Source organism: Cibotium barometz, chromosome 30, assembly GCF_041138505.1.
Source record: "Cibotium barometz isolate CiBa-2024 chromosome 30, ASM4113850v1, whole genome shotgun sequence".
Classification (NCBI taxonomy): domain Eukaryota; kingdom Viridiplantae; phylum Streptophyta; class Polypodiopsida; order Cyatheales; family Cibotiaceae; genus Cibotium; species Cibotium barometz.
Window position 1 is genome coordinate 34039607 of NC_141075.1, and position 72089 is coordinate 34111695.

The 72089-nt window shown below is 37.5% G+C and overlaps 1 protein-coding gene and 1 pseudogene across 1 annotated transcript; one reads left to right on the plus strand and one right to left on the minus strand.

Annotated features, from left to right (window-relative positions):
* Positions 1–15198: 15198 nt before the first annotated feature.
* On the plus strand, positions 15199–46655 carry LOC147621407 (homeobox protein HD1-like). Its single transcript, XM_086824453.1, has 6 exons — positions 15199–15546; positions 26492–26612; positions 26737–26879; positions 26965–27096; positions 46220–46331; positions 46427–46655. Exons 1-6 carry the CDS (start codon positions 15199–15201, stop codon positions 46543–46545), a joined length of 975 nt encoding a protein of 324 aa, XP_086680579.1. The 3' UTR covers positions 46546–46655.
* On the minus strand, positions 20653–21033 carry LOC147621408 (L-ascorbate peroxidase, cytosolic pseudogene; annotated as a pseudogene).
* Positions 46656–72089: the final 25434 nt, after the last annotated feature.

Genomic DNA, 72089 nt, shown 5'->3' on the forward strand with positions numbered 1-72089 from the left:
GCCTTACCAGAGGGAGCCTTGGAATTGAAGTGGCATGTCAAGAACTACCCAATGTCAAAAGTATGGTGCAGTATCTGATTGTAGGAACATGAAAGGTTTGTGAGTTTACATGCAACTATGTGTGACATTGCCTATTTTGTTGATGATGAGGATGGCTAAACTTCAGGAATAGATTTTGTTGATAAGTCTACTAATGCTATCTCTTGGGATGATGAAGAAGAAGGTCTTCTTTTGCAAGCTGGGAGGGACAGAGGAGTCTGGTGTAGGGTTGGCAAACATATCTTTTGACATGCTTGGTAGACAAGAGTGGGTTATCATGGAATCTCTTGAGGATGTCATGAATGATGAAGAAAACATAGAAATTCTTGTTTACGACAGAGTTCCCACAGAGATGACCTTGCAGTTTGCTGAAGAACGCCATGATGGTGATGTGGGGCATGAGGAGGATTCTTGGGCCGAGTTCATGCAATTAGTGTGCCAAGTTGAGGAGGATCATTACTCGTCGGTGGGTATTAAGGAGCTCTCTACTTGTCAAGAGAATGTCGTGGACATGTGTGAAAAGAGGTGGCTTGAGGTATAGAGGTGCATGACGATGCCTTTGATTGGGTCTTCGATGAGCCCATGATAGAAATGGATGTAGATATACAATTCTATGTGAGGAGGGCCTAATCAAGGTTGCAAATGTTTTTAAGTAAAAGGGATTCCAATCAAAGATGTTTCGTTCTTTATGCTTTCGTGTTTGGACGTACTATGTAGGTTCTTGGAATATCCATGTGTCTCCACATCTTAGGGGGGTTGGGCATAACAAGCATGGTGATGAGACATGTAGGGCATGTGTGGATTCAAATGTAACAAAGGATCTTGATAGAGTCCTAGACTGGCACACTCAAGAGGATATATGGCATAGAAAGATGTGTAAATGATGTGTTTGATGGTGGCAACCTAGCCATAATGCATGTTGGGAAAAGATGGTCATTTGACAGAGGTAGAAGAAATGTGGAGATGTACATTGAAAATGATATAAAAGTTTTTGATCCTGGTGGACATAAAGGTCATGGTCACAAAACATGGGACGACTTGCTTATGCCATTTTATCTAGGTGGAGGGCTATGTTGAGGCTAGGTGGTATGAATAATTAGGTAAGAGCTAGATAGTTGCTAGTTTGAATAAAGTTTTTCTTCAATAATGTGGTTGAGTATAAATGCTCTAACAAAGGGAGGGTTGGGCAAACTATGATAGGTTTTTTTCCATTCAAGTAGAAGGCATCAATGTGTGGTTAATGTGCTTGACTTGGATGGCAATAAGGCTTAGCATGTAAGGTTTATGGACTTGTGTCATGCATAGATGGAGCCACTCCAGTTGTGGATGAGCATCAAGGTGTAGCCAAGGCATCTCCTATGGGCTAGCCGAAGCGTGGAAGTAATGGCCGGTGTGAACACCTCTTATGGGGAACCAAAGTAGTTAGCATGAAGTGACATGTGTGGAAGGGACTTGCGGCCTTTGCATGGTAGGCGGCTACATAGAACTAGCCAATGAAGGAAAGGAGGGGGACGTGTTTCAGCATGCTGGAAGCCAAAGAGATGGAGTCGTGTGGTGGGTTGCAGGAAGGCCAAAAAAGGTGGAGGGAAAGAATGTGAGGGTTTGGTGCCTTTGTTCTAAAAGAGGAGCATTTTGTTTTTCTAAGAGGCCGACAATCTAGGAATTTTTTTTGCTATGATGCCATGAAGGAGCCTCTATTGAAGCTGAGAATAGAAGACGAGAGGGAGCCATGGAGCGTTGGACAAGCATTTGACTAGGCATTTGGCTGCACTCACTGTTTTGCTTGGATTTCCTCTCCTCTCTCCTCTGTTTGTTGCGCGACCACTCTGTGGGGCCACTGCCTCATTCTCTTGTAGTGATGCAACACAATGTAATCGGTAGTCAATTATGGACCACAAAGTATCATTTTAGCACATTTAATAGAAGTGGTCTATAGAATGTTACACAACTTTGATCTCAAGACTTAGGCGACTAAGTTTAGGCCAATCTTCGAATGAGGTGAAATTCAGCCTTAGCGTGTTTTTGAATTTCAAAAACATACCCACCTCACAATGCCACAAATTTACACATCATGTGAGGCAACTTATGGGAGCTAAAAGGAAGACAATAAAGCAAGTATCAATGATGAACAAAGAGTGTCGTGTAGAAATGGATCTCTTTGACTACAATGCTCTTTGTGTCACACAAGGATGGTGCATTGATCAATATGTCAATGCATGGATTGTATTGACTAACTTTGCCAATTAATTTGGTGAAGTTGACATTGCAGGCATCGTTGAACTCTTTTGGCTTCTTTATGGGCATGTGGACATGAAATTGTCTGTGTTTTAGAGCTTTGCAAGTTGAAACTATGCCTCGTGCCAGTGTTGTTCACAAAAAACCAACATACCTACAAAATTTATGATCTCATCTATAAAATTTATTTTTGCAATTTTTAAAATCTTTAAAATTAGTACAATTTTAAGCATTTTAGTGATATTTTAGTAAAAAAACTGTAAATGTTGAAGAAGAACTTGTAAATTTTAAAATTGCAAGATTTCTGATCTAAGAAGAAAAATATTCTCCGTGAACACTGCCTCCTTACACACATTTGAAAATTGAAGGGGCCTGGGGTAGACGTGTTGCTAATGCAATGAGTATAGAAGATATGGTTGATCTCATTAATGGAAAGTTTGAACAGTTTGAACGTTGAAAGGACCAGACAGATTGTGATTCGTGAAGATCGTTAAGAGCTTGTTGCCAGAGAGTCGTTTGTTTTGCGCGAGGTTGGTGCGGGGAGGGAGAGCAGGGGATACGTAGTACGTGTTACTACTGGGCCGGCTGCTGTAGACAGCGTCGGCATTGGGCAACCCGGGCTGCCCGATTGCGCCGCGCAAACAGTGGCCTTTCACATCACTCTTGGACAGCATCTTCTAATGGGTCCCCCCTCTGCCCTCCTCTCTCTCTCGCAGGGTACTGTGCTGAGCATTGGAAAAATTGCATTTGTCCATGTGCTGCGTGCATCGTCTCCGCAGCGTTTTTTTGCCGCTCCTGTAACTAGCGGTCAAGGTTAGTGGTTTTGACAGCTGTGAAGGTTGATATGACTAATATATATTCAGCATTACTACTTTACTACTGCGTCCCCTGCCCTTCTTTGCCAAATTGCCATTGCAACTTGCTACTAATAAGGTCATATTCGCGCGCACCTCGAAGTGGTGTTCGGGATTCCCAGTTTGCGTGCTGAGCCTGGTTGGTAGCCGTTGCAACATCCTGTCAGGAAGATGGACAAAGCAGGCCGACGCCACCAAGAGGTCCGGCCATGTGTAGACATGGACTGGACGCTCGCGTTGGGTGTCTAACCCGAGGAGGATTTTTGACGGCAAGGATTTTTGACGGGTTGTATAGTTGTTAGGAAGACGGTAGCATTCCAGAATCCTGTTTGGGACGTCCTTCCTAGTGTGTAATGTATGTTCAAGTGTAGGTGGGCATGCATGATCGTCATCCCATATATTAGTCAAGTTATTGCTACATCGTCCAAACGTTTTCACCAGATAGTCATCTATAATGTGGCTACCACGGATATCTTTTTTTTTTGGTGAAATATATATATATATATATATATTTTAAAGAAAAAAAAGACCATATAGTCTATCAGATGGCTGATTACATCAAAGCTTTTTATAAAGAAGCTTAACTTTATAAATTTAACCTAGCTCATTTCTCACTGTAGTGAGACTGAGGATGTATTTTTGCAATTCTAAATCTTTGATCAAGAGGTCCACTTCTTCATCTACCACTAGGCCATCCTAGAACATTCGCTCTTTTTGAATTTCGTTCATTTTTTCCAAGAAGTTCTTTGGCATTGTTCATCTGTAGCATCTCTTCCATGGCATTCTTAGAATAATGCACTTCATACGCTTTCATGCTGGCTTTATGTAACGTCTTCATCTGCAAATGCAAATTAGCTCTCAACCCATGCATCAAATTGAGATGTACATTCTTAATAAAGAAACAATTATTTCTACTTATCTAAATAGCCCACATAAATTTGGCTCGTATGATATTCCATAATTCTGCAAAGCATTTAATTTGGTGGCCAAGAAGAATTTCCTGCCACATTAGATCCCAGTTCTCGAATGTTATGAAAATATGAATTGTGGAATTAATTGTGAAATTATTTGATATTTTCAATGGTATTTATGGTATGCTCATTTGCCGCACGGTCGTTGGCTATACGCAAGAGCATGGAGCAATTTGTTGCAGCGTGATGGGCAGATAAGCGAGATTTAATGTCTTGTGTTTTTGGTGAGCAGATCACTGCACGGAGTAGTGTGGGTGCGATGGATTTTGGCCAGTGCACGGCCGTCGAGTTTTGGTATGCGTCGATGGTTGCCCGCCCATAGTTTCATTTAATTAAATTGCTACAATTTGAATATAAATAGCCAAGCTTGGAGACCAAGTTACTTTTTGATATTAATAGCCCAAAGTAAATGTAGCTATCTTGAGCACTTGCCTTTTGCTAATATATAAATACATGCATGAGGAAGCGTGCTCACTCATGCATGGGGGAGATTTAACCCATTCTTTTGTCGTGCATATCTTGCTTTTTATGCTCTTCTTGTTTATTTGCCAAGTTTATGCTATGGTGATGGAGGTTAATTCACAACAATGGTATCAGAGCTCAGACTCTATTGGCTAGCTTGTCACATCATACAAAGCCTTCTCATGCCCATGCACACTCACCCACATCTCATCATGGAGGTCAATTGATGGAGTCATCATCTTCATTTACCCTCAAGAAGAAGCTATTAACCAGTGGTCTTTCTTCCTTGAAATTTGTGGGAGCCTTCTATTAACTAAAGATTTCTTCTATCAAGCTTCTTGAAACCCAAGAATTTCCATCATCTATAATTTACTCTTGAGCTACTACTTCAGCTTGAGAACCAAGTTTCGGCCTTAAGGCAGAAGCCCCATATATCAAACACCAAAAAGCCTTTATTTTAATACTCTTGGAAAAGCCTTATTTTAATATATAAAGAAGAGCTTCTTCTTGCACCATGCTGAAGAGTAAGATCTATTTCGATTTGCTTCCATCCTCCTCCACGCCTTGCCAAAATCTTCTTGCAAATTCATAGCAACATTGGGGGCTCACCCTCTATCCATCGAGCAGCCTTGTTGAGGGGTTTCAAGCACCCAGGAGCAAAGCCACCTTGTAAACCCACCTTTTCCACACAAAGTGGTTTTGTTGATTTCTCTACCTCTTCACAATCGGCTATCATGGATGCAATCTCCCTTGGCTATAGCTTCTCAAACCACCCTTCATACCTCTCGTAGCTCCAACTCTTCCTCCCTTCCAATCCGAGGGGGGCTATGGGTGGCTCACCACTACTTCAACCTTTCTTTTTCTCTACTCTATAGAGGTTGTCATTTTTTTTGAAGTGGGATTTTTAACCAAGGCTTATAATCCAAGCTTTTTTTAATCAGGCCTTTACAGTAAATTGACCCCCCTTTTCATATTATCAAAGCTTGACAGAGGGATTTTTCACATGCCTAATATATTGGCTCGAGGGCTTTCAACAACTCTAAATTTCCTCGAGTTTATCTCCAAGTTTATCTCGTGGACACCCTTTTATCCTCCTGATCTCATGATCTCGGCAACACCAATCAAATCATCAATTTTGAAGAGGATAATTCACAAGATTAATTCATCAGTGCTCAGGTAACTTCCGCTCTCAGCTTTCAATTTTCTTTACTTCATCATATCGTCTCATCAAGCGACAACTCTTTGCAAAACAAATCTAACATGGTTACCCGTTTGCCTAATTCTACTCTCGAACAACAAATTTATTTGTTGCAACAACAACTTCATGATGCTAAATGCCAATTACAAGACCGCGACAAGCGACTACGGGACACGGACGCTGAGGATGACTGAATTGATAAAATTTTGCGAGCCGTGTGTTTGACACTCAACAAACCTACAAAGAACAAAAGATAAGTCGTCGCTCTTTTACTTTTTCTCGCTTTGATGGTCGCAAAGATAGGAAAACTCTTTTGTCATGGTTGAGTCAATTTGATGACTACTTTACCAAAGAAAAGTTTTCTAAGCATGACAAAATCAAGTGTGCTACCAACCACATGAATGATAAAGCTACTTTATGGTGGAGTGTGCTCCTCAATAGCACTAATTGCCCTACCACTTGGGCCTCGTTCCAAGATAAGGTCAAAGAATCTCTCTTACCACCTTAGTTTCATCTTCACGCACGCCGTGCATGGTCAAATTTCTCATGGATTGAAGGTGAAAACGTGAGTCAATATACTAAGCGTTTTTGGCAACGCCTCTTACTCCTTCACATGCTCAAAGATGTGCCTGAAGATTCACTTCAACACAAATACGAAGACGGTCTTCAATGTGGTATACAAGCAAAAATCAACACTTTGCAGCCCCTCTTCGCTCTACGAAGTAATTTCTTTCACTCACGACGCGGCGAAAGAGTTTCAATCTATTGTCCAAATGGTTTGCTCTTCTCAAAAGGCTACTCAATTTCTTCAACCACAAGCGGCAACTCAAAATCGCCAATCTTCTTGGGTAACAAACAATCGTAACTTTCGTAAACCTTTTCTTACTCCACGCACTGGAACTTTTAACAACACTCGTGCACCCACTTTTCCAAATAAAAATGTATCTAATGTGGTTAATTCCAAGCCAAATGATGTTAATTCAAAGCCCTATCCTAGCCACAATAGCATGCATGCACCACGTGCTGATTCACAGCACAAATATCTCATCTTTTGTTATAAATGAAATAAAAAGGGCCATACATAGTCTCAATGCTCTCTTAAACCTCGAACAGATAACCCTTCATCAAAAATCTCCACTATATTGAAGAGGATAGTGCTATTGATGATCTCTGTTTCACTCCATATTGGAGTGAAGACGCTCTTCATTTTGAGGTGAATAACACAGAACCTATTGATCTAGGTATGCCTCCCTCACTACATGCTTTATTGTGAATGAAAGGTCATATAAATGGTTTTAAAGTATCTGTTTTGCACGACGATGGTAGTTCACATGAATTCATCTCAAAAAAACTTGTTAAGAAACTCCAACTTGAAACTTCTCCTTCTGCATAAAAAGTTAAATATGTTTTTCGAGGAACTAGGTACAATGACACACATGAAATAAAAGATCTCAAAATTTCTATTGATCCTTATAAGGAAAAATGAAAAAAAAAATATTGCACCTTTGCACTCCACAAATGTCATTCGTGGTATTCCATTTAGACACCAACATAATCCATAGATTGACTATCGTACACACACTATGTCTTCCAATTTCAATAATCAATCTCTGTCTTTATCTAGTCACTTTCCTCTTGAAATGTTTCCACTCATTTGTCACACACAAGCACGTCATGCATTAAGGAAATGTGAGAAAGCGTACATGATTTATGTTAATAAAGTGGAAAAGAAAGAATATTCTCTCTCACGAAAATAACAAAAAATTCTTGCTTCATTTAAGGTTTATTTTACGGATGCCTATCCTCCCCATCTACCCCCTTCTCATGGTGACTTAGACCATAAGATAGAACTTCTTTCGGGCATTCAACTGCCTCACAAAGAACCATATAGACACGGCCCTTTGAACCAACAAGAAATGCAACGTCACATAGTTGAATTGCTTGACAAAGGTCTCATTCGCCCTAGTAGCTCCCTGTTTGGTGTGCGTGTCTTGCTTGTGTAGGAAAAGATAAAACCTTCAAGATATGCATAGACTATAGAGAACTAAATAAACTGACTACTAAGAACCGCTACCCAATCCCTAGCATTGATGACCTATTAGATAAATTGAAAGGTGCAAGTGTATTTACTTCGGTCTCACTAATGCTCCTACCACATTTGCACGCATGATGAATTTTTTTTTTTATAGATTATCAAAACTTTGTGATTGTTTTCTTTGATGATATTCTCGTTTACAGTTATTTTGAAGAAGGAAACAAGGATCACTTAAGTATTATGATTGATTTGTTAAGGTAAAATCAATTACATGCTAACCTTGACAAAAGTTTTTTCTTTCAAACTGAGATGGAATATCTAGGTCATATTGTATCGGACGTTGATGGTATTTGAGTGGACCCTAAGAAAGTCTAGACCATTCAAGACTGACCCATGAAGCTAGATCTTTTCTACGTCTAGCAAGTTTTTATCGCAAGTTTGTAAAGAGTTTCTTGCTCATTTCTCTCTCATTGACTATGTTACTTCGGAAGAAGACAGTTTTTCGATGGGGTGATAGTCGAGAATCCTTTGAAACTTTGAAGTACTTATTGACCCATGCACCTGTCCTACAACTCCTAGACTTTGATCGTCCTTTCTTTTTAGTTATCACAAATGCTATTGTATTTGAAGTAGTCGCAGTCCTCATGAAAGATGACCATCCCATAGCTTATGAGAGCCGTAATCTCAAACCCAATGAGGCCAAGTATAGTACATATGATAAGGAACTTTTGGCTGTTGTTGTCAGTGCCCTCAACATGTGGAAGAATTATCTCATGGGATCTAAGGTACTAATAAAGATAAATCAACAAGCTATCAAATCACCACATTGAAAATAGACTTCTTTTATCCAAAATTTTCACCCTATGATCCAATATCAACCAGGCCACGCGTGTTAATGTAGTTGTAGGTGCACTAAGTCACAGACCTCTTGATGATAACCAAAGTTTTTTTTGCAATTCTAACTCATTTGATGTTCTTAAACATGCTTATTTGAATAAAGTGTCTGCTATACAAGTGCAATCTTTCAATGCCATGATTGACTCATATGCTGATGATCCTCATTTTTCACATACATGGAATGCCATACATGCTAACAATTCTTTGCAACTAAATGATTACTCTTATTCAAATGGAATTTTTTATTCTTTCAAAAGAGACTTTGCATCACTGCACCATTTAGAGAACTAGCCATAACTGAGATGCATGCTCCTGCATATATGGGACATAGAGAAATTCATTCCACATTAGCTGCATGTAAGAATATTTCTTTTGGCTTGACATGAAACATGTCATTGCAAAATTTATGTCTGAATGTATTGTTTGTTAAAGAATTAAACGTCATCATGGTAAATATTTTGGTCTTTTAATGCCCCTACCTATTCCCAAAGGTCCATGGGAAGAGATTCCAATGGACTTTATAACTGGTTTACTGATTACATCCTCTCATAATGACATGATATGGACCATAGTTGATAGATTTAGCAAGCAAGCATACTTTGTACCTCACAAGAAGACCTTGTCTACCCCTCAAGCTGCTAAGCTATTCATTAAGACCTTGTCTACCCCTCAAGCTGCTAAGCTATTCATTAAGACTAATTTTCCTCAACGTGGCTTTCCCAAAGTCATTCTCTCTAATCGAGATGGCCTATTTTGTAATCATTTTTGGGTTTCTCTATTCGAGAACTTAGGTTCTAAAATGGACTTTACATCCACTTTCCATCTAGAAAGAAATGGCTAGACTAAGCTACAAATAGCACTATTATGGATCTTCTTAGATCCTACACTATTGAGACTGACCCTCTAATTGGGATGAACATTTGCCTCTACAATTTTCTTACAATAATACCCCCCATTCGGCTACTGGTCGATCTCCCTTTCAAATTTTCTATGGCAAGAAACTTCCCATTCTCGTCTCTACCATAACTAGTGATTTTCCAGCTGTTGACACTTTAGCTCATTCTCACCATACTACTATTCTAGCTAAAGTGACTGAACCTATTAAGCGAACACAATTGAAATACACCACTCAAGACAACAAGAAACGGCAACCAATGAAATTCAAAGAAAATGATCTAGTTTGGCGTCGCATAAAGAAAAGAATATTGCCAAGCGTCCTAAGATTAAGTTGGCTCCTAGATTTTATGGACCATTCACAATTAACCAACAAATCAATGCAAATGCATTACGCTTGGGCATTCCCACTCACTAGAAGATACATAACACATTTCACATTATTTTATTGAAACCCTTCAAAGGCCCCACTCCTATTAACCCTGTTATTAATGACCCTCGTCTCCTTGAGGATGACTCTAAAGTTCTAGTACCTGAAAGTATTATTGACCATGACCAAACAACCACCCATATTAGCACTCTGTAGTATCAACGTTACTTGGTTGGTGAAGTATAAATTCATTCTATTGAGGAATCACATTGGATTCTTGAAACATGGCTTACCCTGCACTACCGACACTTGATTCTAGCATACCACTCATATTCACATTGATTCTTTTATGGAAACTAATTCACTAACTAAGGAAGTGTCATAGTTCTTCCACATGTTTTAGTGCCGATTCGCCGCCTAAGGCAACACATTCATTTAGTGTCGATTTGTCGATTGAGAGAGCACATTAGTTTAGTGCCGATTCATCAACTGAGACACCACATTGATTTAGTGCTAATTCGTCGACTGAGGTAGCACTATAGTATGAGGTTGGCCACCCTTTCTTTTGTTTATTTCACACAACTGAGGACATTTTATTTTTAGCCCGTGGTATGTTATGGAAATATGAATTGTGGAATTATTTGATATTTTATGTGGTATTTATGGTATGCTCATTTTTTGCACGGTCGTCTCACTGGCTATGCACGAGAGCGTGGATCGATGGTTGCATCGTGATGGGAGAATAAACGAGATTTAATGTGTGTTGTATTTTGGGTGAGCAGATCAGTGTGCATAGAGTAGTGTGGGTGCGATGGATTTTGGCCAGTGCACCACCTTCGGGTTTGTGTGCACCGATGGTCGCCCGCCCATAGTTTCATTTAATTAAATTGCTATAATTTGAATGTAAATAGCCAAGCTTGGAGACCAAGTTACTTTTTGATATTAATAGCCCAAAGTAGAATGTATCAAGCTATCTTGAGCACTTACTTTTTGCTAATATATAAATAAATGCACAAGGAAGCTTGCTCACTCATGCATGTGGGAGATTTAACCTATTCTTTTGTTGTGCATATCTTGTTTTTATGCTCTTCTTGTTTATTTGCCAAGTTTATGCTATGGTTATGGAGGTTAATTCATAGCCCTAGACATATGCACTTATTCAGAAACTTAATAGTTTTTGTATTGTGGGCACAACCTATGATGAACAGGTGTTCAATCCTTTCCTATGCGATGTTACACACCTTGGGCAAAGGCCATTTTCATATCCCAAGCTCCATGCTCATGCATTGGTCCATAAGGCTTTGTGAGTAATCAGCCATAGTAGGCAAGATTTTTTTAGCGAGATGAAAGGTGACCATTATGATGTAGCCTGCCACTCCATGGTATTATGATGTAGCCTGCCACTCCATGGTATTATGATGTAGCCTGCCACTCCATGGTCTATCAACAAAACTGCTGCATGAGGACTCTACTAGTCCACTCAATGACTGTGATTGCTTACTTGTGGTCATGTTATTGCAGATGAATAACAACCCACCTATTTTGGGAGTCTATCTCATTGTTCAAATAAAAAGGCATCCATGAATATTGAAGCCCTATAGAAGTACCTCCCCCACCTTGTTCATGGTTGGAGCTAAAATAATTGTGATGTTTGGAAACTATTCCATTTTTTTTGAAGAAGCTATCCCTCTACCTTATTAACTTCTTGGAGACACATTATGACAGCTTGAAGGTTGATTTGGGTCATCCAATTTTTTTAAATCCTGGCTCTATTACCATTTATTAATCCTTTTGTGTTATAGGAAAGAATATTAAACTTTTCATTTTTCGAGAGGGGGGTAGATGACTCTTGTGACCTTTTCTGTGTGGGAAGCGGGGATACCATCCCTCCTACCTGGGATTGCCTTCTTTTCAAGACTAATGGGTCCGCCACCTTAGGATGACCACTGTTTCTAATGTTTTGTTTTATCACAGACAAAGAAGGTGACTTTTATTTCCCAGTGGGAGAGATTCTTCTTTAGCTTGAGATGGTCTTGGATCAAGATTGATTCTGGACGCATCCTAGAAGTCCATGTCTTCTATTTCATTTTCTAGATCACTATCTTGTATCTAGGTGTTTGGAACTTCCTCGTCCTCTTCCTCACTTGAGGATCAGTCCAAGGTTTGTGAGGGATGAGTGATATCTACCAAAAGAGGAAAAAACCTATTAGAGTTGGTTCTTCTTGGTAGATTCCAGAATGTTTGAGGGTGACTATGTCCTTTTCCCCTTCTACCAAACGTTGTAATCCTTGACTATCCTCTTTTTGGATGGCCTATTGGGCTTGACCTAAAGGAAGTGGTGAAAATTTGATCGGGCGGTTTCTAATGAAGTGATCCTTCAAACCAATAATGGAAGCATGTATTGGATATGTTCTTAAACACAAGGGGTTGGTCTAAAACAACCTCTGATCCTCCTACATTAATGGCAAGAGAGTTTGGGAGCTCCTTGCTCAGATCGTTGTGCCATCTGGGGTTCAACTCAACATTCGCCCTAACCCCCACTAACCTACCGACCGATTCAAGAAGCAATTTAATTATAGCAGATGAAAGTGCAGTGGGAGGCTGGGGGGAGCTCTACCCAAATGGGGCATCGAGAAGGTTTAGGCCTGATAGGAGAAAATTCAGGGGACCACATTAAAAGGGACAGAGGGGAATTTTGGAGAACCCACTGTCTTGCCCCCCCGCAAAGTGTTAAGAGCCATACCCTTCTCCTTTGAACACGAAACATAAATAGTTATTGGGCAACTATTGAGTACGCTCGACTACTACCAGGCCTTAGGAGGACCAATTATTTCTAATCCAAGACTTTAAGACTTTAGTTGGGGGTCTTGGTCCATACCACAAACCAATAAGTACTCTGTACTGGTGGTAAGTTCTTTGTCACTATTGCACAAGATTTGCCGGTAGAGTGAGAGAGATCTTACCATTTTTGTCTGTTGTACTTTCTCCTCCCGTAAATCCAGTACTTTTGGTCTGGTGATGTTGGGGTCCAACTTGATATGGGCTCCTCCCGGCTTCTTCCCGAGGGCTCCCTTCAGTTGAAGCATTTCCCTCTCCGTTAGATAGAAGAATCGGCAAGTCTCCATAGTTTTCTTCTTTTTGGAGCTCTGACTGGGGCCCTCTTGCTGCTCCATGCCTATGCAGCGACTCTGTCAAAGGAGAAGGATGTAGCTTCCCAACAGCAGAGTAGGGCAAGGGGGAGAAGAGCCTATTCTCATGTAAGTAGATATGCATGAGGTGTGTGGAGTGAGCTGGAGAGTCACCAAAAAGGGGGGGTAGTTTGCATGTTGCCCGCGTGGTTCACATGCGGGAAGAGGAAACCCGAGGAAGGCCTTTCTCCCTCTCACGATTGATAAAGAGTGGGGTGACACAACCACAGTGCCGGGTCTAGTTAAAACCTTCCGGTTCTAGTCGAGTTACCTGCGTGGTGATGTGACTAGTGTGCTGCTCCACATATCCTTGTATCTGCGAATGTACAGCTTTACCCGTGTGGAGATAGGTTGCGAACCAACATTCATTTTCGAGACTCCTGCTAGGTTTGCCTGGGGTCCCTTTGGCCTGGCGGCCATCGAGATAGGGGAAAAGACTTTACCTTTTCTCAACTTCAAACAAAACCAAAGTACCCGAAATGAAAAGAAGGAGGAGGTGGCGAAAACCCTAAAAGAGATCTACCGTACATTCATAGACCACACTGCCAAGCCCAACAAAAAATCAGCACTCATGGCTACCACATATATCAAAGATCCTGATTCAATTGCGATCTCAAATCACTAACAACTTTTAGGTGTGTTCACTAGGCTCATGCCATAGATTACACACTGCCTTCCAAAGTGACTGATATTTTTAAGGTGATTGGAGTGTGCCTTCCAAAGTGACTGATATTTTGTAGGTGTGTTCATTCCAATCAATTAAGCCACTCTGGGCTCATGCCATAGGTTACCAAGTGCCTTCCACGTGATTGATATTTTGAAGGGTAGTAGTGCCTTCTTCTTATATTACTTGGGTATATGTGCATATGGGTAGAAGATGGTAGTCCATAGGCGAAGGTCTTAAGACCTATTTTTTCTGACCGCCATTAAAAATAAGTGAGATACAAGTATATACGTTATAACCTACATTTAACCACCAAATTGTCCAAAAACGGGGATCAAAGATAGTGTGGGTTCCAACGAGAAGGCTCTAGTACAAGCAAGTAGTCACTTCAGTCTTGTCCAAATGCCTTGCTAATATATATATATATATATATTTTGCTTTCCTAGCTGCCACAAGGACAAGAAGTCACTTCAATCTTGTCGAAACGCCATGCTTTTTTCTGCTCGTTGGGTTTATGAGTGTACGGTTCTCCCCCCTTCCTACCTACAACAGCTCTACTTCAGCAACCACTTTTAGCTGGTGCTGTGCGGTCCTCCACTTTTTTATTTGCAAAGTGTCACAAAAATCTATTCCCAATACAATACAGAATTCTTCTCATAGCTAGGCTGAGGCATTTTATACGGTATACAGTATAGGCTGCTTCTTATACGCTGGGCATTTTAAGAGTATAGGCTTCTTCTTATCGGCTAAGGCATTCTAAGATTCTATACCGGCGGGCAAACTAATTAATGCAAGGCCCAGGCCTATTTTTCAAGAAAAGGGCATTGATATACAGTAGGCCTTTGTTTCCCAGTAGGCCTTTGTTTCCCACTGGAGTAGGCTGAAGGTCACTGAGACTTTGAGATTAAGGCAGCACACGTGGGTCGTGACGGTGGTGACCTCCTAAGGGTGGTGAGTATAGTATCTACTGGCTACAGATGCCTCGGAAATCTGCACTCCTAGCATAGGTTTCTTCCATACTGTAAAATAAAGTAGCATGTGGGCTCTACATTCTTTGTTTTGTAACTATTTTACGCTCATCATGGTACCTCCATTCCATGTGTATTGCAGGAGGAAAGCGCTCATCATCGTCGTCTCCATTCCATTGCTTTGCTCTCAACAGAATACAAGAAAAAGAGGGGAGAAGACGACGTGGAAAAAAAGGCTCGCAATATTTTCCATTTTTAATTGGCTGCTGTGTGTGCTCACTGCTCACAAAACCCCCGCTCCATCACCACAGATTTCCCCATAAACGACAGCCGCACAAGCATCAACAACACCCTTTCCACTGCGAGAGCTCCCAACTCTTCATCACAAAAGAAAATCCGGCACGCAGAAAGTAAAGCAACATCATGTATCCTGGCAAGCAGGTCCGTGTGGGTTTTGAAGGAGAGCAGGCGACCCCCGCCGGCTCCTCTTCTGTAGGGAGGCCGTGGGCGGCTTACATGAATGCGTACGAGGAGCTGTTTGGTCCCTGCGCCGGTCTGAAAGCGAGCATACTCGCTCACCCTCTATTCGAGCAGCTGCTGGACGCCCACGTTGCATGTCTGCGGGTTGCCACTCCGGCCGACCAATACCACAACATCGACTCCTCCTTACTTAATTTCCACCACATTGCAGCGAAATACCTCGCCTCAGCTGGCCAACACAGCCACGTTGGCACTTCCCCACACGACAAAGAAGATCTCAATCAGTTCATGGTAAGCATTCTCTTTAATTATTCCTAGCAAAAAAATGTGCTCAACTCTTTGTTTTTTTTGCGAGGATAATATATATTTAGCGGCACGATCGTAAGTATTAGTAAAGCCTTTTGTGCTGCAGCGCTAATCCCTTCCCAATGCATGGTAAATAGTACATATACGCGCTCAGCCAATAGAGTAAGACTTCAGAAAGATTTGTTATTTAATGTCAAACGTAATTTCTAAGCTATATCACATTGGAATACAAAGCCTACCTCCACAACGTACGAGAAAATGAATGATAACCTTTGAATTATTCGTAACCTGAGACGAGTTATAAAATACCATAAACTTGCAGCAATCAGCTCTTACCTACTCGGCGGCATACATGATCTCTCGTTGTTAGGCTACAGCAACGTTTCAATGCCTTCGGTGGGCACGTAACTTGGATTTTCTAGCATAGGCTTACACTCCACACGCCCCCTAACTTCAGTCCAAATCTTTAATTATTTTTATAAAAGCGCCACATGGTAAATTTTTAAAGTAAATTCTGCATGATGCACATATAATCGGTGTAGTGCTAGCCCCTTAAATCTTGTAAGTTTTTTGGGTTCTTACTATGAAGCAATTAATCTTCCTCTCTTTTTAAGCCTTGGAACATAAAATTCTTATTGGGACCCAATACACTATAACAGAATGAGGGTTTAGCAATGCAAAAAATAGCATTTTTATAACTAGAAGGGTATGGAGAGAGATCTATTACCTTGTGAGGCTTGTATGTGTTGAAAACCTACAAAATCAAACCAAAATAAGGAAAAAATATATTAATAAACAAATCCTAAACTTAAAATCCCTAAAACATACAAATCTTATAAACATATAAAAGCATGAAAGAAGAAACATACAAGAAAGAGATCTTTTATGAGTCTTGTGTGTGTTGTAAACCTACAAAATTATACCAAGTCAAGAAAAAAAAGTATTAAGAAAAATCAAGATCTCTTACCATATGAAGCTTTAATGGAGAGCTCTTAATTAGGAAAAAAGAAGAAGAGAAACAGAAGAAAAGAAAAACTTAAAAGAGGGGAAAGGGAAAGGAAATACTCAAAAGAAAGCTTTCATGGAAAGCGTGTTTGCATAGGATATAAATGAAAACAATAGACATACCTTGCTTGAGCTTGAGGAGGATAGGGTAGGAGAGATAGAAGTGATAGATAAGGCGGCATAAACCTGCAAAACAAAACTCAAAGTACAAGTTTATTGTATTCAAAAGATAAAACTACGTGGTGATAAAAAAAGCGACAAAAAGCGGAATAGTTTTACAATATAGCAGCGTTTTTTCACTGCTGGGCTAGACAGTGACATTTCACTACTAAGAGCACCACTTGGCGGTGAAAAGCGCTGCGGAGCAACAATAGATCGCTGTTGAGCATCGTGAGAACCCTGATATTTTCCTTCCAAAAACGCTACTAAAAAACATTGTTGTGCTCCTAATGTGTTGTAGTGATAGCTTAGACTCTCTCTCTCTCTCTCCATTTTTTTTCCACGTTTATAATATCTTTACATCATTATATAGGTCTCTCTTAGGAATCTTTAAAGAATGAAGGTCTTGGGGGGACATCTAGATACTCTGCCCACTCCCTAAATAATGAGAAGTATTTGGAGATATGGCTTTCCCCTTGTGGTACTTTTGGTGTGTGTGTATTTATGAGGTTCTCTATAAATTTTCACCTGCAATGAAAGAAGTAACTCAGAAAAAAAAGCTTATTTGCCATTTCACCGAACACACTTGTTGATTGCTTCTTGAAGCCCCCAAAGTTTAGCTCCACTATTAAAATCCAAGGCCACCACCAAGTTCATAACAATCACATTTCTATAGGTTTTTGGATCTTGTTTTTACAAGTGTCTCACTCTCACTCTCTCTCTTGTCTCTAAAAAGACTTAATTGCACCTTTAAAAAGAGACTCAACCCTACCTTAAGTACGGACTTATCTTTGCACTACTATCTCACTCTCACTCTAGTCCCTAAATGGAATAATCAATTGTGATAAAAAATGCCACAAACCTAAATTTTATTCGAGTATCACTAATAAAAGGAAAAAAAAGAATAAGAAGAACATGAATATTATAATCTTATTCTTCTTTTTCTTCTCCAAAACAACAACAACAAGAAGAAGACAATACTCTTCCTCCTCCTCCTCCTCCTGTTCTTCTTCTTCTTCTTCTTCTTCTTCTTCTTATTTTTCTTATTCGTCTTCTTCTTCCTCCTCCTCCTCCTCCTCCTCCTCCTCCTCTTATTCTTCTTCTTGTTTTTATTTTAATGCATGTTAGAAGGTCATTCCCAGGCCATCTACATACCACATGCATAGTTGCCAAGGATAATGAGATCATACATAAATAGTAGCAGAATAGGCCTTCTCCACCAATTTTCATGGCTTGGAAGGGATTAGAGTGGTAGTGGTTAAGTGTACAGGGTTGTGAACACTACTGGGATGGGTGACCTCCCAGGAAGTAGTGTTCCAACATGGTATCACATCTAGGGAGGGTCATGTTGGGATGTTAGTGGAGCTGGTCAACCTATTGATTCCTCTTGGTGGAGCTGAATGATGGCTGAATGTGTGTACAACTAAAGAAGTCTACATCATGCTAGTATGCCCAAGGTAATCACTAGTAGGGGATCATATGCTCGGATATTCAGGTGACATCTTTGTGGGAGCACAAAGACCTCTGAGCCAAGTTTTGTTAGAGCCTATGGGTATTGTATGTCTTGGCCACATGTATAGTGCTAGGGATAATGAAATCATACATAGATAATAGAACAATAGGGCCATTATCGTCCCTCCTCCACCAATTTTCATCGCTTGGAAGGGATAAGAGTCATGGAGGTTAAGCGTGCAGTGGCGTGAACACTACTCGGATGGGTGACCTCCCAAGAAGTGGCCCCCAATTTCTAATAGTGTGGTGGAAGTCCATAAACCATAGAGAGCTACAATCAAGAGTTATATCCCAATGTAGGCAAGGGATACATATTAAAATTAATGAGAGAGAAAAAGACCACACCTCGACTGGATAGTTTTGAACTCATCTTCTACTCCTACTCCTTTTTTTGCTTGTGATAAAATGCCAAACCCAAAACATATTTTCATATCAACCTCTAGCTTGTTAATAAATCCATAAGTTTAGAGCTAGCTTGAATAGCATAGAAGTACATACGAAGATAGGTTGCATCTTTCTAGTTATATTTCCCAAATCTTATACTAAAGAAAATGATGTTTATTCATATTGCCTTGCCACAGAAAACAAAAACCCAAAATATGTATTATGAAAGAAACCTAATGAAGAGCAAGATTTGTAAGTCGAGTGCAAGGTAATATTAGGGAGGTTAGAAAGATTATGGCATCTAACAGAAGGTGAGAAGGATTTTTAAATAGAATGGGATAGATTTTTATAGGCAAGCCATAGCACTTGGCCCGTGGAGCTATAGAGGTTTGAATAACGTTCAAGTTGGGATTTGGCTTACTAGTTTCTTACCTCATTTATGTTCTACGTTAGCCGAGAAAGATTTTCAAAAATAATGGGATAGATTTTAATAGGCAATCCCTAGAGCTTGTCCCAAGGAGCTCTAGAGGTGTGAAGAATGTTCAAGTTGGGATTTGGCCTACTAATTTCTGACCTCAATTATGTTCTACATTTTCAGGCTAGATGAAGTTTGAAGCTCAATTGGTTAGTTTTTTGGCTGGCTTTTTCCTTCAAAGATCTTTTAGACAAGGATGCCCCCCCTTTTCTCACTTTCTATTTTTGGTTATGTGTGAAATTATCTTATCTTGGCCTTTAAGCAAGAAACTTAAGAAAATCAAGTCTAAGGGATTCCAATTGAGAGAAGAAATATAAATAATGATCCAATGTATTGGTGATGACTTCATGTTGTTTCTTGAGGCCTCTAATGAAAATGTTAAAAGAGATCTTGCAATAGTACAATGTTTTGCAAATGGATTTGATTAAAGTGGCACATCCTTAAGTCTAGTTTGATAAATTTGATAGAAGGTGATACCTTTGATGTGACAAGATTAGGTTGCAAAAAGTTCTTAACAAAGCTTAGGTTTTCACGCACTTGGGTTGTCTAGTTGGTAATTAGGTCTCTAAAAATAATGTTGCAGATTGGGTAACAGAGAGACTATTGGGTAGCAAAGACAATATTGGCTAGGTTCCAAAAATGGGATAATTTGTTTCTAACCCTCGAGTCTAGAGTGGTGGAGGGCTAGAGTGGGGAGAGACTATTGGCTAGGTTCCAAAAATGGGACCATGTTTTTCTGGCCGTCCACCTTCACAATGACGAGTTCTACCCCCTTGGTGGACTTGAAAGATAAACATTAAAGAAGAATGATACATATTAGACCTTGGAGATGGAGACCCTCTCTCTAATAGACATGATGAGATGAACGTGAGAGTCTCATTCTATTAATGAAATAATTACATAGATATAGGCATGAAAGCCTTACTTTTCCTAAAATTAGGAAACCCTAACTTGAGCCCCACACTACAACTAAATTAGGACTCATTTACATGCATGTGTAGATTGCACAATACCCAACAATCCCCCCTCAAGCTAAACATGCACAACTTTTGATAGTGAACATGACAAGACAAACCATCCCAACAACTACGAGTAGGAGCCCCCCCTTTTTTACATAAGGTGTGTGTGTACTCCTCTCGTACAACCAGTTAGGTGGTAGGTGGTGGACAACAGATTCAAACAAAGACATGGGTGGTCTTACCACATGTACATACATGGGCAGTGTCTATACCCATACAACAACATGACCAGAGTCTGACAAACTCACACATTTATGAGAGTTCCGTGACAACAAATCATCATCTGCAACAAAGAGTAAGTGTCCCCCATCAATATACCAGAGGTGTGGTGTACACTGCTCAATAACCAGCAGAGAATGACTAGAGCAGACTCACAACAATATTAACAATACTGACAACAACCATAACTGACAAAATCACCAAATATTGGATTTGCATCATACGCCCTCTATAACTCCGCATGCATCTTGCTTGACAATCATGTTGTAGCAAAATTCTACGACATGGATTGGCAGGGGCAGAAGTTGGTTGAGAAGATCATGCAATACGCTTTGATGGCGGCAGCAGTGAGCTTTCCTCCAGACTTTCAGGTACATCCTTTCTTCCAGGATGAAATGGGATGTCTGGACCACCAGTTACCTCAACAGCAACAACTCCGGAAAACTCATAGAAGTCTGCATATGACAGAATTGGGAACTGCTCTTTAATAGGCTCCAAAAGCTTAAAAGCAATATAAAGCCCTGCATTGGCTCCATGTACCAGCTCCTCGTCGTTGCGAATAGTTCCAAAAGGCCCACTAGTCTTGGTTTTCACATCATAAGTTCCAGCCCCATGCCATGCAAGGCGAACGATGATGGGAGCACAGTTTTTCTTTGCAATCAATGCTCGCAGTTTCCTCCTGGCTTTGTCTTTCACCATCCTTGGCTCCCGAACAACGTAATAATAGATCTGCCTTTGTCAAACTTGGCTTCATGCACACACACAGACTTTTGAATTGCAGTCTGCTCCGAGTATCTATCCGCCTCTAAAACTGCTTCCAGAGATCGTCACTTCAGCCTACTCCAGGATCTTCTCTCCATAGGCAGGCTGTTGTGCTGGCACAAAGTTGCTTACACAAGGTTGGCATGACGCTTCTCATCACGGGCAAGAGGGTTGGCCGACCTTTCGCATCTTGGTTCGGCTGCTTTCCCACACACCATAACGGGCTGGGCTCGTTTGTCGACTAATTATCAGCTAGCTACCAGGCTGCAGCAAGCCTATCGCAGCCTCACGCTCATCTTCAGGTGCCCTACACTTGACATGCTGGAGGTTTAATCATCTCCTGCTCTGATACCACTGTTAGACCTTGGAGATGGAGACCCTCTCTCTAATAGACATGATGAGATGAAGAACGTGAGAGTCTCATTCTATTAATGAAATAATTACATAGATATAGGCATGAAAGCCTTGCTTTTCCTAAAATTAGGAAACCCTAACTTGAGCCCCACACTACAGCTAAACTAGGACTCATTTACATGCATGTATAGATTGCACAATACCCAACAATACACTTTGAAGAAAGGATTTCCTTTGTAAGAAAGGAATCATGTTCCTTTGTAGCGTGGCATAATATTTTCAAACCTATGGCTTAAAGGAGGTCTAGGGGTCCTTGGTGTGAAGACTTGCACTATTGCAGGACTACCTAAGTTAATGGAAGTTCTCTTTGATTAAAATCATCCTTACAATAGCTCATGGTATATATGGAAGTTACATGTAAAGGAAAATGGCATGGCCTCGGTATGATTTTCTCTCATACTCCACTAGTGATCAATTGAGTGCATTTTGAAAATTTTCTTATCAAAAAGTAAAATTGTGTTCTCCGCTTGGTCAATCCAGAGTTTTGGATCACTCTTTAATGATATTTCCTAGATTACTAACAAAATCTAGCAAAAGGCTCAATAGCAAGGGATATCTTCATGTGAGGAATTTATGGGATGGCATCTTGCTTGGTTGGAGGGTTGGTGAGACCAAGTTACCTTGATTTACCATCATGTTTAGTTTGTTAAGGTATGGTAGAGGATGTTTACAAGAAGCCTTTGCTAAGCTTTAGGAGATCTAGGTGAACATGGTGTTTTGTGATGAGAATTAGATTAAGAACTAGAACTAGGTTGATGTTTTACCTCTTGTCAAACAACAAATTGTTTCCCTACTTTGTTTTTTTTTTTAAAAGAAGGGGCATCATGATTTTAAAAAATTTAAGAGATGCAGCCACTATGTCTCCTAAATTTATGCACATTTGTGTCTCCTAAATCTTAAGAGAGTTAAGGTGAAGCCATTGTGTATCCTAAATTTATGGACATTTGGATGTCTAACCTTCAAGCACATAATGGCCTTGACTTGGAGGGGACACTTCTCGTGGGGAGAAAAAGTTCATCCAAAGACGACATCATGCGAAACATTAAACTTCAAAGACATTTTGCATGGCTTTAGGGGTTGTTTGTCATTAAGGAACATTTTGCATGTCTTTAAGGGTTGTTTGTGGCGTGAAGGACCTTTTGGTACCAATTGACCAAATGGGGTAATGAGATTCTTGGAGCTCATTAAACTTGGTCACACCAGGTCATAGAAAAAAGGGCAGACTTAGTAGAGGAGAGAAGTTACTAATTCTCATTTATAAGGTTCAATTGCATTTGGGATATATGGTTCTCTATGCTTTAGAAATGGCAAACCCAAGGGGATTGGATAATAGGAAAGTTATGTATTTGATAAAATAAGCATAAAGTAGTGAAAGTGAATGGGTGATCTTCATAAGAAAAGCAGCCTCATTTGTGAAGGCCAATCAATGGGGTCATATCTTAGTGAAGGTCAATGGATGGTCTTCATAAAGCTCTATCCAGATTATTCAATAATTAGATGTCTAGGCTCCATATGTAAGTAATAAAAACAATGCACAAGGTTACACTTGATGGTGGGATGGAGGAGTTCACTAAGAAATATGTAAGCAAGCACATGTGATCAATAAAAGGTGTTTTTTTCTTGTGGACTTATAGAAAATATGATTGCATAAGGGGGATTTTAATCCAAATTTAAAAAAACTCATATAAAGAGGTACTTGCAGCATCGGATGACCTGTTGGACATGATAATGTAGGCTAATTCCATTAGAATAGACATTAGGTTTAGGATGGTGTTGATCATATGGGCCTATGGTAGCAATGCAAGTGTGTATTTAAGATTCTTGAAATCCTGTTTGAGTATTTTTCTCATGAGTTTGTGGTTCTAAAGGGTACTAGAGGTTTTCACTTAGGGGTTTATGGGTCCCCGTTCATGGCACATGCATGATGCTCACCAAAGGGTGGTTGGGCTCCCCACACACAGGGGAGGAAATTGTCTTGGGTGCTATAGTAAGGATGTGGGCTTGCTAAATTGTGAATATCCTCTTTCGTTGGTTATCCTTTCGGAGATAGGATGCTGATGGTGATTGCAAGTATTGTGCCGATGAAGTTTTCCATTGGGTTTCATTAAGTGCTATAACCATGAGTACTATTTTGATGAAATTTTTCATGGGGCTTAGCTAAGGGCTATAACCACAGTGATGAGAAGACCTACTTTAATGAGGATTTTGGCTATGTGATAATGTTTCCCACATGGTGATCCTCGTGATGAGTTTTCTTTTTACTTTTTTGTAGGCATTTTTTTACTATATTCATTTTGTGTGTGTCCCATTTTTATTTAATACTTCCTAACTTTCAACTTGTATCCTTCCATGAAAACTATTTCCTTGTTGTTGTGTGGACATGTCTTCCTGTTCAAAGCTAGAAGACTTATCTACACATTCTCAAAGATGTAGTATGGACATTGAGTAGTGAGAGTGCATTTTGGGATTAGTAGGATAATTATGCACATTTTTCTCAAAAACAAAATCTAAGTAAGACCATTGCATAAGATATAGTCATATGTATGCATAGCTAAACTAAAGCATATGCAACAGTATTGCATAAAAGCATGCATAATTCTTATGCATTGCATAAGATCATGTATAGCTCAATGAGTTGCATAGCGATATGAGCAAAGATCATGGATAACTCTTATGTATTAATGCAAGAGAAGAAGAGCTATGCATATATAATTTCATGCCCTTATATTTTCTTTGCATGATCTGTGCAAATCATATGACTTAAGTAAAAGAGAATGTACAACTAGAGCTATGCATACTCTATGCAAATCACATGACCTATGTAAAAGTGTATGAGTAGCTCTATGCATATTACTGTATGAAACACATAAGGGAACTATGCATACTCTTTGCATAAGAGCTATGCAAGATATAATGATCTATACATACTCTTTACATAAGAGCTATGTAAGAAGCTATGCAATCCACAAATCTATGTAGGCTCTATGCATTGCATAAGAGTATACATAGTTCTATGTATTTCATAGAGATATGAAAAAGAGCTGCATTCATAATTAGAGCTATGCATGTCTTATACATAGGGCTATGCATACTCTCTGCATTGCATAGGAGTTATGGCAAAGAATTTAATCTTCTTCTTCTTCTAGTTTATTGGATACAAGAACCAAGTGATAAATAAAGAAGAGAAATAAGAAGTTGGGCTCAATGAAAAATTACTTTATTTTCTATAAAGGAAGCTTGGTATATATTTTTTAAAATGAGATTAGTAAACACACAAATGTGAGCATTGCAATTAAGCTTTCACATGCATAAGATCTATGCATGCTCTTGTGCTTTGGAATGCAAAGCTCTATGCTCTTGTGCTTTGGCATGCATAGTTCTATGCATTCTATAAGATAATGCATAGCTCTTATGCAAATCATAGTAGTGTGCAATATAGAGATATGCATAGCTCTAGTAGGAAGAAGAAGAAATAAAGATAAAATATGCTGCTTCTTACACAAGAAGAAGAAGAAGAAGAGTTGTTTTCAATATCTTCATATTTCTTCTTTTTATATGGAAGAAGAAACAAAGAAAATTTAAAAAAATAAACAAGAAGAAAGTAAAGAGAAAAAAAGAAAGAAGAGTTTAATATATACTTACCCTCCTCAATGGCTTCCCTAATTGCTTGTTTTTCAGAGAAAAATACACAAAGGATAAACAAATTAGAAATTCCTAAAATTTTGTAAAGTGAAAGAAATAGGTATGGGTTTGAGTACTCCCTTCATGAATGTTCTCACACATCAATTGCAGGAAGAAGATTGAAGAAATGGAGAAGAAACTAGATGGGAGTGGTTCACGATAATTTTTTGTCTTATCACCAAACTAGTGTTAATAATTCTTTATTGGTTATGCAAGATAATGACCCTTCAAGGGTACTCATGATTGAAGAGATGGAGAAGAAACCATATGGGAGTGATTCATGACAATTTTATGTCCTGTCACAATGGTGTAAGGCTAGTAGGAAAAGGTTGTTAGTCAACGATCTAGTTACACTTCATTTTCCCTTCAAAGATAAAACCTCAAGTTAAATGTTTAAAAATAATTATAAAAAGTAGGAGTATTTATTTTGCCTTTTCATGCTAGTGAAACATTACAAAGTATGCACTATAGTCTTACATAACTTATTGGCTTCCTCTAGGTTTAAATGGAGAAAATTCCTATGTATGGAAACTAGTAAGAAAGTTACTCTGTGGGAATATAATTGATTGATCATAAGTCCCTGCTATCCTCTTAAACTAATTAAAATTTCTCTCCTTTGTGTCTTGGCATCATGTTGACCGTACTTTCCCCTCCTCTTTCTTCGTGTAGACCCCACTCCATGTAGAATTATGGACTCTAAACTTCATCAATCGTAGGCATTGTAAAGAATTAGTAGATTTTTACTATCAATGATGCTAAGTTGTCATGGTTTCTCTTTATTTAAAAAAAACTCACACAAAAGAAAATATATTACAATAGCACTTTTGAGTTTCAACAATGGTAGAATGCTTAGGCATTTTGGGATGGTGCAGTTAACTAGGCCGGGGACACTCTGAAAGTATCCACAATATTCTCTTTTGGGATGGTGCAGTTAACTAGGCCGGGGACACTCTGAAAGTATTCACAATATTCTCTTTTCTATTATCTTAAGGAAGAGTTTCACAAAGCTTCCACTTGGCAAGAATTTGGAAGTTCGGGAAGAAAAGGAGGAGGTTTGGGTAAAATTTGAATTTGAAGTCTGAAAAGAAGTGCTAAGCAGGAGTTGCCCACTAGTACTAATAATTAACAAGTTGGCCCACTCTACGCAGAGAGACTGCATTGGCACGGATTTTGGAGACTGCATTGGCACTGTTTTGAATACAAAATCATGCTTAAAAGTTTAAAAGTTGAGTTGCTCTAATTTTACGTCACCCTTGGGTGCATGCATGATAACCTCCTAAACGTGTTGTGGCTTCAACAGGCGAGTTACATTTTATTGTTGCAATCGTTCAAACAACAGCTTCAAGAACACGTTAGCACACAGGTCTCCCAGGCCATCTGTGCCTGCTCGGAAATCGAGGAAGCCCTTTACAATCTCACTGGTAAGCAGCATTAGGGTAAGCTACTATTGTGGTAATGTTGCAAGTCAAAGGATATGTAGAGATCTTGCTGAAGTTAAGCGAGGTTAAATAATTTAAATTATGTGCTTGATTGTGTTTACTGCAGGTGTACGTGTTGGAGTAGGAAATGGCTCTATGACGCAAGAAATTGATCTGGATAATGATTTGATTGTTTACAATTACTCGGAGCGTTTAGATAAAGCGCTTGTTGACCACGTTCGAAGAGAGCTAAAGAGCGAGCTGAAGAAGGCAAAGAAGCCATATTAAGCTTTGTAATCAATTTGACGTGACGATAGTGATTTGTGCAGGAATGAGTTTTAATCTCTTTTTGCAGGATTACCAATCAAAGCTTAAGGATGTGCGTGAGGAGATTCTGAGGAAGAGGCGTGCTGGTAAGCTCCCCGCAGACATAACACGCGTCTTGACAGACTGGTGGACTGCCCATTCCAACTGGCCTTACCCCACGGTATTTATATATATATTTTTGCCCTTCCTCAATTTTTTTTTGAATCTATTACTGTCATGCGTAAAAAATAATACCACGTGGATGCTAGGGAAAAGACTTGGCTAAAATTTTGATTTAACCTTAATGGTTTTGAAATGGAGGTGTTAATTGGTAAAGGATGTAGACGGATTGAACCTTAGTGGTTTTGAAATGGAGGTGTTAATTGGTAAAAGCATGTAGATGTTTTGTTTTTTGTTTTTTTTCCTTGCACAGATTGCACGCTACATTTAATAAATTCACAAGAATAATCATAACCTTAAAGCTTGATAATTTTGAAATGGAGGTGTTATAAATTCACAAGAAGAATCATAGCCTAAAAGCTTTTGGAAATGCTAATTGGTAAAGCACAACAAGATTAAATAAGAGCTATGGCCGCGAGCACATCTGCACGCATAACGAAGAAAAAGAGAGATTTAAAAATTGTTATGCACGGTGAGTTACACAGCCAGATGCATGGCTTGGTGCCTGCCACCATGAGTAGGGCTATGCAGGTGGCCAGTTGGCCGCACAAATGGTCATGCATATGGCTACGTGTATGGCCGCGTTACTATAATAGCATATATGGCCACACCTACGCCCACAATAAGAAAACAAAGAGCTCTCCTTGAGGCTACACCATATATCCTACAAGGGAAGCTCTCGGTCTTGGTATGCCATGTGACGAGTGCCCAATTAAAGCATATCCGTAGTCTCCAAAAAGTACTCAACATAACTAAAGTAGAGACATACTTGCAAATAAACAAGACATTTGAACAAATTCACATGTACATTTATGAAACTATTTAGTTCAAAAAGACATGGCCTGCACAAAATTGAAAACACAAAATTGAAAGAGACTAGGACTAGGCACTAGGGCATCCTCTTGATTATCCCCGTATTGCTCTTCCTCATCTTCTGGATCTTCTTGGTCTCCCTTCACATCCATGCATCAAAAAAGAGTACACGCCCTTCATTAATGTATGTACAATTCTACTAATATCATTTAGTTACTCATCTCTTCTTTAGCAAATGCCCCTATTACTTGAGTCCACTGATCTTGTGTGATGATCTCGGTATCTAGAAAATGATTCCAAGCATCTATATCACAAATGGTTGCTATGGTAATTGACCTCTACTTTCCATGGTCGATGACCCATAATTTCCTCCTATATATAAGAGACAAGAGAAATTTAGCCACAGATTTAACATAAAAGATAGGAGTTTCGTAGTGGAGTGTACTTATGAATCTATCTTTCCATGAATCCTTCTTAGTTGGCCCCCACCGTCCTGCTCCCTGCTTGTTGGAGTTACACTTGGTGTGTTGTGGGACTGTTGGGAAAATATGGTCCCAGCACTCACTTCATGCAATGCATGGAGCCACTCTTTTTCACTTGGTGTGTTGTGGACTATTGGGGGAATAAGGTCCTAGTGCTCAGTTCATGCAATGCCTCACTTCATGCAACGCATGGAGGCACTCCCTTTCATGTATCCCCCTTGTAGGGCCATGATTTTTGGAATCTTTTGCCCTTGCATTCTTACAAATGCGAGACCTCTTGTTGTTGACCAATATTATGTAACGGATTCGGAACCAATCATGCAAAAAAATGATAGTTCTTTAGATTGGGAAAGCACTCATGTAGAGTGGTAGATGTAGTCGAGGTTGTCCCTGTGCCTTCTATCGTTAAAGTCGATGTTAAGTCGATGAAGCTATTCTTGTATGTACTATTACATAATTGCTTCAACTGGGTATCCACAAGGGTACCGTCTACATCCATAATAGGCCCCCTTGTGTACTGTGAGACACGATAGTAAAGGCCCTCCTCATTGGCCTTGAGCATGGCCAAAGCAGGAGAGGCTATCGCTACCACAGACCCTTCGTCACTACGTCGACAATGTCTAGACTCCTTCGAGCTCGGGGACCCACCACTATGTTGGCAGCATCCAACAGAGGTTGACTCACGAGGCTCTTATAATGGTGTGTATGTGTCATGAGGAGATTGAAAATTGCTCAAAGCATTGTGGACGACTACAAAGTGTGTGCTATTGTTTGTGGTACCATGGGTGGCACACTTGTAAACTGTGGTACCATGGGTAACACACTTGTAAACTGTGGTGAGGGATAGTAAGACCTAGGTGTGGTGTTAATACACAAATGAGCCATCTCCTTAGGGGTGTACCTTGTCCATCTCCTTAGGGGTATACCTTGTGGTAATGTCTTGCGACGAGAGGCAAGCCATCTCCTCCTCCTGTATCAATACAATCACAGCATCGTGCGGTCTGTCTCAGAATACTTGTGAGAAAACAAAATGAATAGATTGACTTGAAAAACTAAAAAATGTAAGACGGATAGATTGATATGAAAAATGAATCCCCTCCTATATGTGATACAATCTCAACACCGTGGGGTCTATCTGAACAAGGATTTGTGAAGAGGAGGGTACATGTGGAGAAAGAAAAACAAATACATTGACATGAAAAACTAAAAAAGCAAGACAAATAGTAAAGTATAAAGGTGTAGAGAGAAGCTTTATGTGCTATAAAGAAGCCCATATAGGTATTCATTATTGGGGTAGTACCACCACCACTAGAACCTAATGGGGTGTAAGACGGCTTCGAAATCTGGTTTCCATATGGAGGTGGGGACGATGAATTGCCCATTGCTTGCTACACAAAAATAAAAAGAAGACAAGGCATACTAATACAGATTTAGTGGTACCCAAACCACATATGCATTAAATAGATGGTTCTACTTCTAGATAGCATTTTCCCATTATACCTTTTAAGGCTATTTTTGAATGTAACTATATATTTGTGTGTCTCCCTCTCTCTCTCTCTCTCTCTATGTATAAAGCTTTTTTTGCATGTAGATTATGCATAAATCTTTCGCATGTAGCTTAGCCATAGTGATCTCTATGCATATAGCTTATGACTTTGCATATAGATTTAATGCCTAGAGGTATATGTATAGAGCATGCATAAGAGATACATTTAGAGATATATATAAGGTGATGATATGTGTAGAGCTATATAGGGGTGATGCATAAGAGATACATGTAGAACTATATATAAGGTAATGCATAAGAAATATGTGAAGAGCTATATACAAGATGACACATAGAGGTATATATATAAGCTGTAGTTCTAATGCACAAGAGCTTATGCATAATCTCTAGCTCTAATTCTCAACGCATAAGAATTTAAGCATTGTCTCTTGTGCACTATGCACAAGAGCTCTTATGCATAAGATCTTGGTGTTAATGTATTAAAGCTAATGCAAAAGCTATTATGTGTAAGAGAAGAGCTAATGTATAAGCTCTTACATCATGTAAGAAATCATAAGAGCTAATCTATAAGCTCTTACACATAATATTAAAGCCACGATACCTACGACTTGGGCTTGGTATGACATGACTTGGGCTTGGCCTCATGCATTATGCATAGAGTCATTTGTACATGTTCTCTTATATGTTATACATAGGAATATAGATGCCCTTTTATACATTATACATAATATCTATACTTAAGAGCTTATGCAATTTCTCTTATATATAATATGTATTATGCATGTACACACTTGGGCATAATGCATGCACACTTAAGTATAAGTTCTTATGCATTACACCTAGAAGCTTGTGCATAATGCTTTATGTATAAGAGCTTTTGCGTAATGCATAAGATCGTATTCCTAACATTCTCTTATGAACATTGCTTAATAGATTTATTACAGAAAAACATGTTCATTCTTCTTAACCACAATCTATGAGAGTGAAGCAAAATAGGAGATAAGGTAGTGGTGGAAGCATACCTTTTGGAATGCCCACGCGGGAGAAGAGAAGCCCACGATGCATGTGTCTAAGAAGAATATCCAATAATGCTTGCTACACAAAAAGAAGAAGAAGACAAGGCATAAATGCAAAGTTACTGGTTTCCCAAACCACATATATACGAATACAAGATCACTACAACAAACCGCATATATATGAAGTTAGTGGTTTCCCAAATCGCATATATACAAATACAAGATCCCTACAATAAACAAAGATCGCAACCGTGTAAAGAGCCACAAAAATTTCAAAGGATCTATAAATGGAAAAAAGCATCCATGCTTCTATAAGCATTGAAAAAAGCAGCCATGCTTCTATAAGCATGGCTATTGACGCAGCTACCAGCATAGAGCTACAACAATGTCAATAACCGCATGAATAGTTGCATCAATACCTGCATGTATAGCAGCAACATAGCTGCATGTATAGTAGCATATATAAACACACATGGATATAGCCACGTACTATGAAAAACATGGAGACAAAGGCTTTATGGGTTTTGTGCATAAGATTTAAAAAATGATTACATGCATAATAAAAAAATTCTCCCAAGCACTCGGGGTGCACCATAAACAAGTGCTCTTACCTTAATTTAGAGGAACAGAGTTTTTGTTAAAAGACAAGTTCCAATCTACAAGCAAAAGCACAAAAAAAAAACAAATTAGAGCTATTCATAAACAAACAGGTGAAGACAAGTGAGAAGAATAAGAAAAAGAAGAAGACAAGAATAAATATTTAAGTATGCATGCACATAGAAATTAAAACAAAGGGGAGAGAAAAGAGAATATAAACTCTTATATTAGCCACATGAAACTATGAAAGCACTTAAATGAAGGAGAAGAGCATGAGTTTCATGCTTGAGGTCCGTGAGGGGCTTGAGGTATAGAACATGAAGGCAGGAGAGAAACACGTTTAACACACAGGTTTTTGGAAGAACAAAGAAAGGATGCGCGTCGAGTGAGAGAATTGAATTTATCCCAAAACACGACTATACATGCATGCATAGCCACACAACTATAGCCACATACAGGGGAAAAAAATCATGTTGCATGTAGTCATGACTCTCTCACTATGCCACATGGCTACATCACGCAACTATACCATCATCCTCTTGTAGTCAATGCGACCTTAAGCGCACAAAGACAAGGCTACGGAGGTAAGCCTTATTCCTATTGCTATTGTTACATGGATTGTGTGTGTATGTATGTAGGTGTGTGAATGTGTGTAGATGTGTGTAGTTTGTTGGTGCAAGATTCCTTGTATACTTTTTAGAGTATTTGTCTTGAGTGGATCCCTCCATGCCTCATCTATGGATAAATGAGGAGGATTTCTAGATGGCATCTCATGAGCCACAAGGGAAGAGAAAAATATGCACTATAACTTGAGCTATGATTGAAAAGCTAAACACATTTTGTATAGTCAATGCTCCCTTCATAACCAATCGGGTGGAAAGGTATACAATAGCAAAGACAAGGAGACAATTTGAAAGAGTTACTTTCATGAGAGAAAATGCTAGGATAGGCAAATGTAAGGTGTCTTTCCTTGCTGAACTAGGTCTGTTTTGAAAGAATCCTACCATTTATTGGCTTCATGAGATGAGATGTCAAGGGTATATATTGAAGGCAAAGAGGTCACGGTGGAGGAGTGGTTTTATGCAAGACGGTGTCTTTCTAAGAGATGTGTTTGAACTCTTTTTTGTATTTTTCATGATGTAGCTAGTCCTTCTCATATGCACTCTTTTTTTCATTGTACTATACTTTGTCCTTCTCATATGCACTCTTTTATTCATTGTACTATACTTTGTACAATGTCATTTGGTCAAAGGGGAGGCATTTTGACACTCACGAAGAAATACACAATTGTGGGGTCATGGGCAGACTTGCTTGGGTGATAAGCACTATTGTGGCATTATCGCAGACATCCTTAAATTTAGATCATGAACTTTTAAGGTCTTTGATTTTGATGTCAAGTGGTTTTTGGAGCTCATATGTAGAGTTGCTAATGCAACAACAAGGCAAGTGGCTTGAGGAGCCCATAGGTAGAGGTCCTAATGCAAGTGCCTAAGCAGATAGACTCTACAAGGCTTTGGAGATCCAGTAGGATACTCTAGTTTTTCTTATCTATTGTGAACTGGTAAAATTTTAAACATATCTATATGTGAGCTTCAATATTTAACTTAACTTCATTTGCTTGGGCGTTAAGAAGATTCTTTTGATCTTAGAAGGTTGTGTTCCATCGCAATATATCAATGAACCAAGATGGTGGCATATGTTGTGCAAGTTACTCCTCCTAGAAAGGCCATTTTCCAAGATCTTGACATCAAAGTCATGGAGTATGTGGAGCTGTGGATGCACATCATTAAGTCATCAATGCAAATGAGGAGGAGGCCACAGAGAATTAAAATGAGGTGGTCGGTTTCTTAGGTGTTAAGAAAACTCTATTAATGTCATGTTTCGTCTCAATATATCAATGAACTGAGATGGTGGCAGGTAGTGCAAGTTACTCCTTATGGAAATGCCATTTTCCAAGGTCTTAACATCGAAGTCATAGAGAAAATGGAGGTGTGCATGCACATCATTGAGTCAATGCAAATGAGGAGGTGGCCATGGAGGATGCAAATAAGGCTAATAATGCAAATGAGGAGGACAATGATGAGGAAGGCCACGAGGAGGATGATCTTGACATCGATGATGATGATTCACATAGTGGAATCAACCTTCTTATTAATCTTCATTCCATGCATCTTGAGGTGGACGAACAAACTTGTGAAGACCTAGTAGAGGATGGGATTAACATGTAGTTTTGTATAAATTAGGTGTCTTTTGTATGAGAAATGTGATATTTTGCTCTTTCCCATATACTACAGATCATGAATCTAATGCATTGCCAAATGCACAGCTAGATGTACGACCACATGCGTGGCCACACAAGGATCTACTGGGTGTGTGTGGTCGCATAACTGACTGTGTGTCTGGTCACATGTGTGGCCATGCATGTTTGGCTACACATTTGGCCATGCTCGCTTCTAATTTTCTTGCCTCTCTCCTCTCTTGTGTGGCTATGCATCTACTTGGCCCGGTTTTTTGCTTAGATTCTCTTTCCTTTCTCCTCCGCTATGTGGCCACTACCTCTTTCTCTTATAGTGAAGGATGTAGTTGGTTTTTTCTCTTTTATATGGATTAAATTCTAGAGATTTAACAGATTTGCAAAAAGAACAATCTTAACCTTTTTTATTTCATTTTTGTTTCCTTGTTATTATCAACACTTTCTTAAGAATAATGTTAGTATGAAACAAGTGGTAGGATTTTCTACAGTAAGGTAGGTTGATTTGATAATAAGAAGCCTATATCATTCTTTCATAATGGATAAGTCCATGATCAATTGAAGAAAGTGAAGATTTAATTAATAAGGAATGAAGTTTCAAAAGAGACAATTGAGTTTGGATTACTAGCTAGATTATCCACGTATATGAGCTATTATAAATACAATCAAGGACATACGTTCTAGCATAAATATATGATCTATTATAAATACAATTAAGGATAGACATTCTAGCATAAACCATCACTCTCTTATATATTGTCCATGAAACTAATGATTCAAGCCAATGGGCTACTCATGTGCAAAATATCTACCTAAGTCACATTCAATTGTTCTTCGATGACAATGTGAAGACAAAGCTTTTCAAGTTTGTATGGCCCAAAAATATGAGGGTTTCAAAGAGATCCACTTGCACTTAGAAATAATATCAATTGCTCATGCTGAGTTCTAGATGATTGTGCTACTAAAATTTTACAAAAGTGTCAAAGACTAGTATACTTTAACGCTTTGAAACATTGGTGGCTGATGTTGATTAAACCATAAAAAATGATAGGCTAAAAACGTCAACCACTCTGATTTTCCACCTATGGCAATAGTACAAAATAATACAAAAGAGAAGCCATAAATCAACGATTGGATTTCAACATTGCCATTACTAAAAAAAACACACCTTGAGAAATCATAGACATGTTCACATTGCTGAAAAACAATAATAGGCATTTAGAAATCATAGACATGTACACATTGCTTTAAACAATAACACACCTTGAGAACTCATAGACATGTACAAATTGCTTGAAATAACACCACACTCTGAGAAATCACATACATGTACACATTGTTTAAAACATCAACACATCTTGAGAAATCATAAACTTGTAGAAATTTCTTAAAATATCAACACACCTTGAGAACTCATAGACATGTACACATCAAATAGAAAGCACATAGTATATAGTCATAAAGTTCAAAACATATTAAGAAAACATAGTCAAGATCTACTAGAACTACCTAATAATCTCACAAAATAATAACTATGTATCTATTCCCACCTTGCACTCCATTCATGTCACCATTTAGTTGTCTCCATTTTGTAGGATTTGTGGTCCTCATTTTTAGGGTCTTTACTTTATTGTAAGACATTTCACAAAACATGAGAGTTGCAACATTACATGCATGTACTAATGATTGAAAATATATAAATAATAATAACAATATGTAATTCATGGCATGGCATTTGGTTCTTCTATAGTCATATTAATGGCATGGTGTTTGGGTCTTCTATAGTCATATTCTTAGAATTTGAGGAAGTTTTAGAGGAAAGAAGAGAATGATTAATTCCATGATAAAATATTTGAGATAATGTAAACTTTGTCTCAGAAGGACTTAACAAAAATAATGAACAGAAAATCATGACAATAGTTTCATAAATTTATCACTTAGGTGTCACTATTACAGGCGGGGTTGACGTTCAATGTTTTTTCTAACAAAAATGAACATGTACAAAATCTCCTAAAGCATCGATATGCACACAAAAAAAGCGTCAATATCACCGGTCAAAATACACGTGTATATATGCGTCGAAATCCGCACATTGGTAAAAATGTCGAGAACAAAACATATTTTATAACTATTATTTTGACGCATATTATGACACCGATTAACGACTTTTATTATGACTATTATTTTAACACTTACAAAACGACGTCTATTTCGACAAATGTAGTTTTTTTTTAATAATGGTACACCCAAGTGGAGTCCTGCACTTGAATGTACCAGTATACCACTTTACAGAGTACTTCCCTATTGTATACTCAAAATTCACAAAACATAAATTTTTATTAAGTAGAAGAAGTTACATAGCTCATGAAGCCGACAAAAATATGTACACAAAATATGCTCACATAGATCCGACAAAAATGTATGTAGAGGCCCGACTGCTGTACATAGAACCTAATCAACATTGTTGCCCTCAAGGTTTGGCGCTGCTCCCTACAAAAGAGTATTCATAAGGCAAAAACTTAGAAATGACAAGTGAGGAAAAAACTATTTAATGGGTGGAAAATGTAGAGGTTTACAATGTTCACCACATCCGTCCAGTTCATGTTCACGTCCTCTCACTGAAGTTGCTCGAGGAGGGCATACGTCTTGTGCATTAGGGTACCTTTCCTCCACATCACTTGTTGTACCACCAACCACTCTTTTGCTGAAGCATGAAGCATGAATACTTATTAACAAAAATGAAATGCCCATTATGCGAAGAAAATTGAGATGATACTATTAACACTTATAAAGTACGTGTGGAAAGCATCCCAGCTACCACTTTCAAGATAGAAGCTCCCTATGCTCTCCATTCGTTTTGTTGCCTCCTCCTCCTTCTTATACCTTTGGGGATTTGCATTGTGCTTTCTACACTCCTCTTCCCAAATCTCTTGTGTACAATTCCAAGGATTTTCTACCCCTATCTTTACCTTGCGTGTGATGTCATTACGCTAGTGCTTCATCACTTTCACCATGTGATCTTTTATCCATCTAGGATGGACCTCTTCACTACTTTGTGCTAGCATAAACTCACTTTTAATTTGAGCAACAACTCGTTTCTTCTTTGCACTATCAATTTTATGCCATGTAGTCATGCAATCGAGGGTAAAGACTATATGGCATAACTTGCAGATTCGAGACATCTTGCTGCCAACATTATCTAGGGCCAAATTTCTATCCACTACGTGGTATCAGGAACGAGTTGGATTAGGGATAGAGGGGTTTGTGTCAAAGCGGCAGGATGAGCATGAGTGTGGTGTCCCCTCACAACTAGCAATGGGTAGGTGCTTGCGGCACTGAGGGGAAGATGCATCTATGGAGTCACCAGCACAACAACAACCCATGGAGCAATCTCATCTTCTATGACTGGAAGTAGTCAAGCGAGCCATGGGGAGGGTTTGTGTGACATGCCATGGAGTTTTTGAGGGCGTGGCCTATGTGGTGGTCAGCCTTGATGGCTGTGGAGAAGGGACAAAACCGCCCCCAAAATAGGCTTGAGCCATAGCCCCTTGCTCAGGACTCAATTGGGACATGCAATGATAAAACTAGCTTAGGGAAATTGCTTGTGCGAAGAGGCATGGTGGATAGATTGGGGCTCTATGCGGGTGTCTAGCGTGGTGTATAATCCATGGTATAGTCCACACACCTACAAAACAAACATAAATAAAACACAACATATTAGCTAATTTTGAAAATCACACACACCCCACCCCACACCACATATATAATAAAAAACATTAAGCTCTATGCATAGAGCTTAATGCAAGTATTAAGATCTATGCATAGAGCTTAATCAATGCATGCATTAAGCTCTATGCAAAGATCTTAATCTATGCATTAAGCCTATGCATAGAGGTAAACCTAAGCTAAATCTAGACCCATCACCCAAGTGTGCAATAAAGTAAAAACACGTTGTAAGCAATCAAAAGAAGAAGAGATCTTATCACTCTTATGTGAAGCTGAAAGAGAGGAGTAGTGCAAGAGCTGCAAAACAAAAGAGGAAACAACACAAGAATGTTGTAAGAGAATAATTCTTAAAGCTTAAACAAAAGAGGTATGTTGTGATATTAAAACATTGTTGAGACCGTCTACAATACTACTTAGACAGGCACAGTGGACAATGCTCCTTTTGGATGATAGCTTCTGAGGACTTTCCACATGCTCCCCACTACTAAAGCCAAAGGAAATTTCTCTTTTACAAGAGAAGGATAGTGAAAAGATTGAGGGTTCCCCCTCCACTATAACCACCTACTCGCGGCGGATAACCTCTTAACTTAACCAGCATTCTAGATGGCCTACAATAATGTCCCATATCTTTATACATAAGCCCTATGCAGAGAGATTTATGCATAAGGCTTATGTATAAGCTTCCTTAAGGCTTAAGATGAATGTAATATGGCTAACCCTAAATTATTACATGAATAAGAGAGATTATCTCAACAATGTCAAGCCGAAGGACAGGACAACAATGCAAGACCTACAAAACATAACATGAGAAAAAGCGATTAGTAACAATTTGCAAAGAGTTTGAAGCTTATGCATAAGCTCTCTTTGCATAAGCTTAAGATCTCTATTCACTAAGCTCTATGTATAAGCTTAAGCATTATTTTGATGGTTATCTATAAGCCTTAATAAGCAAAAGCCTTATGAATAAGCCTTAAGCATAGGTTTAAGCTTAAGCCTTAAGCATAGACTTATGCATAGAGCTTGAGCATAATGCTTAAGCTTATGCATAAGCTCTCTTTGCATAAAGAGCTCTATGCATAGATCTTAATCTACGCATTAAGCTCTATGCATAGAGCTTAACACATGCATTAAGCTTAATGCATAGATTAAGATGTATGCATAGAGCTTAATGCATAAATTAAGCTCTATGCATAGATCTGAACTCATAGATTAATCTCCATGCATAGAGCTTAATCTATGCATCAAGCTCTATGCATAGAGCTTAATCCATGCATTAAGCTTAAGCTAGATGCATGCATGCTTAAGTTTAAGCTAATCCTAAATCCCAGCACCCAAGGGTGCAATAATCAAAAGCAAGGCAAATAACAAATCAAAAACAAGAGAAAAGGAGAAGGGTTACATGGAATCTTAGCAAATTAGAAGCTACAAAACAAACAAAAAACATAGCATGTTAGCCCCCACACACATACAAAAAATCGAAAGCAAGAAAAGGATGGAGTAAGGGCATAAGTTTAGGATTTAGGGATTGGGGAGGTGAGAGGAGAAAATTTGTAGAAATTTTGGGGAGAGAATAGAACCTGCAAACAAACAAAAAACACAGCATGTTAGCCCACACATACGAAAACTTGAAAGCAAGAAAAGAATGGGGGAAGGGCTTAGATTTAGGGTTTAGGGATGGAAGAGGTGAGATCAGAGAACCTGCAAAAGTTTGGGGAGAGAGGACTTTCCTGCTGAATTTTTTAAAACGCTGCGAATGAGGCGTCGCAGTTCTGGTAAATTTTCTCGAGTCGAAATCGACGTCAATACTGAGGTCGAGCTAATCGTCAATAAAAGCATCGAAACAAAATCTTATTTTGACGTTTATATCGATTCTCATTTTGAAATTTATTTACAACGTTTATATCAACACTAATTTCGACGTTTATTTACGATGTTTATATCGACGATGTGCCCACCGTTGAAACTAGGCATCGAACATAGGTCATCCTGTAGTAGTGTGTAAGGTAGTCTATATCATTTTAGAGCTTTGAGGAGAAGCATGTAGATCCACATATACATTCACCCCTTATATAAATTATAATAGTACCTATAAAACTCTTCAAGATTATCTCAATCATACTATATGACTACTAATATGAATCATGAAATCACCATACTTGCATCATTCTTGGCATCATTGGAAACATAATATTATTGTCAACTTTTCCTTGCCCACTTACATTCATCAAACACCAAATAACCTTAGAGCATATTACACCATAAAAATGTGCACACATTTGCATAATATCTTTTAAAAGTTAAAATTATGGAGAGATTCATCGCTTCCCTCAAAATGAGAAAGTGAAGAGTTTCTTCTATACACCAAATACAAAAATAACAGTGACCCTCAAGCCACTCACCAAAATCCCTTTCAAGTTCCATATTCCTTGCCATACTTTGTCGTAAGTCTTATAGTGGAACCCTTTGTGGGCTAGACATAGGCTTAAATATATAAAGTCCAACTATATTGGGTCTAAGGGGACTCCTTGCAACATTTTAGAAATAAGCTACAACAAAGCAAGGTCACATAGTACCTAAAACTTGGTACATAGACTACTAGTCCAATATCTATTATCTTTGTTTTATTTTCCCATTACACACATATTCCCAACTCATACAAATATCCATTTTACACTTGAACTTTACATCTATACAATTTGATCATTACTGCTTTATCGTCATATTTAAGCCCAAGCATAAAATGATACAAAGGCCAAGTCACTACAATTTAGTCTATTATTACAGTGGGGGCTATTAAGAGGCTAATATAAGTTTTAAAAGATGAGTTAACTTTAAAAGTTTCACAAAGCCACAATTATAGTAATATTGAGGTGTTGTAATAACTCTCACAATAACACTCATAAATAATGAGTCTGTAACCTTTTTATCATTTTATCATATGTTGCAATAAATGTCATAATTGACCAAAATTTCAAGGTTTATTGTGAAAATTATTGCAACTTTGAAAAGTGTGTACAAAATGGGACAAGCTACAAGTTCTTGGATGTTGCAATTGCTTGGATCTTGGTCTATTTTACTCCACGTGTGCAAAATAATTGTGTGTAAAATGGGACAAGTTGGAACTACTTGAAACTTGCTCCACTCTTGAAAAATTATTTACGTTTATAAAAATAAAATAAAAATCACATTCAACTAAAAAAATAACAAACCCATTCATTTTTGCTAAATGAAGATGAGAATTGACAATTATACACATAAAAAGTATCTACACATAAGAAAACCATAGTAAGGGTAAATAAGAAGAAAGGGTGCTAGGGTGAGTATTATATTTTTTGGCAAATGCAGATGATAATATGAACTTTACACATAACAAATACATATTAAAAGTAAATAATAAAAGGAAGAGGGAATGAAAACTCACTCAACTCAATGCCTGCCTCAAGGCAACTCATTGGGACTTCTCTCATGCGCACTTTGGAAGGCCACGTAGCTCAAGATTAAAAGAGCTGAATTTGCTAAAGCTGGGACTGGACAACATCAAAAATAAAAAAGCTAGACGATACTAATGCTGGCGAATGCTTAAAAATAATAAAGCTTGATGATGCTAAAGCTGAACGCATCACAATATAGCCCATCCTCTTGTTGTTCCATCACTACCTCAATGATAGTAAATCTGAACGCGTCATGATGGAGTCCATCCTCTTGTTGTTCCACCACTCCCTTGACGTTGGTAAAGCTGAAGACGTACACCTTTGGGAATAATGGCCTTGCAGTGAGTACCGACAATGGCTCATATCGAGCCTTTCCATACCGACAGTGGATGTGCGGCATCCTCATCGCCTTCCGTCTGGTGACACATGGTGGCTTTGCGTTCCCCCCATAGCTAGCAGCGCCCCTTCGAGCAATTCTACTTATCCCTATGTGAGGAGCTGCACGCGGATGCCTTTGGCTTTCGGTGCGCGAGAAGGCTACCCCCTTCGCTTTCATACTCGAGGGCATATTAGAGAGCTTGGAAGGGGTGTGCTCCAGCAATTCATAAGGCCTTCAAAGGCAAGAATCCATGTAGTTTTGTGCATGTAGTCTCCCTACACCTTGCCCACACACCAACACTATTATAGTCATGCTATAGTTAATTTTGATCAAATTATTCTGGTTAAAGGGCCAATTACACAGATTTAAAAGGAATATAGCTATTTGGGAAAGCACTGCAAATGCGAACAATGGAAAGCACAAGAGTGGTATTGAAACGAAATATGTTAACAAATCAAGGTTAGGTAGGCTTTGTTGTTGCCGCTATAGAACATTGCCATCGTAAAGAGGAAGACAATGTATATTTCCATACCGTGTACATATATTATAAAGTTTGTTGCATATGTGTTAGGATTCAGAAAGGCCACACCAAGTAATGCCCAGCTCCTGCACCCATGTGTACTTACGCTTTCGGCCGTCTTGTTTGAGGCGTCTGAGGCCAATGAAGTAGACGTTGATGTGCAGGTTGCGGTGATTGAGGAGGTAAAATTCATGTCTGGTCTTGCCATGGAAATACCTAGAAGCGGCGTTGCCTTTGTCTCTCGCTTTCCACACAGCAACAACAACAAAATAGTTAGTTTGGAATCACATCATGCACACGGCGTTGCCTTTGTCTCTCGCTTTCCACACAGCAACAGCAACAAAATAGTTAGTTTGGAATCACATCACGCACACGGATTTCGCACACACACAGATCATCATCAAGACCAGGTGCACTCCATGCTCTGAAACTTGCAAAACAAGATTATTTTTTAAAATTATTTTATCGTATTTTGTGTGATTGCTTGGGTAGCATACTTCGTGTAGTGTCGAGCATATTTGAAATGCTTGAATAAACATGAATTTGAAAGCATACCTGGAAGCAATGCTAGACTGACATCCACAAAATCGATGATCTTAAAGATTTAAGATTACCTCACAAATTAGAAAATTACAAATTCATTACCACATTTGAAAATGAGTTTTCCATTATGAATCATTACGTAGGACTAATGGGCCACCTTCAATACTGAAGGTGTTTTAGTCCACTGTCGATATTGAAAGTGCTAGTTGGGAAACGGGGGAAGGACACGTTCTCCTATGTTTATAAAATTTTGGGGAGAACTGTGGCAACTCCCTGCCATACTTTATGTATGTTTTTTTTATTACTTCACTCACACAAATGAGCACGAAAATCCTATAACTTGAGGAATGACATGTAACTCAGATTCAAATGTGGTAATGAATTTGGAATTATCTACCTTGCGATGTCCATCGATTCCTCTATCGAATATAATCATAGGCTTTATGTTCATGCTTGTTCGAGCTCTATAAGCTGTTCATATGAACTTCATAAAGACATGCATACGAAGAGGATGTGCTACAAAAATGGTATGGGTTGTAGTGTTCATCTTCATTCAAGCACTTTAAGATGTTTATACGTGAATGGAAGGACCTATGTTCTTTCAAAGTACGTTGACAATGCACAGGTGCAAGCAATCAACAAGATAAGGGTAGCCAAGCATTCTAGTTAACCTTTTCTTTCTGAGAAATAAGAAGAGCGATGGGAGCCATGGTTTGCTCCTCTAGCAGGGCACAACAAAATGACATCCCACTATTTCCTTGTGTTGTACTGCCACCACACCGTAGAGCCCCAGGTTATGCTTTGCTGGCTACTAGATTTAGACAAAGCCCTAGTATTATAGTGTCTCTGGCTCATGCCTCTACATCCAGCACTCTGTCGAAGGTGGCCCCTACTTTGTCAATGCCCATTTCATCATTGTTGCCTCTTTTCCATGTAGTCCTGCCACTCATGCACTCTTTCTCATCTGGCCTTCTCAATCCACTGTACTATACCCGGTGTACTCACCTCATGTTCTTCATGTACTTGCATCAAACTCATCTTGTAATTACTTACGTCTACTCATCTCCTCATTACTCATGCTTCCATGATCTCACCTTACATGCTTCTCAAACTTGTCTTTACTCATCTTATACTACTCGACCATGTACTTTTATTATTCTCATTAGAGATTGTCGTGTCCTTGTCTTTTGATTGCCTCAAACTGCTCTCCAAGAGAGTAAATATATAATAGTCCTTTGATAGAATAAGTAGAGCATACAATAGTAGTACGAGTAAGTAGTTTTTTTGTGTTGCTCATTAATAGTACTAGTCCTTTGATAGAATAAGTATCCATAGAGTAAATATGTAATAGTCCTTTGATAGAATAAGTAGAGCATACAATAGTAGTAGGAGTAAGTAGTTTTTTTGTGTTGCTCATTAATAGTACTAGTCCTTTGATAGAATAAGTATCCATAGAGTAAATATGTAATAGTCCTTTGATAGAATAAGTAGAGCATACAATAGTAGTAGGAGTAAGTAGTTTTTTGGTGTTGCATTAATCCATAGAGTAAATATGTAATAGTCCTTTGATAGAATAAGTAGAGCATACAATAGTAGTAGGAGTAAGTAGTTTTTTGGTGTTGCTCATTAATCAGCTAGTCAAGTGCTAGCTCTTCTAAGTGATAGCTAGGAGAGGGAGGAACATGCATTCCCTACCTTGTTTGGGCTATAGATGAGTGATTATCTCTCAAAAAGAGGGTGGCCATAGATGTAAAATATTGGGTCTTTTTTATCTCTCAAGAAGCATGTGGATACATATGAAAAACCTTGGGTAGAAGACATTTGTGCATCCATAGATGTAAATTATTGGGTCTTTTTTTTCTCTCAAGAAGCATGTGGCTACTGATAAAAAACCTTGGGTCGAAGACATTTGTGCATCCATATTGATCGAGTTGATATATCATGGAAACTAGTTCTTAACTTTGATACGGTTTTGCATGAAACAAGAAAAATATTGAATTTGAATATAACTCACATTTATGAAAAAGCTAAACTTTGTATCTCATTAAGAATATAAGAAGCATCTAGAAAGCATCTATAAGAAGCATCTAGAGAGGATACACGTATCATTAAATCCTTGAAACATTTATCTTCAAAACTTCAACATTATATGTAATTGTTTATTATGTCATATAGAGAAAATTATATTACTCAAATATATTACTAAAAGCTCTAATTTCTTGTTTTGAAGTAAGAATAAACACCTTGTAAAAAATTCCATAAGGCCCTTATAGTACATGAAAAACTTTATTATATTTTGTATAAATGACTTTACCATGTTGAAACTATGGTACAGATAGGTCACCAATCTATCCATAATTCTAACCAACCTAGTCACATTAATACCAAGCTTTATGATCATCAAATTTCTATTCATGCCATTTTAAAAAGCTTAATTCATAATGTTTTTCTAAGAAACATTTGGGAATTTAGAGACGAAACATCTCTTCAAATGTGGTCCAAAACATAACCTTTTGAATGAATCATTCTCAGTATAACATACAAGAGCACGTGAGACATTGAAAAACAAACAATAGAAGGGAAACATGAGACATTCTAAATATAACATCGAAGAGCACATGAGACATTTTAAAAAAAAAGCTAGTCTCACTCATATCAAAGGATTATTCCATAAATATATTAATCATTAGTATTTATCTTCGAGTGATGAAATATATACTTTTCTTAAAAGAATTAAACATAGGCCAAGCTTATCAAGACTCTACAATATCACATTTTATGGCTTTCTTTGTATTTATAAAATTATTTATGTGAATATTTAATTGATCGAATACATTACTCACAAATTTTCCAATTATTTTATGTCTATATCATAATGCACCTCTTTTTTTCTATTAAAAAAATATGTCTATAACTTATTTATTGCATAAGCCATTTTCATGGCTTGATTATTAAGCAAAAAGGAAGTGTTAAAATTACCCTTGTCTATTTACAAAGTGGCATGATAAAAATGACTTTATGCATCATGAATTTCACAGTAGTTACAAAATAAGGGTAAAAGAAGTCAAAAAAATGTACCCACACCAAAGCCTAAAAAACACTCAATAACTCTATCAAAATTTAAGAGGCATGCATAAAATTTGACAACTATATAAAATGAAAATGATAACATGCACAATTATGAACTTGTACTCGTGGAATAAACATTCTTACATGTTTTCTCACTTCAAACCTAGGTGAGTAATAATAGTATCTTGTTGGTAATGGTTTATGAGCCCCAAGGAGATAGTTATAAGAACTTCTACATAAAAAATTATGTGATTTTGATATCAATAATTTGTATTGATAATACTCAGCTACTAGTTGATTTGATAGGTGAGGAAATGAAATTCTTTCGACGTTAGAAAGTTTTCTAGACCAAGAAATTAATGAGCAAGATATGATTTTGGCTTTTTCTTTGAAATTACTAATTTGTGTGATATGAATGATCAAGCCATCATCCTAATATCATAGTTTAAGCTTAGAAATTTTTGATAAGAGATCAAATTGATAAACACATAAAGAAAATGCTTTATTAATCTAGAATTCTTTATTAAACATTTTAAGGTCGTATTTCTTATGCCATCAAGGTTATTTCTTGAATGGTGCCTAAAATTAAAAACTGGTATAGGCACATATAGTGATGTGAAAGTATTCAATGAAATAACCATTGTAAAGGTATTCAATGAAATAAGTGTTTACTTCTAAAGTATGCATTTATTTTTGTAATATGCATGGCTATGTTAGATTCATCAAATATTGATACAGTTTAAAGATACTTACATAACCATACCATGTGATTTTATTTCTCATTTTTCAGGAGGAGCAGAAGGCACGACTAGTGGAAGAAACTGGTCTTGAATTGAAACAAATTAACAATTGGTTTGTCAACCAACGCAAGAGAAAAATTACTGATCGACAAGCATTTACTAGTAAGACTCAAAGTACTTGTGATTCTCATAGATATATATCAATATTGGAAGTCTCTAATTTGGTACATGTATAACGTAGAAAATTATGTTTTTAGGTGATGAAGGAAACGTGGATGTGTCAAATCTTTCATTTTCCTTGAATGCCAACAGGCATGAAAATCCAAATAGGATATTTCCACAAGAAGGGAGTTCAAATGAGACTGAAAACCATTGAATAGATGAGAAGAAAATTTTTAAATACTCATCTTGATGGCAAAGATCTCTTGTAATAAAATTTCCATCCTAGAGAAAAGGAAGGAAACATCTCTTAAACACAAACATGACCTATGGACACGTGTCATACAACTTTTTTACATTTGATATTGTTTTCCCCTCTATGTTGAATCTTAAAAGGAGATGAGTGGGAAAGTCAAGATAAGAATTATTCAATGCATTATTCCATGTGCATGCACATGTGTGTGTGTGTGAGAGAGAGAGACAGAGCGAGAGGGTTCTAGGTACACTAGAATTACTTAAATAGGGGGTTTGAATTTATTACCCTCTTTCATGCCTAAGGATTAATTCTCTAGAGAACCTTAATTATCAAAAAAACCTTTCTTGTAAGACTTGGAATTGTTGTAGCAATTACTTCTTTGTAGAAGGTAAATAGAAATTAGTGGACAAAAATCTAACTTGCTAGGAATAACACTTCATCTCCACTACACTTCTAGAACTTGTCATTAGGATAGTCATTGTAGCTAATATGGATAGTCACTTGTACATGTCCACTACACATCTAGAACCTATCATCAGGATAGTCATTGTAACTAATATGGATACACTTGTACATAAAGGTTTGTTTTTTAATCTAAAACTTAATTGGAAAAGGAAAAAGGATATGATGGGAACAAATCAAAAATTCCAAAAAATATAAACTTGTTAAAGAATGTAATAGAAATACATATGGTAAAATAATAAGATATCTCTCCTTTTCTCCTATTTAATATAATGACATGTAATTATGTGACCCCATATGTGACCCAATACATGGCTACAATAAACAATCCATTGTTCAAAAGTTGAAGGAAGCAAACCCACTTTATTGTGGATAGGAGAGAGGACACATGAAAAAAAGGTTTGTTTTTTTAACATGTTTTGAAAGTGTCTAAAAATTAGTAAACAAAGGAATTCCTTGTATTTATTGTTTTTATTTTAACGCATTTATACTTTCTAAAATATTAAGCACTAGAATGTCTTGCAGTGAGAGCAGAAACAATGTATTGATATAGGGAAAATCAAACATCTAGAGTGAAATCCTATGTAAATGAAGTAACACATAATGATGCTACGTATATGTATTGATGGGCATGCATAGACTCACAAATAGAACATGTGCAATAATGATTTAATGTCAATATTATGCATGATTACGGTTTCCACTCGCACAATCCATAGCAATAGCCCAAATGCCATCTTTTGTTTTCTCATCTATAATAAGTGTCATATACACACAAAAACAAATTTATATTATTCCTCTTATATGGAAACTCTAAACATTTAAATAAAGTTTAAATCTAATAATAGATATTTAGTCCACCCATTCACACTATGAATTTTATGAAAATAGAACTTTAACTTTTGATTTATGTTTTGTTTTCCATAATTTATCTTATGCACACCACTTTAATTACACCTTGCTAAATCTATTTAAACCATTTACAACTTTAATTACATCCTACTTAATTTCAAAAACCATTTACAACCATTTAATTACATCCTACTTAATTTCAAAATCACTCTAGCAAACAAAAGATATGCAAATAAGGTCAAGCCAACTGACCTTAATAAAGGCCCCCCTTGGTCATTGGTCCTATGGCATATTGACCCCTAGTTTTTTTGTGGTAGCTATAAGACATAGCATATTGGGGGTCCATTGTACACAACCTAAATTTTTTAAATAGCACAAAACTAGATTCTACATGATAGAATCATTAAATATATATCAGATGGCCATTAAATATATTATAAATAACGTAAATAACTTATAACAATACTTATGAAAAATCTCATCCAAATCACACATAAAATCCATAGGTTTAGATTTTGTTTCTTGATTGAATCAACTTTTGCTGTGATTGATCTTAATTAAGAGGTAACTAAATCTAATTATTTTATATAATTAAGCCTAAAATAAGAATAAAATGATCCAATGATATTTTAATGCAACTCAATTTAAAAACTTGAGCCTAATCAATTAAATTATTTGAGCGGAACCAACATAAATTTGCATTAATTACTCCCTCCTTTGAGCCGATAGGTTGGTTTTAGTTTACAAGTACTTAGAATTGATAAAATCCAATTTATATACAAATAAGCTAAGCGATAAAGAACAATGCTTTATTTAATGTATTGTAAGGCTTTTGAAATTTTAAGAAACCAGACATGGATGCTTGTTGCTTTTTTTACTATATTTTTGTAGTATTTCCTCTTCTTGACATGTATATTCCACATTAAGATGGCCTTTTATAGTCACTCCTTTTGCATTACTTTTAGGGATTTATTAAGTACATTTCTTAGCATGTTAGTGTTTTATTTTTTCTTATATATAAGAGACCATGCTCCTTCTTAGAATAAGGCCCATGCTTCATGTTATGGGAATATATTTTAAGCCCTCTTAAAAATATTATTCTACCCTCTTAGATAATTTGTGGATACTTGGATTATCTATGTGTCAAGCCAAATCCTATTAATATCATGGGTGATGCCATTAGAAATATTAATATGTTTGGTGGATATTGACGTATTTTTAGGGCCTCCAATGTTTGTTTCAGTTGGTTTGTATGGAATGGTGATTCCTGGGTTACTTATGAAATATTTTTTTACCAACGTATTGTTGGTTATTTTATAGGTGAAGAGGATTTCGAAGAATAAGGAAAATTCGCACATAATTATTACTTGGCACACCATTTTTGTAAACAAGCTTTGTATATACATGTGCTAGCTTGTGCACATTTTGATTTATTTGAAAGCCTTAGTTTATCAAGCATAGACTTGTACTTTAATATTTTGTAAAGCATGATATGCTTTAAACCCTAGCATCAATTTATGGGCACTCTATTTTAAGCATAAGAGAGTGTTGTGTAAGAAAAGCACCTTTTGTATTTTTGGAGGCTATAACCTAATTTGGGGAGAGGCCACACACATGGCCACACACATGACGGGGGATGATTACACCCAATCTTGGAGTCGTGCTTTGTGAGCTAAGTATTATTATTATTTTTACTAAAATATTGAATATGTTGAACATGTGGTATTTGATTTGATTTAATCAAATTCTTGCAAGTTTCTTTTAACTCTACTTTCCTAGAAATTGGATCCATGTCACTTCAAGGCCTCATGTCAACCTCTTTCCATATGGATTTAACCCCACTCTAAGGTAAGATATTAGTACTTATCATCTTTGTTACATAGCATCATGGATTTGAATTTTGTTTTTGTAACTTACTACAAGAGATTGACCTAGTAATGACGCTTTCTATCGACATTTTTTAAGGAGATAGTTTTTTTCACACATGTAATCTTTGAGACCTCACTATTGTTGTCGATCATTGTGTCAATAAAAGTCATCGGTATTGTTGTCAATATGTGAATCATATTTAAGGATAAATTTACTTACTGTATTTTATCAAAACATTTAATAAATACATTATATTTGACTTGAGAATATATTTTTTTTAAATTATTGTTCATCTTGTATAAGGTCCATGGCTCCAAAGAGTTTAATTTATAATGTGATATTCATATCTTCACAAACACATGGTTAAAAGGAAATTCATTACTATCCATAGAATGATCCGAGGATGTACTATCAAAAAGTTCACTAGGTGATAAATTACACGCCTTCCTCATGTTCTATCAATTGATTCTGAATAACATCATCGTCCATAATGATCTTTGATTACCCTCGTAAAGAGTTGACGACATTATTACCTTCTTCCATTTCTTCCTCAATATCACTATTACAAGATCTTTATCCCTTGACGGTCAATTTTGAAGATACTCGCATCATCAAAATAAGCATTAAAATTACCGTCAAAATAATAATCTATTGTTAGTTGAATTATTTTTCAAAATATACATCTAGGATAATGTCAATAGTCACGTTAAAAAAAGTGTTCATTTTTTTTTATTTGGTATGATTTTTGAAAAAAGATCAAGTGTTTTTAGTTCCCATAGTCCTTATGAATCTAGTTTTTAGTTACTTTTCAAACAAATACAAAGATATGTAGCAATATTTATAAGAAATTAATATGACAATATTTGTCTACTTACGCTTGAACTAATGATCCCAAATACAAGGATATATGTAGCAACATTTACAAGAAATTATGACAATTATTTTCCAAATATTGCATTAATGATCCCAAACAAGAAAACTATGACGAAATGTATATTTCTTGTTTAAAAAAAAGATGTTATAGCTCATCATCAACTCTCGCATCCTCAGAGCTAGATCCATGGCTCCAAATACATCCATTTCTAGAAAGACCTCTCCATCTGCATCTTTGTCAATTGGTGGATACTTGTTTGTAAATGGGTAGAGCCTTGTTTATTGTAGGAGTAGAAGGTAGTTCATCCGTATCATCCTTTTTAATTTCTGGCATTAGAGGTGGTTTTGTTGAAAGTTGTTCTTCTATTTATTCTTTGAATTCTGGATTAGCCATTGTATTTGCTTTTGGTTCAAGTTCTAGTTGTTCAATTACCATACCTTCATTTGATCCTTCTTCTAGTTGTGTTTGCTTTTGGTTCAAGTTCTAGTTGTTTAATTACTATACCTTCATTTCATCCTTCTTCTAGTTGTTTAGCTAGATCAATATATGTTTCTTGTGCTTCTTGAGTGTGGGTTTCTCAACCTCTTCTTCATCTGATATTTCCATATCTTCAAATATTTGTTTACTGCGTGGATAAATTTGGATTACAAACAACCATCTATGATCTCTTGGGTATGCCTTAAAGACGACTTGCTCACAATGCTCTGGTAGCACAAATGTGTTCATATCTTTATGGATTCTACTTAAACAAATCTGCTCTTATCTCTGTGCATGGTTTCTTGTGGTCCTTGGGTCACCACCTTGAACCACTTTACATAAAAAATGATTTCATAGAAAACTCTCTAAACCTAACCTTGATTATTTCTTGTATCGTTCCACAGTAATCAAACATGCAAACTTCACTATTCAGGTCACTTGCACTTGAATAACTTTCTTGCTTTAAATTTTCCTTAACACTACAATCAAATTTTGTTCTCTTCTTATCTATTTGATCCACTCAAAAGTGATAATCGCATGACCAAAGTGCACCACATTTGTGATACTGCAAGAAAAAGAACATCATGAAATTGCATGAAAAACAAAACTTATACAAGACTATGTCTTAAGGTTTCTTGTATATATAAACAAACCTCACTTACATGGTAATCACAACCATATGCAAGCTCCTCCTCCTCGTCTCTTATAAGCTCACAACTGTGTTTTTCTTGTCGTATGTTTGCTCTCCTAAAGCCATCTACAAGAAGGAAATTCTAGTTTCAGCGAGTGAATCTAGGTATGTCTTTCTTGTCGTATGTTTGCTCTCCTAAAGCCATCTACAAGAAGGAAATTCTAGAAGTTGAGCGAGCGAATCTGGGTATGGCAATGCTTGGGCTGTTCAACTCTTTTTAGAATTCAAACGATCTCTACTCTTTTGCTCTTTGCTAGGTTATACCTGTCGATCCATTTCTCCATTGCACGTGAGTTTAGGATGCAAGATTTATTAATCTTCTCTCACAATGCCATATCCATTATTCTTTGAAGGCCTTGTCCTTGAGTCTCTTTGCCAAGGAGTCGATCATCCTCTTGTCCATAGTTGTGACATATCATTAGGGAAAAATGGGACTCATTATTGGGCCTTTTAGCAAAAAGAAAAATAAGCGCCCAACCAATGAGCAACAAGCCTACGTAACGTAGAAATGTAACAAAAATGAGAAAAAAAACACAAAAATAAGAGGATTTGTTTGCTCTAAAATGGACATTCTCTCTCTCTCTTTCCCTTCTGTATGTCAAATGTTGTCAGCATGTAACATTTTGGTAAGGCTTAAATGTACATTTCCCACCTAAACTTTTCAACTCGTGCTTCCCAGATTTAACAACACACGCACGATTTTATCACTTTTTTGAACTCTCATCACTACCAAATGCCATTTCCCGTTAGCGCTCTTGTATTCCTTGATATGGCAACATGATCTAGAAGGCCATCTTCAAATGTCTAAATGATTACAATCTATAACATACTTGATGTAGAAAATGCATGGAATCCCTTAACAATGTCGAAGGTGTGGTTCATAGGGAAGGTTAATTTTTCTATAGCCATTATAGAAAAGAAAGCAAAGAGGATCAGCCACCACCAACGATTTTATATCACGTTGGAAAGAAAGAATCCAAGGATTTAGACATGGGATCAACAAAACATTATCGAAGAGATTCTTGTCCCCACAAGATCTTCTTGGACATAAACCATGCAAGAGAGAGATATGATTGAAATCCTCGGTGAAGGATGGGAGGATGGGATAGAAAGGAAGAGAAAAATGTAATTTTCTCTTTTAATTGGAATTGCAGTCAAATTCAATGATAGAGTAATTTCAACAATCACTATTGGCAAGAACGATATTCTTAAATAATTAAAACAAGGTATCATTGACGAGAGCCAAATAGATTTACCCTTTGAATTTTAATTTCTAGAGTACAAAACAAGGATGTAAATGAATGAGCCAACAATGAATCTCAAAATGCATAACATGGTAGTTTCTGACATGATTCTCTTTGTTGTATAGGTATCATCAAAGTGTGTAAAATATATATTGTGCAAAGAGCTACAAGAAAAAAGTGACTCTAACATGTAAGGGGCCTCTATCAAGTAAACCTTAAAAATTATAGTTAGTTATTAAAGTTTGCAAGATTTTATCATGTGAGAAACAATCACAACAAAGAAATTTGGGACATTATATGTTAGTTTATGTCTCATATTGCATTATTGTGGTCTTTCCTTGATTGATTTGATTCTGTGATATTTTACAACATTAGTTCATTTTTCCACAAGTCTAAAATTAATGCCAATTGAGCGTTTAGGTTTGAAAGATACTCTTAATGCAAAAAAACGACCATAACAATGTGATATGGGACATCCTATGCTAGATTATGTCCCATTTCGCGTTGTTCTGGTCATTTTGGGTGCCTAGTGCAAGATAGCATTAAAGTAAAAAATGACCACAACAATTTGACAAGAGACATCCTATGTTGGCATATGTCCCATATCGTGTTGTTTTGATCATTCTGTGTGCTTGAATGCAAGATACTATTAAAGCAAAAAATAACCACAATAACGCGATATGGGACATCCTATGTTAGCTTATGCCCCATATTGCATTGTTCTGGTTGTTTTGGGTGCCTGAATGCAAAATACTCTCAATGCAAAAAACGACCACAACAATGCGATATGTGATATCTTATGCTGACTTTTGTTCCAGATCACGTTGGTCTGGTCCTTTTGGGTGGGTTATTTTTATCCATGTCTATTTTCATCATATTTCTTCTTTAATTGGTCATTAAAAGCATTATGATCCACTTCTCCTTCACTAAACATTATGAGATGGATTTGCTTTTATTAAAAAAAATATCTTTAAAAAAAATCCATTATATGTAGAGAGCACGTGTTGAAGCATAAATTATAGTAATCCAATAAGATTAGTATTATGAATCATGTTATTATCATTCAATTTTGAGTTTTACTCATGGTCTCTCCTTAATGCAATATGATATGATTTCTAAGACTCTAAGATTGTATGATGTTGCTCCAATAGTTTTTGTGATTGAAATTTGGCATTTTTGACATTAAAGACAAGTCTGGCATGCCTCAAAACCCCAATAAAGACTCTCAGATCACTGCATTCCGATGCCGAAACGAGAATATATGGCAAAAATAGACATAGAACAAGATTGACCACTACAACGCGATATGGGGCATTCTTAAATTTGATGCCGAAATGAGGAGATATGGAAAAAATAGCCATGGAATAAGATTGACCCATTAGGAAAAATTTGGACTCACAAACTGACCCTCTAAGGGCTTTCTCTCTCTTCCGTGAATCAAGGAAAAGTGCAAAAATAATGTTACAATATTGCTCCTCTCGCTTCTCTTTTTGAATCTTATACATCTCAAAATATTAGTTTTATAATAGATTCACTTATTATTTTATTGACTGTCCAAGAACTGTACGACCTGCTCAGAACTCGAATATCTCAAAAACTTTTTTTTTGAGCTGGTTTTGAATATCTCAAAAGATATGACATTCTTAAATGCCCAGATTCATTTATGAGACTGAAGAAATAATCATTTCATGATTCTAGAAGGATTTTATCTTAAAAATGGAATATCTTGATTTGTACTTTGTATTTCATAATTTCTTTTTACAAGTAGGTAGATCCGTGCTTTATCTACATTCTGGTGCATTTTTATGTTTTTTTATAGAGATTTGAAGAAAATAGACATTTTTTAAGATTTTAAGAATGTGTTTAGATTTATTATTTTAGAGAATAGTGCATTATGAATTTTCCTTCTTTTGTGATAGAGCTTCTTCTTCTCTTTAGGTCATTTCTTCTTCTACTTTCAAATTTGCCAAATAGTTTGTATTTCCCTCCTATTCTATTGCACTTGTTACAAAGCTAGAGAATGAAGAGTGATTTGATTTTTTGGTGCCATTTTCTTGGACCCAACAAACCATTTCCCTCTTCATTAATCTTGCTATCACAGAGAGACACATAGAAGAGATAACATAGAGCCAACATAGAGAAGCAACAGAGAACAAAGAGACAACACAAAGCCAACACAAAGAAGCAATAGAGAATAAAAATGGAGGTTAGCAAAGTTTTGATGTTGGTTATGTGCATTACTATTCATAAATAATAAAGTTAATAGTAAGATATGTTTTACTATTGGTTAATAATAATAATATGTGCATTACTATTGGTTAATAATAATAATATGTATTAAAGTTGGTGTTAAGTTACACATATGTGTTAATAATCATGAAATTTTGTGTGAGTTTTCTTGTAGGCATTGATTGTACTCAATGGAGATAGTGATGTATCTAAGTGTTTCTAGTTTTTTGATATTTTAGGAAGTAAGAAGCTCTAAGAAAAGAAGTATACACTTCCAGTTAGATGAAAAGTATGCCCCATTGTACAAGATAATTGAGATTTCAATTGATGAATCCATCGGTGATGCAATTACACAGAATAGCATAGATCTTTGGGTTGATCAGTCTATATATCCACTTGCTCCTATTACATGACAATCTCCAGCATGCAATATATGCTACATCAATAAATAATGTATTCATAGTTAGTCTCTAAAATCATATAAATTAATCGTAATGTCACACTTATTGTAATGTCACACTTACCATGTAATGTGTTATACTACTTGAAGTCGAGGCTTCAACAACTGATGCATAGAATATACCAATCACCTCCTCAAACTCCTTGGAATCATTTGGTCCAAATGTCATCTTTTGCAAAAGCACTGCTAATTTGTCAAGAGCAATCCACACAGTCGCTTTTGCTACTCTAGTCTTTCCTCCATTGCTTCGATCAGGAACGGCCATATGTAACTTTTTCCATGCTTCATATTTCTCTGGTTGTTGTACTAGTAGTTCTCCATTTTCATTTTGTGGTGCAGAGAGGAATTTCCTTGCTTTTGAGCCGCCAAAGCAAGGCTTGCATGGTACATTGCTACTTGTTCCAGACTTTTTTTCATCCTTCTTTATTTCTACCTGGCCTCGATGTAAACCCATCCCAGATAATACTTCTTCCTTCCTTTTACATGTTTCTTGGGCATCAGAAGAGCTGGCTGCATTTTATAAGCAAAACACACATATTCATAAACCAATTTGTCTATGATCCTCAAGTGCATGCAACGTGCAAAAGTATACTCTTGTCAACGAGATGTCAAGACTAGGATCCCACTTAGGATCTACTCATAACATTTGGCTCCACGACAAACAAATTGATCTTGTGTAGGATGGCCTTCTCTACCTGTTTCTTCCCATTCTTACTTTTCTTACTAGAATGCATACAATGAGTTTAATGTTTTCTTAGATCAAGTTATACGATTAAGAAATGGTTAGATTCTGGACCGTCACCTATTTGTTCCACCTTACTGTTTACTGATTGCCATGTTTGCATCACATCAAATGGTTTAGGAAGAGACAATACCCTTTTCTTTTGCAACACTTTTTTAAACCTTGTATCTAAATGTTTGTATATTGTGCCATAAGACTGAGAACTTATTTCTACCTTATCACATATTCCTTGCATATCATTTGATGTGAAGGAATCACTTACCTCTTGTAAGCATTGTATGATAACTTCATCACCAACAACTGACTTAAACTTTGGGCATTCAAGCGTGGACTTCACCATATCTTTAGTGAATACCTTTTCAATTCATTGATTCACTTTATTGTCTAGGTTGCTAAACATCTTTTGCATGTTATCACGTTGTGCATAGATCCTTTGCTTGTATTGTCCACCTGTCTTTGCCAACATGTGCATAGGTTTATATGACATTTGGTGTTCACGTACCTTCCGTGTCATTGTGGGCCCATAAACGACAGTCTTCTCTAGCATTGTCTTCATCTTCTTATTGCTAGCCTGTAAATCATTAACTTGGTTAATCAAACTAGCATTTTGCATTACCATGTTGTGCATAGCATCTTGCAAAACATTGTACTCTTCTTGTTTTGCCAACAATGATCTATTAAGTTTCATGATCTGTTGTGCAGAAACATGGGCTTGGGTTGCAAGTCTCCAAGTATAACCCTGTAACCCTACATTACCCTCACAAAAATACTTAACAAATGATAGTTTTGAGACATGCTCATGGTCCTTATTTTGCAAATGAAGGAAGTTTAGCGATATGGTCTACATAGGGCATGGAACGATCTCATTGGCAAGCACAATGTGCTTTCCAAAAGACAACTGCTCATGGAGGTGGAATCTATGATGTCAATCCAATGAAACAATTACTTCTATGGTGGTATAGAAATATAGCAATAAGGTTAGAGGAGAAGAAACCTATGTCCAATGGATCACAGGCAATACACAGAGTCATATGTGAGGCTAGAAAGGCACGATTTGAGAATTCATCAGGTACAGAGAAACATGCGGAATGGTTGAGAACTCAAGAAAGAGAGGGAAGCAAGTGGAAAACCCGAGACTCAAGTGTTTCAAATGAGCAAATGTAAATTGAAACTTTGTAATTTTTTGTTGATGCAACTATTACTCTACTAAACCAAAATGGCTTTCATATAGAGCTTGTAAACCAATGTGATGTATCACCCATAATCTCACTAAATATAACTATAATATTAAATGATTTTATGTGTGAGAGTATATGCATACTTGTGTATGAATAGTTGTGTTATTTTTAAAGTTGACTAAAGTATTACTTATAAGTGCTTATAAGTGGTGAGACATTTATATTTTATAGTCTTCTATCTTTCAAGGCATGGCACGCACCAAGCAAACTGCTAAGAGGAACCCTACTAAGACTCTCCCAACATAGCCCCATGTCAATATACCAAAACAAAGACTGAAAGTGAGCGCACTCAAGCTGACAATCCAGGAGGCACTACTACAGGTTCAACCCATCCACATCCGCCATGTCCAAGAAGCATAGATGGAGACCAAGCACTATTGCTCTTCGAGAAATAAGGAAGTATTAGAAAAGTACAAACTTAATTATACCGAGGGTGCTATTTGCAAGACTGGTGAGAGAGATATTACAAGATCTCCAGCGAATGTCTCGTAATAGATTCTATGCAAGACTAAGTTCTACAGTCAACAATGTGCAGTGATGGTTAGCCCAAGCGTTGCTAGCTCTTTAAGAAGCAGTTGCGGTATATTCGGTGGACCTCATACATGATGGTCAGTTGGTAGCTATTCATGCAAAGCGCATCACTCTTATGGACAAGGATTTGAGACTTGTACGAAGGATTCATAATAATGGCAATGCCTTCAGTTTGAATATGGATAGTATGATTTGAGTAAATCATATGATGCGTTGTAAACCTATGTTTCAATGTACTTGTAATCTATGAGAAGTGTTTTTAATACAAGTATAATTTGATGTTTCTTTCAGATCAATATCTTGGGTGTTATTATCTTTTTCTCTTGTATAGTTTTTCAAGTTTATCAAAAGCATTATTTTTTTCTTCATAGGCCTCATGTGGATTTAGGATTTTTCACACACCATGTATGCATGAAAGACTATAAGTGTATAAAATTTCAATGAATTTTGAAATTTTTATCTTTACTAAAAAAATATAATAAAAATTACTCTAAAAATTAGATTACTTTAAGCATGGAATGAAGTTCTAGAAACCCTAGGGAGTTAGTGAGATGTTGCATCAGAGGGGCACTTATAAATAAGAAAATTACTAAATATAATAAAAATTACTAAAAATTTTAAGAGTTATTTATTTTCATTCTATAAAAATATAAATATAAGTTATATTTTTAGTTTTCGAAGTTATAAATATAAGTTTAGAGTCTTTTGTTTTCATTCTATTCTTGTTTTATCTTCTTCAAGAACATGGCTTGCACGAAGCAGACTGCCAAGAGGGTTGATCCGATGAAGGTCAAGCCACCACCACCGCCCACACATCGCAAACATCGGTGGAGACCCGACACTGTTGCTCTTCGGGAAATCAGAAAGTATCAGAAGACATCAGACCTTCTGATCTCGAGAGGAGGCCTTTTCATCGCCTCGTTAGGGAGATTATGGATGATTTGAACGCAAGCCGACTATCTCGATGGCATCATCGGGTCGACAATAGTGAGGCTCCCACACGATGGACAACAATAGCTTTAGAAGCTCTTCAAGAGGCTGCTGAAGCTTTTTTGGTGGAAATATATGCTGGCATAGTGTACGCAGAAGTCCATGAGCCAAGAGAGTCACCATCACTGACAAAGATATGCGGCTAGTTCTACGCATGCGGAAGTGGAGGAAAGATTATGGTGAGTCGTAGTTTAGGGTTTAGGATAATCTCATGTATATTTCACAATGTAATCTCATGTGAGCATGATGTAAATGCTTTACTTAATGAAAATATTTTTTTAAAATCCTTAGCCAAGTGTCTACTTGTATTGTGATTTCAATTTCAAATTAATGAGATTAAATATTATTTGTTGATCACACGAATACAACAAAACTTCAAAAATATATTTTTATTAATATAGAAACTGTTACATCATGACATGGAAGCAAGTACAAAACCCTAAACTCTGCGTCTCTTAGAACTAGGCTCAGCAGAGTCAATAGGAGGTTTAAGCGCAGGAATTATTCGAGCTAGATCTGGATAGCATGAAGATCAATCTTCCTAGTGGCAAGGCCTAGGCCAACTAGTGAATGAAGTTTCCCTCCACGCTGAGCTTCAAACAAGTATAGGAGCTTGCAGTGCTTCACAAGCACCACCTTCTCTAAGCTTGATTTCACAAGCATGGCTTTGAATGCAGAACCCTTTGTTAAAGCCTTGATCTTCATGAGAGAGACTTGTCCCCATCGAGGGCACATACTTTGTGAAAGACAATAATGTCTTGGAAGATTTTTGCCAATGTACTCCTTCAAAGCTACATCCTGGACTCTTCCTTCGCCACTCCTTGTTCCACCAGCTCTAGATGCAAACTCAACGACATAGACAATTTCCTGAAGAAAATATTTATATGCAAAAAAAAATATCAAAAATTATTCCAAAACACAATTGCATGAAAAAAACATTTTCAAATGAGATGAAATTATCTATGCGGGGCCTCAGGGGCCTAGGGACCCCACACATGTAATTTGGGATGCATCAAGGCGGCCCTCCAGGCATGGCAGCGGAAGACTGGAGAGGATGGCCTCAAAATTGCAGAGAGTGGCCATCCTCTTGCCAACCTTTGGCTGGCATGCCTGGAGGGCCCTGATGCATCCCAGATTACATGTGTGGGGTCCCTAGGCCCCTGAGGCCCCGTACCAAAAAAATACATACCTTCTCAGCCTCATCATTCTGTTTCCCGTCTGATGCATCTAGGTCTGCCCCCACAGATAGCTCTATCACCATGTACAGGGTCCGTGAGGTTGATGCATGATCGAGGTCCAAAGAGCTCCTCATGTAGCCTCTCAAATTCTGTATCTGAGATATCATACTCAGGAGCAGCTTCTGCAGCACTTCTTTGGATGTGGATGATTGCAGAGACATCATCCATGATCGTGCCATCGTATCGGCCAATCTCGCTTACTTGTGGGGACATCGAGGGATGGACATCCACAATGTCAAAGTCAATGAGGTCTTCATCAACATCCCGGACAAGGTGGCAGTAGAACTCTTCCTCCCTCAAATCCAAGACCTCAAGGACATCCTGCATGAGAAAGTACTCAACACCATCTATAGTGATGGCACTCAATGATGCAAGTGTTGCATTTTCAGTAGGATGGCCTGCCTCCTGGTGGATAGTCGACAAGTCCAAAGACAAGCTACGTGTCTCCTCTTCTTGCTTGTCTAGGACTGTCTCCTCTGGCTCGTTCTCTTCATAGGTGAGAAAAGGCACCGCTGGCTCCTCATCATTCTCCTCTTCAAAATCAGAGCATAATATATAAATAACAAAGGCAATATCCCGCTCGATGAGATCGATCGGGTTTGCCTCCTCAAAAGTGAGGGGCATAGAGGTAGATCGAAAGGGGGGGGGAACATTTGTAAGAGCTCTTTGCACAACCTTTCTATGGTTGTCACCACTCTTCATGGAGAAGAGGAACTTTAGGGGTATGCACCGAGCAGTGGAGTCAAGGAGGATAAAAAATGTGATATCATCACGTCCGCGTAAAAAAATGCAAGCACTGAGCTATCGGGCTCTATAGTCTTAAATAGGCTTGAGCCATAGACCCTTACTCAGGACTCAATTGTGACATGCAATGATAAAACTAGCTGAGGGAAATTGCTTGTGCTACAAAGGCATGGTGGAGAGATTGGGGCTCTATGCAGGTATCTCGCATGGTGTACAATCCATGGTATAGTCCACACACCTACAAAATAAACACAACATATTAGCTACTTTTGAAAACCACACACACCCCACACCACACCACACATATAAAAAAAAGCATTAAGCTCTATGCATAGAGCTCAATGCATGTGTTAAGATCTATGCATAGAGCTTAATCAATGCATGCATTACGCTCTATGCAAAGAGCTTAATCTATGCATTAAGCCTATGCATAGAGGTAAACCTAAGCTAAATCTAAACCCAATACCCAAGCGTGCAATAAAGTAAAAACACGTTGTAAGCAATCAAAAGAAGAAGAGATCTTACTGCTCTTATGTGAAGCTAAAAGAGAGGATTAGTGCAAGAGCTGCAAAACAAAAGAGGAAAGAGAAGAATTCTTAAAGCTTAAACAAAAGAGGTATGTTGTGATATTAAAACATTGTTAAGACCATCTACAATACTACTTAGACAAGCAAGATGGACAGTGCCCCTTTTGGATGATAGCTTCTAAGGGACTTTCCACATGCTCCCCACTACTAAAGCCAAAGGAAATTTCTCTTTTACAAGAGAAGGATAGTTAAAAGATCGAGGGCTCCCCCTCCACTATAGCCACCTACTTACAGATAACCTCTTAACTTAACTTAATCAGCATTCTAGATGGCCTGTAATAATGTCCCATATCTTTATGCATAAGCCCTACGGAGAGAGATTTATGCATAAGGCTTATGTATAAGCCTCCTTAAAGCTTAAGATGAATGCAATATGGTTAACCCTAAATGATTACATGAATAAGAGAGATTATCTCGACAATGTCAGCCAAAGGAGAGGACAACAATGCAATACCTACAAAACATAACATGAGAAGAAGTGATTAGTAATAATTTGCAAAGAGATGAAAGCTTATGCATAAGCTCTCTTTGCATAAGCTTAAGAGCTCTATTCACTAAGCTCTATGCATAAGCTTAAGCATTATTTCCGACGGTTATCCCATAAGCCTTAAGCAAAAGCCTTAAGCATAGGTTTAAGCTTAAGCCTTAAGCATAGGCTTATGCATAGAGCTTGAGCATAATGCTTAAGCTTATGCATAAGCTCTCTTTACATAAATAGCTCTATGCATATATATTAATCTATGCATTAAGCTCTATGCATAGATCTTAATGCATAGATTAAGACGTATGCATAGAGCTTAATGCATAAATTAAGCTCTATGCATAAATCTTGATTCATAGATTTTATTTCCATGCATAGAGCTTAATCTATGCATTAAGCTCTATGCATAGAGCTTGATCTATACATTAAGCTTAAGATTCATGCATGCTTAAGCTTAAGCTAATCCTAAAGCCCAGCACCCAAGGGTGCAATAATCAAAAGAAAGGCAAATAATAAATCAAAAACAAGAGAAAAGGAGAAGGGTTACATGGAATCTGAGCTAATTAGAAGCTACAAAACAAACAAAAAACATAGCATGTTAGCCCACACACATACAAAAAATCAAAAGCAAGAAAAGGATGGCATAAGGGCTTAAATTTAGGATTTAGGGATGGGGGAGGTGAGGGGGGAAAATTTGTAAAATTTTTGGGGAGAGAATAGAACCTGCAAAACAAACAAAAAGCACTGCATGTTAGCCCACACACATATGGAAACTTGAAAGTAACAAAAGGATGGGAGAAGGGCTTAGATTTGGGGTTTAGGAATGGAAGAGGTGAGATCAAAGAACCTACAAAAGTTTGGGGAGAGAGGACTTCCCTGCTAAATTTTTGAACACGCTGTAAATGAGGCGTCGCAGTTTTGGTTAAAAATTTTCAATGTCAAAATCGACGTCAATACTGAGCTCAAGCTAATCATCAATAAAAGCATCGAAACAAAATCTTATTTCGACCGTTTATATCGATGCTTATTTTGACTTTTAACACCATATTAGATAATTTGGGAAAATTTCCATTCCCATTTGAAAAATGGGTTCATGGTGATCTTGTCCAAGCTTTTGTCAAACCCCCCTCATGTGACATATTGTTAGGTTTTGAAGACTAGAATCTAAATCTACAATCTTCGACAAATTTTGTCAAAACCCCCTCATGTGACATATTGTTAGAAAGATTTTGAAGACTAGAATCTAAATCTACAATCTTCGACAAATTTGGAGCTATTATATTTAAGATATGTCTAAAATTGTATAGAAAAGTTGATTCCCAAAATATGACATTTTTCCCAAATTATCTAATATGGACTTTTTATTTACAACAATTATATTGACACTAATTTTGACGTTTATTTTTGATGTTTATATCAATGTTCATTTCGACGATGCACCCACCATTGAAACTAGGCATCGAACATAGGTCATCCTGTAGTAGTGTGTAAGGTAGTCTATATCATTTTAGAGCTTTGAGGAGAAGCATGTAGATCCACAAATATCTCTTTCATTCACCCCTTATATAAATTCTTATAGTACCTATAAAACTCTTCAAGATTATCTCAATCATACTATATGATTACTCATATGAATCATGAAATCACCATACTTGCATCATTCTTGGCGTTGTTGGAAACATAATATTATTGTCAACTTTTCCTTGCCCACTTACATTCATCAAACACCAAATAACCTTAGAGCATATTACACCATACAAATGTGTACACGTTTGCATAATATCTTATAAAAGTTAAAATTATGGAGAGATTCATTGCTTCCCTCAAAATGAGAAAATGAAGAGTTTCTTCTATACACCAAATACAAAAATAATAGTGACCCTCAAGCCAATCACCAAAATCCCTTTCAAGTTCCATATTCCTTGTTGCTATACTATGTTCTAAGTCTTACAATGGAACCCTTTGTGGGCTAGACATAGGCTCAAATATATAAACTTCAACTATATTGGGTCTAAGAGGACTACTTGCAACATTTTAGAAATAAACTACAACAAAGCAAGGTCACATAGTACCTCAAACTAGGTACATAGTCTACTAGTCCAATATCTATTATCTTTGTTTTATTTTCCCTTTACACACATATTCCCAACTCATACGAATATCCATTTTACACTTGAACTTTACATCTACACAATTTGATCATTACTGCTTTATTGTCATATTTAAGCCGAAGCATAAAATGATACAAAGGCCAAGTCACTACAATAGTCTATTATTATAGTGGGGGGCTACTAGAGGCTAATATAAGTTTTAAAAGATGAGTTAACTTTAAAAGTTTCACAAAGCCACAATACTAGTAATACTGAGGTGTTGTAAAAATAACTCTCACAATAACACTCATAAATAATGAGTATGTAACCTTTTTATGATTATATCGTATGTTGCAAATAAATGTCATAATTGACCAAAATTGCAAGGTTTATTGTGAAAATTATTGCAACTTTGAAAAGTGTGTACAAAATAGGACAAGTTACAAGTTCTTGGATGTTTCAATTGCTTGGATCTTGGTCCATTTTTCTCCACGTGTGCAAAATAATTGTGTGTAAAATGGGACAAGTTGGAATTGCTTGAAACTTGCTCCACTCTTGAAAAATTATTTACGTTTCTAATAATAAAATAAAAATCACATTCAACTAAAAAAATAACAAACCCATTCATTTTTGCTAAATGAAGATGAGAATTGACAATTATACACATAAAAAGTATTTACACATAAGAAAATCATAGTAAGGGTAAATAAGAAGAAAGGTTGCTAGGGTGATTATTATATTTTTTGGCAAATGAAGATGATAATATGAACTTTACACATGATAAATACATAGTAAGAGTAAATAATAAAAGGAAGAGGGGATGAAAACTCACTCAATTCAATGCTTGCCTTAAGGTAACTCATTGCGACTTCTCTCATGTGCACTTTGGAGACAACAATCTAAAGTACACAACAATAAAATTGCAAGCCCTACAATGAAGAAGGTGAGGGAAGAGGTGCCATTTTTTAGCACCATTGAACCTACATTTAACAAAATAACTTAAATTTAGTCAATAAATAGTAAAATTGAAACACTGAAGACTTATAATAACTAATCAAAATGCAATTAAGCCCTAAACTAATCATATTTAAACCTAATTTAACCTACATTCAACAAAAAACATTCACATAAATTAGTCACTCTCTAAACATAGAGGACTTAAATTAACTAACCACCCAAGAGCTAATAAAGCTAAACAAATAACAAGGGGACATAATGCTTACCAATATCATAAGTTAAACAAGAATTAGAGCTCGAATATTAAGCTAAGAGAGTGAGGAAACAAGTAACTAAGCAACATCTATTAACAATATGTGCTTGGTATTTATAGAAAAAAATTTACCTTTGTGTGTGTGTGTGTGCGTGCGTTGCACACATCCAGTACAACCATAACAAGGTATGTAGTAATGTGTGAGATGAGAAGAGATGTCTTACATTTGTAAGAGAAATGTGATATTTTTCTCTTTTCCATGTACTATAGATGACAAATCCAACGATCCAGCGTATTTTAGATATTATTGTTAAGGCTAAGAGATAGCAAAGAGGGAACCGTTCATCTCAACATTTAATGGGGATGTTTTGGCTGATCTTGTAGCCCTTGAGGTTTCTAAGATCAACACCACCATTGGTAGCTTACCATTTGCCTTCTCTCATAAGCGTTGTCACAGCGTCGTGTTGCACTACAGGCACTTCTCCCTCCTCTCACCTCAAAACACTCAAACACACTCACTAGCATGCATTAGAGAGAAGATTAGAGAGAGTAATAGCAAGGGACAACTCAATTTCACAATGGAAGCATGTGTTTGCATTATGGAGAAATCGCCTTATATACATGGCCATAAGTGTTCACACACACCTAAACTATGGCTGGGCAAGCACCCAAAGCTTCTAGATGGCCTATTGCTTATATATTTCTTCATCTCATGATCGATTAATGCATTACAACACTAGGGAGCACGTCCTAGCTCACTACCACATGTTCCACGGAAACACCATTAATTATCCAACGTACCACTTCGGGTGTCCATCCAAGTTTGAGATTTGGACAACATTACTTCATGGCTTGTTTGTAGATGTGTTTAGTGTATCCATTCTTAACATTTGATGTAGATTACTCATGATTTGGCATATAATTGGGTGCAGAAAACCTTGTTAACTGTAAAATGGGTTAACATTACCCCTTTCGGATGTCAATCGCATCCTTGTGCACATCCTTGTGGTTGATGAGTGGATTAAAGACTTTGTCGAGGGGTTTATGTAGGATTGGTGTTGATAAGTAGATGTTACACGCCCTTGATCTTCTAGAGGGATGAAGAATCTTGTTATTAAAGGAAAATGCTAAAAGCAGATGGGATCATAATTGGGGTGTGTGATTGCTCTTACTCTTTCTTTTTTTTAAAAACAATCACAAGCAAGGCTACAAGATTTATTGAGGTTAGAAGGGATTCTATGGCTGTTAGTAATAAAATAAGAGACGTAGAGGTCCAAAGGCACATTGACACAACAAGAAAATGCTATGCACACACCATTTTTGTTGAATATGTTCCATTGCAAACTGTCAAAGGATTGTGTACACCTTTCTTTATTTCCCATGTGCTTTCTGATCTATTAAGAACAATTAGATGCTATTTGACCATTGGTCAAGTTGATATACCATGAAGTACAAAAAGAGGTAAGTCATGAATCTCTTATTAGAGCTGTGGTCGAAACATTTAGAGAGGATTGAAAGAGTTTAGTCCCACTTGCGAGGTTGTGGAGCCATTTGATGGAAAGGGTTAGAGGCTGTTTGGGGGACAAGATTATTGGTTGTTGTTACGAGGTTGATGTAAGGAATTCTAGGTGATGGGTCATCCATGGGTTAGGAATACACCCACCATCCTCCCCCCATCCAGAGATATACTTGGAAGGTGTTGAAGATGAGGTTTCAACTAGGAGGTTAGTAAAAGTTTACTCAGTAAGCAACTACTACTTTTCATTGTAGTGGACTATCTTCTTTATGAATGGTGATTATGAGAATCACAGTGCTAAAATTTTATAAAATTTGAGAAGAATAGTTTTTGTGATTCAAAATTGGATGAGAAAACACTGTGGCCTTGTAGTTTACTTGTTGAGTGAGTTGAAGCCTCCATTATTCAACTACACATATCTCTTGAAATAACCCTCTCTCCAACACCATGAACAATCCCAAGGATAAGGTTAAGGGATCACTCACACAAAGTGTGCTTTCACCATTCCCCATGCAAGGAACCTAAGAAAGGACGGTTACACTCTCCCCATATTCCTCCAAGAAAGATTCAAACCCTCAAGCACGCAATCCTCCCTCTTGCAACACAACCTCACACCTTCGCACACTAGCTACATGACATGAATAAGGGACAAGAGATCTTTTACCTTTGCAACACACACTCTCTCACACAAGAACTAACAAGAGGGCAAGGGAAACAAGAGGAGACTTTGCATAAGAGAAAGCTCACACTCTCCACTTCACAAGACAGAAGAGTGTATTCCAACTCTAGGGTAGAGAGGAATGAGCTCTCCCTCAATCCCCATTACCTAAGGCAAATACCTTGGGCTATGTGCACCAAGTAAATAATATAATGTGTGCAATAAGCATGGTGGTCAATGAAGCTCAATGTGTGCAATGTGCATGTACACCTAGTGTGGTCAATGAAGCTCAATGTTGGACTAGGTGTTAACCCCAAGGGTAAACATTCCCCCACCTTTGTTGATGCACATCTAGTCCCTTCTGATGTGGGAAAGGACATCTAAGGTGGAATTACAAGGGAGGATGTACAAAAAAGAGATAAAATGATGAAGAATAATATGTGGAATAAAATCAAATGATGTGTCAATGAAGCCCATATCGAAGAAAGAGGTATAGGTTTCTCCCCCACCTTTAATGTGAAGCACATGTCAATGAAGGGAGGTGAGAGCCTCACCCACATTTAATGTGTAGCCAATCTACCAGGATCCCAAATGAGGATAGGAATCTCAATGGGTGTCTATGAGTATATGCCTTGATCCCAAACATATGATGCTAAGGTGGGTGCCCTAGCAAACTGCAATGTAAAGGGGTTGGTCGACGAAGCATATGTCGATGGTGAGGATATGGTCCAAGGATCATCCAAAGTGGATCCTGGATCCCAAAAGAAAGTGGCTAGAGATGGTGCTCTAGTAATGGCCATAGATGTATAAGTACCATAAATCATAAGGCCTATGAATGATGCATGTGGAGCTGATGACTACAAATAATGCATGGAATCACAATGTGTACTAAGAGGCTTCTCCTCCATGAATGCATCATGAAAAAGAGAGAAGTCCTCTTAATAACAAGAGCAAGTCAAAGGATGGGAAATAGTTGGTGTCGAGGTTATCTACTAGGTAGTGTCCACAGACATTGGCTCCAAATGATCTGAAATGGTTGTCAATGATGATGGCGACGAATGCAACCAATCATTGATACAAGATAATTTAGATACATGATGGGTGTTCTAGTCAAAGCACATGTTACCTCACTTCAGGGCACAAGATATGCATCATGGTATAACACCTCCATGTGAAGCCTTGAATAGAAAAAATCTATATGATCTTGGACTAGTAAGAGGTAAAAAGGAAGGCCATGATGAACCATATACAATAAAGAGCCTCTGTACACCATATCGTGATATGTTAAACATGTGCCCCTCATGATCACACCAGTAATATCCTCACATGCCGCCCTCAATAATGGAACTGAATCCCAAATATCATCAGTGATGTAAGTGTGGTCATGGGATGAGTAGCTGATAAAGTAGTGACACCAATGAATGCATGATGAATCACGAAAGAAAGAAAGCAAAATGCAGATATGTGATTAGTGTGATCCACTTATAGCTCCATGGAGTGTAGATAAAAATATGGGTGATCAAATCAACAAGTGAAATATGTGGATGCTACATGCTCAACTTTCCAAATGATGGAAAACCTATGACCCTCAAAGGTAAAAATAAGAGCACACTAAGAATCAAGAGTGTCGAGTGAACCTCAATGCAAAATGTTCTTCTATCGCCCTTAGAAAAAATAGTGTAATATTAACACTTAGTAAAAATTGGAGGGGGATAGATTTGAAAAAATAGTTAGTTAGACATGGTAGTTTTCTTTTTAGGTGCATGACAAAATATTAGTAAAAAGAGTGTTAGTATGTTGGAGGTAGCTGGGAGATGACAAAATATTAGTAAAAAGAGTGTTAGCATGCTCGAGGGTGTTAGGAGATAATGAGAGGGTTAGTTGTGAATGAAGTGTGTGAGTGTTAGTGTGTGGGTGTGTGTGTTTAGTGTGTGAGCTAGTAGGGTAGGGGGTTAGTTAGTGATAGAGGTGTGGGGTGTGTAAGTATAGAAGAAGGAGAGGGGCAGTGAGGGGTGAGGATGGGAGGCCATCTCAATCCCATTTTTACCTTGGGTAGGCTAACACGCTTGCACAAAAGCAAGCAAGGGTGTGAGGCCACGTAGCTCAAGATAAAAAAAGCTGGATTTGCTAAATCTGGCACTGGACGACATCAAAAATAAAAAAGCTAGACGATACTAAAGCTGGCGAATGCTTAAAAATAATAAAGCTCGATGATGCTAAAGCTGAGCGCATCACAATATAGCCCATCCTCTTGTTGTTCCACCACTCCTGAATGATAGTAAAGCTGAACGCGTCATGATGGAGTCCATCCTCTTGTTATTCCACCACTCCCTTGACGATGGTAAAGCTGAAAGCGTACACCTTTGGGAATAATCGCCTTGCAGTGCGTACCGACAATGGCTCATATCGAGCCTTTCCATGAGGGCGACGAGTGGATGTGCCACATCCTCATCGCCTTCTGTCTGGTGACGCATGGTGTCTTTGAGTTCCCCCCATAGCTAGCATCGACCAGCGCCCCTTCAAGCAATTCTACTTATCCCTATGCGAGGAGCTGCATGATGATGCCTTTGGCTTTCGGGCGCAAGAAGGCTCCCCTCTCCGCTTTCATACTCGAGGGAATCTTAGAGAGCTTGAAAGGGGTGTGCTCGAGCAATTCATAAGGCCTACAAAGGTAGGATTCCATGTAGTTTTGTGCATGTAGTCTCCCTACACCTTGCACACACACCAATACTATTATAGTCATGCTATAGTTGATTTTGATCAAATTATTCTGGTTAAAGGACCAATTACACAGATTTAAAAGGAATATAGCTATTTGGGGCAGCACTACATATGCGAACAATGGAAAGCACAAGAGCGGTATTGAAACGAAATATGTTAGCAAATGAAGGTAGGTAGGCTTTGTTGTTTTGCCGCTATAGAACATTGCCATCATATAAAGAGGAAGACAATGTATATTTCCATACCGGGTACATATATTATGAAGTTTGTTGCATATGTGTTAGGATTCAGAAAGGCCACACCAAGTAATGCCCAGCTCCTACACCCATGTGTACTTACGCTTTCGGCCATCTAGTCTGAGGCCAATGAAGTAGATGTTGATGTGCAGGTTGCGGTGATTGAGGAGGTAAAATTCATGTCTGGCCTTGCCATGGAAGTACCTAGTAATAGCATTGCCTTTGTCTCCCGCTTTCCATACAGTAACAGAGCAACAAAATAGTCAGTTTGGAATCACATCACGCACACAGATCATCATCAAAACCAGGTGCACTCCATGCTCTGAAACTTGCAAAACAAGATTGTTTTTTTAAAATTATTTTATCATATTTTGTGTGAGTGCTTGGGTAGCATACTTCGTGTAGTGTAGAGCATATTTGAAATGATCGAATAAACATGAATTTGAAAGCATACTTGGAAGCAATGCTAGACTAACATCCGCAATCGATGATCTTGAATCCTCTTCTTATGTTCTATGGGGATTCAAAATTACCTTGTAAATTAAAAAATTATAAATTCATTAACCACATTTGAAAATGAGTTTTCTATCATGATTCATTACGTAAGACTAATGGCTACCTTCAACACTGAAGGTGTTTTAGTTCACTATTGATAAGTACTATTTGGGAAACGGGGGAAGGGCACGTTCTCTTATGTTTATTAAATTTTGGGGAGGACTGTGCCAACTCCCTGCCATACTTAATGTATGATATTTTTTTTACTTCACTCACACAAATGAGCACAAAAATCCTACGACTTGAAGAATGACATGTAACTCAGATTAAAATGTGGTAATGAATTTAGAATTATCTACCTTGCAATGTACTTTAAGATCTGTATTAATATCCATCGATTCCTCACGTCGAATATAATCATAGGTTTAATGTTCATGCTTGTTCGAGCTCTATAAGCTGTTCATATAAACTTCAGAAAGACATGCATAATACGAAGAGGATGTGCTACAGAAATGGTATGGGTTACAGTGTTCATCTTCATTCAAGCACTTCAAGATGTTTATACGTGAATGGAAGCACATATGTTCTTTCAAAGTACGTTGACAATGCACAGGTGCAAGCAATCGAGAAGATAAGGGTAGCCAAGCATTCTAGTTAACCTTTTCTTCCTGAGAAATAAGAAGAGCAATGGGACCTTTTCTTCCTGAGAAATAAGAAGAGCAATGGGAGCCGTGGTTTGCTACTAGCAGGGCACACCAAAACGGCATCCCACCATTTCCTTGTGTTCTACTGCCACCACACCGTAGAGCCCCAGGTTATGCTTGCTGGCTATTGGATTTACACAAAGCCCCAGTATTGTAGTGTCGCTGG

Bases quoted from the DNA above. Each gene is read 5' to 3' on its own strand.
- LOC147621407 (XM_086824453.1), top strand. From the start codon at position 15,199: ATGTATCCTGGCAAGCAGGTCCGTGTGGGTTTTGAAGGAGAGCAGGCG. The intron at 26,613-26,736 runs GTAAGCAGCATT...TGTTTACTGCAG, and splicing joins AGCCCTTTACAATCTCACTG to GTGTACGTGTTGGAGTAGGA. The intron at 26,880-26,964 runs GCAAAGAAGCCA...CTCTTTTTGCAG, and splicing joins TAAAGAGCGAGCTGAAGAAG to GATTACCAATCAAAGCTTAA.